General features: G+C 35.2%; 1 long non-coding RNA gene across 1 annotated transcript; it reads right to left on the reverse strand.

Moving 5' to 3' along the window:
• Positions 1-9,375: 9,375 nt before the first annotated feature.
• On the reverse strand, positions 9,376-23,337 carry LOC141353253 (uncharacterized). Its single transcript, XR_012360267.1, has 6 exons — positions 22,084-23,337; positions 20,752-20,809; positions 17,879-18,683; positions 16,941-17,077; positions 14,190-14,329; positions 9,376-9,482 (listed from the first exon to the last, which is right to left on the reverse strand). It is a non-coding gene; the product is annotated as an uncharacterized lncRNA (long non-coding RNA).
• Between the last annotated feature and the right edge of the window lie 48,752 nt (positions 23,338-72,089).

Here is a 72,089-nt window from a genome sequence, read left to right on the forward strand (position 1 = left end):
AACTCGAATCAGTCGTCTTCTCTGTCAGTAACATCTGATGTTTACGTGAAAATGCAAGTACACAGAGGAATCCGCATGGAAAACACATCCAACTTTTAATTCTTTCACTCAGTGTCATGTACGAGAGGCTCTGTCTAGGGGCTTCACGCACAGAGAGAGAGAGAGAGAGAGAGAGAGAGAGAGAGAGAGAGAGAGAGAGAGCGTGCACAAGAGAGGCACCACCGAGCGCTCACAACAATAAATGAAGCCGTTTTAAATGAAAATAAAAATGTAAATGTTGCGACCATTGTTGATTTTGTGGCGCACAGGGACGTCACTAGGATTGGAAGACAGGGGGGGCTCAGCCCACAGAGTATTTGTAACTTGTGTTTGCAACATTTTTGCACTCACATCTGACTGAGCTACAATTATGTCAACATCCAGTCAAGAAACCAAGATGTTAACAAGTAAAACATGACAGACATATCCTCCTCTTCCATTTCTACTCTGTTAAATAAAAGTTACTGTAATGTTAGCTTTTAGACACATCAAAGCTGCATGGGGGAATTTAGGCCAGACTTTGCTCCTGATTAGTTATTCTATAAGCAATGACTTAAATGCTATCTGTATGCTTTTGTAACTGTATGATAAAGTAATAGCATACTATATCTAATTTCTATATTAAGTTGTCCACACACAGAATGCTATGGTGGATAGGTTCAATCAGAGTGCAGTTTTGTTTGACTTGCATACAGTTTAACCCAAGAACTAGAGTTTTAAAGTCATAGTGATATTTGACAACACACAGGTTTGAGCATTTCTCAATTAAAGATGATTTATTCTGCCAAATGAATACAATGTATAATATAAATCAACAACAAAAAGGCAGTATTTTACCAGGTAAGCTATTGATATGGATCCTTTTTAAAGTGGCTACTGTATAAATACAATAACCTGATGGCGGAAGGAATAAAAGATTTGGAGTAATGATTACTGTATAATATGTACTGTATGACTGCTTTCATTTTTGTTTCACATGTGTATCTGTGGAGAGTGTGGGCATTTACTCATCTTTAGCCTACTTTTAGGTAACATCTACGTATTTAATATTTAATTTATCACATTATATGATTAAAATAGTTAGAATATAGCTAGCATATTAAATATAATGAAAAAAAATGTAGTGTATGCTATGCATAGTGCCTAGACCTGCCAACAAATGCTTATTGTTATAAGAAATTCAAGAAAAGAAAAGAAAAACAATCCTTAGACCTATAGACCATTACTGACCTCCGGCTCCCTCAGAATCAACTGGCCTGCCAATCTCCTGCAGCTGCTTCTCTTTCTCTCTCCTAAAATATTTTCTAATATCCATCTCATCTGCTCAATGAATTGAAGGATACAACAGTATTGCATTAACAGGGACCCTATGATGACATTTGGTTTTCAGTGACAACAACATTCTATGGGGATTGATACTGTTGAATATGCCTCTTTTAGAGATATTTTATTTTAGAGATATTTTAAAGATTATTAGGCCTATATTGTTGGCAAAGAATAAAGAGTTGTGATTAGATTGCTAAGTTAACAATTTCTTGTATTTTGCTTGTGCAAGACTAAAGTTTTTCATGACGCAGCAAACCAAAATATTCCCATTCCTTTACCTCAAGAAAACGTAGCTAAAGGTAAGCAGCCAGCAGGTAATTAAAAACAACTTACAATTTCACTCCTCCGTATCACGACACTTACCAATCTTTATTTTACCATTAGCGTGCGTACTAGCGTGTGTATTAGTGATGGGCAGTCCGGCTCTTTCCATTGATTCGGCTCTTTCGGCTCAAGCGCTGGCTCTACATTTTAGTGATGGCAGTCCGGTGTCGTGAGCAATTCGGTCCCCCCGGGCAATTCGGTCCCCCCCAAGACCCCGCGCGACTCCATTGGCTGAAAAAACTCCTCATGGGTAGTTTTCTTAGCGCCTTATTACAATTCCTACAAAATCGCGTTATGATTTATGTAGTTAGAACGTTGTTAAAATTACAATTGATGTCTTTTAAATGATATGTTTCATATAGTAGTATATAAATGAGGCTATAGGTGGGATATCTACACATTGCTTGTGTCATTTTATTATTTAGATTATTATACTGTACCATTTCCACTTTTGACTGTCTACTTATACAATTACTTATTAATTACTTATACAAAACATGATTACTACATAGTTGAATCACACATTTAAATTATAATTATAAGCCATGATTACTACACTTTTACTATTAAAAATATATATTCCGTAAGGTATGTTAATAATTTACAAAAAATGACACAAAAGTACTGACGTGTCTGCAACATAAATATTAGTTTATTATATTGTTTTTTTAGTTAACTTTATTTTTTTTAAATGTAATGTTTCTATTTTGTACAACATAATTAGCTTGCTAGCCGCGTATGCAGACGAGATATTGCAATGACACATTTTTGAGCAGGCATATAGTGCTAGATACCAATCGGGGTCCTAGGGGAGACCGAATTGCTCGGGGGGACAGGATTGCTCATGACACCGGCTCTTTTCATAGATTCGGCTCTTCTGGTTTGGCTCCCTTAGAAGAGCCGGCTCCCCTGCATGCGTCTGAAGATTCGGCTCTGCTCGTTCGCTACAAAGAATCAGCTCTTAGAGCCGCTCGTTCGCGAACGACCCATCACTAATACAGTCAACCGGAAGCGATCGCCGTTTTCCGGTTTGGTCACTTGACGTTCGACATCTAGCACATTCTGTCCGACTTGTCAGATGTTTTTTTGTGGCTGGATATATTACATTTGTTGAGTCTAAATATTAATGAGGATACGGTTTTTGATAAATCAAATTTTACTGTTGTTCTTATAATCATTTAGGGGGGCTTAGGAACATTTTGGGGTAGCTTCAGCCCCCCTAAAATAGGCCTTATGACGTCCCTGGTGGCGCACACAAACAAATAAATGTATGGATAACACTCACAGGAGCAGAAGCCGCCATTACGCGAGATTAATGTAAACAGCGTGACGCGTCGCGTAGTCGACGTAATCGATGACGTCGACGCGTCGTTGCAGCACTATTGAGCACGAAGGGGAGGGGTGGGAGACGACTGATCACCGTGAGTGAAACCCAAGCGCTAGCGCACAGATGGGAGGGGCGCGGTTGACATTCATTTTCGGTTTACATTTTCGGCTGGATTTTTTTTCGGCCCGAAACCGATAATGCCATTTTCGGCCGAAATTTTCGGCGACTGAAATTTTGGTGCATCCCTAATTTTAAGACACTTCACAATAAGATTTGTACTGTCAATACATTATGTAAAAAAATCATTGAAAAACTTAATTCTGTGCTGTGTTAACCATCGAATTTGGACTAATACTGTAATATCTATGACTGAAAATTTCGTTTTGAACATCACATATGAACTTACATAATGAAATAAACAATGTCATCAAACGCAACATTTATAAGACTTGATAACCTTATCCATCAACGTGATGTCTCGTTCTCGTCTGATTGATGGCCAGCAGCGGTTGAGTTAAAGACTACAAATCCCATAATTCCACGCTGCTTCAGAGCATCAGTAAACAACATCATTGTTATTGTTTGATCTGGCGCCATCTAGCAGCGCAAATAATACAAACTGCATCTTTAACCAGACATTTGCATTTGTGTTTTTAATTTGTTGTATTGATTACTTTGATTATTTTTTTATTTGCACTTTTCGGCCAAGGTTTAAACATGATAAAGAAGTCTTCAATCAGTGGATTATAAAATTATGTGATTATAAACAGGGTTGCCAGATCCGCGAAACAAAACCAGCATGATGAACATTCCAAATTAGTCCAAATAGGTTAAAATGAGTAGTACATGTTGGGTTTTTTGAAGTAATTTATGTGTTTCTATCAATTAATTTTAGTAGTTGAAGGCAAATATAAAGTATTAAAGCATACAAGTCTTCATAGTCGGGGTACCTTTTAAGGATAGTCCTAGATTAAGACATTTGTTTGAGTTATCTCAACTGAAAATAACGTGCACATACAGATTTTAAAATATGCCAGTGCCATTGATTTGTCTCAAGATAAACACCAGTAGCATCTTTTTCTAAGGCATGTTTATAAAAGATGTTTTAACAACTTAATTTAACTAAGGCCTAGTCCTGGCTTTAGCTTAGCCTTATCTGTAGAGTGTTAATTTAAGAATGAATGGGGGTTTTGCTGTGTACATACACATATCGGTGTGTTATATAAATAATGTACATCGATGCATTTTTTGATCCAAAAATTAAAGTTTGTTGCCTCTAATTCAGTGTTTTTGAATGGCCTGCTATCAACTTTCTGGAAGTATCTGAAGTCAACATGAATCACGAGGCGCTCAAGCATTTTGAACTCCTGCTGTCATAACTCTCTCCTGAACTTCATTGGACTTTTTTTAGCCTAAACTGTCAAATGTGACAACTTAACTAACCAATAAACTTCAGTCTTACTAAGTCTTCTTTGTGTGTTTGCAAAACTGCACACTTACCTTTATAATGAGAGTCAAACAGGGCAGCAAAAAAAGGTCAGATGGCCTTTCTGTGTGGGGTTTGCATGTTCTTCCGGTGTCAGCGTGGGTTAACTCCGGGTATACCGGTCTCCTCCTACAGGTAAAAACATGCAGGTTAGATGAATTGGAGATGCCAAATTGCATTTGTCTTCACATGACTGTATATAACACATTTTTTACTTATTACCGTTTTTCTCAGTCTCTTTGGAGCATTTATAAGATTAGAAATTAATTTTCAAAACATTTTGTTCAACCTCTACATCATCAAGTCAGTTGTGCACAACATAAAAGCAATTTCTCATTGTTTTGGACAAATTGCAAATGCTTTAATACAATCATGCAGATTATTATACAATTGTCCAATATACAATATCGCTATTAATAGCAATGCTGACATCGCGGGCACGCGCGTCGAATTTCTGGGTCGAAGAATCTGTTTCAGCCCACGCAGTACTTTTAAATGTGTGTCATGCAATATCCACTTTTCGCCGCAAGGTTGTAGTATGTTTTTACTAAATACGACAATAAATAGGTCAAGTCCGACCACCAGAAGCATTTGATATTTTTAACTTTCAACTCGGAGGTGTTTTTAATTTACAGCAACTGTTTAAACATTTGTGTCAGTTTCAACCGGGCGGTGTGCTTCCACTAAGCTCTGGTCTCTAATGAAAAGTAGACGGACCCAAATAAATATCTTTTATCTTGGTCCTGAAACATTGTAGTCTGAGTCTAAGGTGGAGAAGGTATTTAAATAAACCGCGGAAATTTGGTAGTCACGTATCTATTAATAGACTACAGTGAACGCTCTGTCAGAACGTCCACTGCAGGAATCGTTCTAAAAACCATGGTTACCATGGGTCTGATGCACATTCCAACTAAAGTTTGATGCCCATTCCAACTAAAACAGTAAATTTTTATAATTTATTTTGAAAGTACTAACAAAATTCTACCTTCTGTTAAAATTTCATGCAAATATCTGATAAAATGAGAAAGTTACAAGCAAAAACTTGTGAATAAGCAGCATTTCGGTCACACACATTCCATAGACATCCATATATAACTTTTTCCCCTGATTTCTAATATTAAAAATATCACAACTTTCTCAATACTCAACAGATTTTTACAATCCTTGTTTCTTTGCAAATGGGAATGTCTGCTCTGTCTAGTCATGTGATAAATTTAGAGTTTTGGAGTTTTTGAAAATTTTGTCATCATACCTACTATTAAAATGGTAAAAAGGTGAATTCATCACAGTTTGCATAAGAAAATACTGACACTTATAATTGTGTAGGTACACTTGCTATATTGACAACATTTGACTAAACATTTTGACTCTCTTGTTCATTAACAATGACATGCGGATTTGCTATTTTGATGGCACTAACATTTACTTTTGAGAGATGAAGGATTTTGAACAAGTTACAGGCTTTTGTAGAACATCCATAATGTTGTGCAGTACAGATTGTTCTGAGAAACGCACGCATTCATTTTAAGCTCCAAAGCAACTGAAAAAAACTGTAATAAATGCACCATGAACTAACATGAATAACTGTATTGACATTAACTAACATTAACAAGAACACATGCTGAAAAACTATATTGTTGATTGTTTGTTCATGTTAGTTAATGGATTTATTAATGTTAATGTTAAAGTGTTACCAAATATTCCATAAAAACTTTACTTTGACATTGAAGCGTGTGAATTACAATGTTTTATCTTTGAAATGTAATAATTTTTTACTAACCTTTTACAATACAAGAGAAGAGTTGAGAGAGTTCAGAGTTTGATGCTGCTCTTTGTTGACTGATGATGCGTCACGGTTGTCACGGCAACTCAGCTCTCATCTAGAACTTAATGCAGAAACACTCAACATCAATATATATGGCAAAAAAATACATTTCTCTGGCCAAAAATATGTTTTAAATACATGCTAAATACATTTTGTAAAAAGCAAAGCTTAATTTAACATTCTTTTCATTTGAAGAAATATTTAGTTTAAACCTTTATATATAAAATGTATTTCAGGGGCAATTTTACAACCTATACAGCAAAAAAATTCCGGGCCAAAATATAAATGTTTTATAAAACGTACAAGTATGTTGTAAAATATTAAATTATTAGTATATTTTTTGCCAACCCTGTATCATAAATAATGTACATCGATGCATTTTTTTGATCCAAAAATGAAAGTTTGTTGCCTCTAATTCAGTGTTTTTGAATGGCCTGCTATCAACTTTCTGGAAGTATCTGAAGTAGGGATGTCCCGATCCGATCACGTGATCGGAAATCGGCCCCGATCACGTGGTTTCGGATCGGACGTTACCTCCCGATCAGGACTCGGATACATATGCAGGGTTTAAAATCCATTAAGGTCTCGCTCTGCTCCGCGCCAGTGTACGCGCTGCGCTGGTGCGTGTGAACTGATGAGAAGAGAATAGGCTTGTTCGACTTCATGCACCGCCGCAACAACCGGCAGCCGGATGACGTCTAAGTTCCGCGAGAGCGATTTAAAAGCAAACTCCTCCGTATGATTTCGTGGATCACTCTCGCGGTAGTTTGACGTCACCCGGCTGTCGATTGTTGCGGCGCCGCATGAAGTCGAACAAGCCTATTGACGTGCTTTCAAATTCATCCATAGGCTTCACACTGATGCGTGCAGGGAACCCACGACAAAAACGGGTTTTTACCGCTCATTTAAACGACGCGTTGATTGTTTTTGTCACCATGTGCTCAGACGCAGCTCCGCGTCTCACTCAGAACCTCAAGAACGCGCATTCGCGCAGGATACTGTAGAGATGAGAGATAGAGAGAGAGGTAAGAATGGTGTCCACGTCGAGAAAACTTAATAGAAGTCTAGAAACAAAGTATTAAAGTATGTCTAGCCATGTCACTCATCTCATTACAATATGTTAACTAGATAACTGGATACAACTGATTGTATAGTTTAATAAAATAATGTATTTTGATTATACAGATTAATCACGACCTAACTATAGGTATTTTATAACTAACTGCTGACCAGCTTAGGGAATCTCTATGGCTAAATTATAAGATATATTGCTGAATCAGTATGTTGTTTTTCTTGTTAATTGAGTCTTTTTGGGTAGCCTATCTTATGCCTAGAATTAGTCAAGGAGGTTGATTCTTATAACTTCCTTCAAAGTTTGATCAATTGTGCATAATGACATGTGCAACAAATGCATATAGGGTGTCAGACTCATAGATTTGCATAATTTAAAGTTCAGGTTTTAAAGTTTGGGTCAACATGTAGCACAGCTTTAAAACTGACAGAGGTCCAAAATGTCATTAAAACACACCAGTGGCTTTGCTGTCATCAGGATTAAAAATTTTACCCCTCGAACCCTCCCTCCCAACAGAGCATCCCCACAAAACAAATCCCAATTTAACCCCTGTACATATACTATATATTATATTCTCATTATTTTTTAACACATCTGTAGTTATGCGCTGGCACAGAGTTAGACTCTTTTGACTCCACACAGAAACAGCAATGCGTGCGGCATGACATAAGGAACATCCTGGTTCTGTTTTTTCGCTCTTATTTATTCTTTTTTTATGTATTATAGAAGTATCGGATCGGGACTCGGTATCGGCAGATACTCAAAATCAAATGACTCGGAGGCAAAAAAAACTGATCGGGACATCCCTAATCTGAAGTCAACATGAATCACGAGGCGCTCAAGCATTTTGAACTCCTGCTGTCGTAACTCTCCTTTAAGAGCTGAGTGTTGAACTTTATTGGACTTATTTTCGCCTAAACTGTCAAATGTGACTACTTAACTAACCAATAAACTTTAGTCTTACTAAGTCTTCTTTGTGTGTTTGCAGTGATGTTTATTAACATGTATAAAATACTGATAAAACTATAAAACTGCACACTTATCTTTATAATGAGAATCAAACAGGACAGCAAAAAGGTTCCCGGTTCGAGCTCCGGCTAAGTCAGGTGGCCTTTCTGTGTGGGGTTTGCATGTTCTTCCGGTGTCAGCGTGGGTTTACTCCGGGTATACCGGTCTCCTCCTACAGGTAAAAACATGCAGGTTAGATGAATTGGAGATACCAAATTGCATTTGTCTTCATCACATGACTGTATATAACACATTTTACTTATTACAGTTTTTCTCAGTCTCTTTGGAGCATTTCTCACATTAGAAATTAATTTTCAAAACATTTTGTTCAACCTTTACATCATCAAGTCAGTTGTGCACAACATAGAAGCAATTTCTCAATGTTTTGTACAAATTGCAAATGCTTTAATACAATTTCGCCATAAAAATGGTAAAAAGGTGAATTCATCACAGTTTATATCAGAAAATACTGACACTGATAATTGTGTAGGTACACTTAGTATATTGACAACATTTGACTAAACATTTTGACTGTCTTGTTAATGAACAATGACACGCGGATTTGCTATTTTGATGGCACTAACATGTTCACTGACGTAAAAATTTACTTTTAAGAGATGAGCTAAAGATTTTGAACAAGTTACAGCCTTTTGCAGGACATCCATAATGTTGTGCAGTACAGATTGTTCTGAGAAATGCACGCATACATTTTAAGCTCCAAAGCAACTGAGAAAAACTGTAATTAAAGCACCATGAACTAACATGAATAACTATATTGACATTAACTAACATTAACAAGAATTAATACATGCTGAAAAACTATATTGTTGATTGTGTGTTCATGTTAGTTAATGGATTTATTAATGTTAATGTTAAAGTGTTACCAAATATTCAATAAAAACTTTACTTTGACATTAAAGCGTGTGAATTACAATGTTTTTTCTTTGAAATTTATTAATTTTTACTAACCTTTTACAATAAAAGAGAAGAGTTGAGAGAGTTCAGAGTTTGGTGCTGCTCTTTGTTGACTGATGATGCGTCACGGTCGCCACGACAACTCAGCTCTCATCTAGAACTTAATGCAGAAACACTCAACATCAATATACAATAGGGCTGGGTATCGATTCAGATGTTCCAGATCGATTCGATTTCGATTCACAAGCTATCGATTCGATTCCGATTCTCGATTCAATTTTCGATTCTGGTTCTCGGGTAGGTTTTTATACTCGATTCTCGATTCAACTCAATGAATATAGATTTAATACAAATACTATATTAATAAAAAAGAACAGTGAACAGCAGTTTACAAGTGGGTAATAATTAATAAAAAAATTAAAAGCCACAACACTAACGTTGAAGAAGACTAGTAATCAGATTAAAGTTAATCTTACGTTCAATGTTTGTGGAAATAAATATGAAAGAAAAAAAAATGATTCTGCTCTTTGAGAATCGATTTTTATTAGATCACGTTTTAAAAAACGATTAATCGGAAAATCAATTTTTTCCCCAGCCCTAATATACAATATAAAAATACAACATAATTTACTATATTACTGGTTTCATTGTCAATAGGATAAAGTCTATTTTTTAAATGGTTTTAAACATTTTTCCTGAAACTTTATAACACAATATTTTGATTATCCAACAGGACTTGAAAGGTGTGTCCCAAATCGCACACTTATGCACTATTCTAGCCTATTATGTAGTATAACAGTGTAGTCATCACACTAAAAATACTCAAAAATAAAGTGTACTTTAAGTATCTGGATGATGCACTCCAAGAGTGCAATGCTGAAAATTAATACAATCAACAGTCGTGGCATCCCATACGGCAAAAAAATAAATTTCTCTGGCTAAAAATATGTTTTAAATACATGCTAAATACATTTTGCAAAAAGCAAAGCTTAATTTAATATTGATTTTAATTGAAAAATATTTAGTTTAAACCTTCATATATTTACATATTTTTCAAAATGTATTTCAGGGCCAATTTTACAACCTATACAGCAAAAAAAAAAGATTCCTGCCCAAAATATAAATGTTTTATATAAAATTATAAGTAAACTTTTGCAGTTAAAATATAATTAATTTTAACATTTTCAAAACTTTTCTCCCATGTGATGTGAATATAAATGCTTTAAAAATAAATTTATTTTTAAATTACATTTCAAAATATACAAAAATATATATATAATGGTGAAAAATATATTTTTGTATATATATATTCCAAAATATATTTCAGCAAATATATTTTTTGGAAATTTTTTGTATATGTTAAAATATATATATATGCGTATATATATTTTGGCCGTATGGCGGGGCTGCCAGATGCAGTAAGAGTGATGTTTACATGTGGAAACAGTCTGACACTTACTAAAGTCATGTTGAACAAAATAAATAACGATATTATAAGAACAGTGTACAAATTGATCTACATTGACTTGACTTGTAGTTTATACTACAGTATGAATTTGACGTCATTGCCCTCATCTAGAAAACGCTTACACTTCTGATTATTACAAAACCATCAAGTGTTTCATTTGGGACGATACTACTCTTCTAAAATGTATACACTTGATGTGTGAGTACATAGTGTGTAGTTTAAGTGTATAGTGTGTAGTATGTCATTTGGGACAGAGCTTATGAATAGTTTTCACTACAGGATTTGAAAAGAAGACCAAACATCATGGTTGTGCGTCATTAGCAAGTCGTTTCCCATTGGGCCCATAGTCAGTGTCCTTTTAAAATAGTTTTAGGAAATTTGTCCAAACTTGCCCTAAAGCCAGAATTGAAATGTTTTCATAACCCTATAAAAAGTCATTTATAATAAACGACCATTTTTAATTACCTAGGTACATTAGGTACATCTAGGTACATTATAGATTGTATATTCTATTTTGAAACATATTTTAGGTTTAGCTAAGTGCCTTTTTTTGCTTGTATAAGGATTTTTGTGCTTGTATAAGGATTTTTACGCAGCCACCCCTATAAAATCTCTGGCTCCTGCCTTGTTTACATTTCTGCAAGGAATTATTCTCATTATTTTGAAAACTCTTATTTTGTCAAAAATAGCTTCATCAAATGCATAACAATTATGCACTAAAACTGTAATTTTAAAGGGACAGTTCACCCAAAAATGAAAATCTGTTATCATTTACTCACTCTTATGTTGTTACAAACCTGTATATATTTCCTTGTTCTTCTGATGAACACAAAGAAAGATATTTTGAGAAATGTTTGTAACCAAACTGATCTGAGGCCCCATTGACTTTCATAGTGTTCCTTTATTCTACTATAGAAGTCAATGGGGCCTCATATTAGTTTGATTACAATCATTTCTCAAAATATCTTCCTTTGCGTTCATCAGAACAAAGAAACATATACAGGTTTGATGACAGAACTTTAATTTTGGTTAAAATATCCCTTTAAGAGATTTGTTGTATGGCTTACTCAGATCTAGAGGTCAGTACCATTTCTAATGGTGTTTTTTAAAGAAAAATGAAGGTGTATGTTGTATATTGTTCAGTGCATTACTGTGTAAAACACTAGTGTGAAGTAGAACTTAGTAATGAAAAAAAAAAAAAACCCCAACTAAGTGTATTTGTATAAATAGCACACTGTTTGAAAAGTTGTACAATACATACGCCAAAGTCCAATTTTGCATGCACATGATACGCCAGTCCTTCCCGTTCACTTAATATCATCTTTTCATGTCATTTTATGTATTGGTTGTGTATTGGTATTTTTAAACCATTGTCTTTTGGGATTGGGGTTAGATTTGGGATTTGGGTTAGTATGTTGTTGTATGTATAGGTTTCATAAGGCTGGGCAAAAAAATCTATTTTTCGATTAATCGTTTTTTTTATGTGGTCGATTCAAAATCGATTCTCAAAGAGCAGAATCGATTTTTTTTTTCATATTTATTTCCGCAAACATTGAACGCAAGAATAATGTTAATCTAATTACTAGTGTTTTTCACTAGATGTCACCCTGTTTTTTGCCTTTGGCGATGTTACCAAGGAGAGGCAAGCCTGTCATGTATTTATTCAGTGCTTAAAATGGCAGTTTCAGGTGCTTCATCGACATTGATGCCACCTTCACATAAAAAGTCAGAAGTATGGAAGCATTTTAGATTTCACAAGCAAGACGATGACGATTTGTGTTGTGGCTTTTAATTTATTTTTATTAATTACCCACTTGTAAACTGCTGTTCACTGTTTTTTATTATTAATATAGTATTTGTATTAAATCTATATTCATTGAGTTGAATCAAGAATCGAGCGTAAAAACCGGAATCGAAAATTGAATCGAGAATTGAAATCGAATCGTTTTGATAGCTTGTGAATCGAAATTGAATCGATCTGGAACATCTGAATCGATACAGAGCCCTAAGGTTTCCTAAAAAAAATCTCTATTTTTAAGCCATGCTCACTTAAAATTTGGGTTAGAATTGGAGTTAGGATGTCTGATATTTAACAGAAAGTTGTTCTAACTGCAATCCCAAGTGACAATAGTAAACAAAATTGGAAAAAGAAACCAATACATGAAATGACACAAAAAGATGTGCGGTATTAAGTGAACGGGAAGGACTGGCATATCATATGCACGCAAATTTGAACTTGGTATATTGCATGACTTTTTAACAGCGTGCTATTTATTATAGATAATTCATGAAAATAGGTTGATATCAACAGTCACTTAATAGTTATTAAGCATAAACGGGCCACAAATTATCACATTTCATCTACTTTAATGAGATTGTCTGAAAATTTTAAACTCTTCTGGGGCGGTTTCCCGGACAGGGATTAGACTAGTCCTAGACTAAAATAATTGTAAGAGAGTTCAAACTGAAAACAACTTGTATCTTGTATCTTAAAATACATCAGTGCTCTTTGTTTTGACTCAAAATGCACACAAGTGATGTTTTCCGTTAGTTATATTTCCTAATTAAACTAAGGCCTAGTCCTGGCTTAAGCTAATCTTTGTCTGGTACACCACCCCTCTATGTTTTCCACACTAAAGATTCATAATTTTAAAAATAATTTTACAGATTCATAATTTTACAGAATACACCCTATATCAAATCACTGTTTTATTACTTATATTCATTTGGGAAAATGCTAGCTTTATTAGTCAGTCCATGTTCATTTTGACCATGAATTGAACCAATGCAGCGTCATTTAATGGCGGGTATGCACAGGGATGAGCAGCATTTGAAATATAATTGCTAACAAAATAAATGACCATGAGTTTCACTTCAGCACAGTGTACCAGATCATAACTAATTCAGTAATTACGTTGTAAGACCCTAATAATTACTAACAAATTATCATGACCTTCACTTACCGTATTACTTATGACCTGAGTACCATGACATTTTCTGTAAATCAAAATTTTAATATTCACTTAACAGCAACTTATAATTTCAGTTTACAAAAGACTAAAAACGCTTTGGAAAACATGCTTACAGTAACAGACTATAACAAAAGGTCAACCATTCTGCATTACATGCTGTAATTACTTAGCGAAAAGCTAATTGACTATGAAATTAAACTTAATATTAATTTTAAATAGAAGAATTTAAATAATTCACTACAGTGTTGGTGAAAACGCACGGACTGCAGTTAAAATCACTTAATTTCTTCTTTTGCTGGAGATACACCTCAATAAAAACTTGATTTATATGATTGCTTTGCCCTATTTCGTTACTTCTGTAAGCAATACTGCATTTAAAACGACCGCTATAAGCAAACATCATAAAACTTAAATAAAAGACAAATACCTTTTGGAGGAGAAATCCAGCAGCTGTCAGGAGGTGCCAACTTCAAATGGGACGCATGAACGACTCGTGCTGTTCCACACGCGATGACTTGAGCGTGACCTTTATGATGTCACAATATCAAAGCGTTGTGCCAGGGTGACCTTGACAACAGAAATGCTTTGGTCAAGATGTTACAACCATCAACTCTTTACCAGCCAAAGACTAGTTATCTGGTCAAAAAGAGGCAACGCTTCCCCGCCAGTAACATATGCAGTAAGTGGCGCTGTTACCCATCTTATAAAACAGCAAAGTAAATAAAGTCACAAGGTGTGGAGAGCCTTTATAAAGAAAATGTTTCACTACAGGATATTTATTTTCTCTTACACTATGAATTTTGTAGCAATTGTATAGTTTATATGTTGGACTACAATATAATGAGAGAAATTTGTTTGATTTGAGACTATTTAATGTTTGACTGGTCAGTTAAATGTTTTAATTTGTTATACCTACATAGCCATTACACTGCAAAAATTACTTTCTTACCCTACTAAAAAATACAGCCAAGACCAGCATAAGCAGGTGGGCTGGTTTTGCTGGTGTAGCAAGCTGGTCTAGCTGTGCTTTGATCACTTTTTAAACTGGTCTAGCTGGACTTAGCTGGCCAGGCTTGAAAACCGGCTGACCCACCAGCTTGACCAGCCTTGCCAGACTGGGAGGACCAGCTTAAACCAGCTACTGCCACCTTAAACCCGTTAAAACCAGCTACCAGCTTATGCTGGCCTTCGCTGGATTTTTCAGTAAGGTTTATTTTTGTTTTGTTTTCAGTACAAATATTAAAAAAATGATTTAATTAAGATGTATTTTCTTGATATGAACATAAGTCTAGTTTTTGAAACATTTTATTGGCATATTTGTTTTAAATTAACATTTTTATCCTTCCGCGAAACTTTGCACAGATGCATAAAATGATCGTAATACCTTATTAAGATCCTCTGCTTCATACTTGTCTGTCTCCATTTTTTTCTCTTTTAGCCAGTCTTTGAGAAGTTTTAATGCCCATTCTGTATTTTTTTGTGTGTTGGCTTCGTAGCTGTCATGCTCTATTTTGTTCTATTTAAGTTCAGTCAGCTCTTTCCATTTTTAATTGTGGTTGTCCAGTGTTTGTCAGAAGATGGCGCCAAACAGTAATCTTTGTTGGCGCGGAGGGATTAAAAACATGCAAGTAGTCCGGCTATGCGTTATTATTTTGGAGCGGTTATTATTTGAAAAGAACGAACCTGCAAATGTCTCAACTGACCAATCAGAATCAAGCATTCCAGAGAGCCGTGTAATAAGTTGTCTTAACTGCTTCATATGCTCAGGACTTATAGGCCCTTTAAAGTGTGGCTAATTTATCGCTGTGTTTATCTTTGATAGATTCACTGTCCTCTCTTTTGATATCAGGAATGGTCATCTCCTAACATAAAGCATAAGGTTTATTGTTTACATCATCATAATTCACAGTTCATTTGGTTAAAATAAGTGAAGAGCGCTGTTCAGATCCAGCATGTCCTGTTCCTCTAGTGTGTGTAAAATATGTTAGAACAAGCTAGTGACCCCTATCCAGAGATCACGCCAGACGCTCTCTAATCTAAATGAAACAGACGAATTACATTAAATCTTTGAAATAGTGACTTAAGTAAAAAAAACAATAAATTTTACCTCTGACTGTGAACACTTTTGTCTGCTATAAAGCAGTTTCTGTCTGATCCACATGCAGTAAACATCACTCGAGCCACACCAACATTTTCTCCTCTGTGATCTGCTTGAACTCTATACAATAATTAAGCAATATCGCTCGAGTAGGAGTGTGATATACGGCCTCGTGCCTCTGGCCTAATCACAGTCATGATGATATAGAGCTATATCACACAACTCCGAGAGCGATATTGCTTTTATACAACAGTTCGACGGCACACGTTTGAAAAAAGAAAACTAGAAAACAACAACAGAGTTATTTTAAAAGCCTCTTTGTTTGGGAACTACTTTCTGATTAATTTTTTTTGTATTTGCACTTTTCGGCCAAGGTTTAAACATGATAAACAAGTCTTCAATCAGTGGATTATAAAATTATGTGATTATAAACAGGGTTGCCAGATCCGCAAAACAAAACCAGACTGATGGACATTCAAAATTAGTCCAAATAGGTTAAAATGAGGATAACATGTTGTTGTTTTTTGAAGTAATTTATATATTTAATGATTTTCTATTAGGGATGCATAACGATTAATCGCGATTAATCTATAGCAGAATAAAAGTTTTTGTTTAGATCATATATGTGTGTACTGTGTATAATAACTTTGTATAGATAAATGCATACACATGCATGTATATATTTAAGAACTGTTTACATGTGTATATACATTTGTATATTTACTGGTACTGTATGTATAATCTATATTATATATAAATATTTCATATATAAATATATTTTTTCTTAAAATTATACATACATGTGTATATATATATAATAATACACAGTTCACACATATATATGATTTAAACAAAAACTTTTATTCTGCTATAGATTAATCATGATTAATCGTTATGCATCCCTAGTTTCTTCTTTAAGAGCTGGGTGTTGTACTTCATTGGACTTTTTTAGCCTAAACTGTCAAATGTGACCACTTAACTAACCAATAAACTAAGTCTTACTAAGTCTTTTTTGTGTGTTTGCAGTGATGTTTATTAACATGTATAAAATACTGATAAACTATAAAACTGCACACTTACCTTTATAATGAGAATCAAACAGGACAGCAAAAAGGTTCCCGGTTCGAGCTCCGGCTAAGTCAGGTGGCCTTTCTGTGTGGGGTTTGCATGTTCTTCCGGTGTCAGTGTGGGTTTACTCCGGGTATACCGGTCTCCACCTACAGGTTAGATGAATTGGAGATGCCAAATTGCATTTGTCTTCATCACATGACTGTATATAACACATTTTTTTTTACTTATTACAGTTTTTCTAAGTCTCTTTGGAGCATTCAAAACATTTTGTTCAACCTCTATATCATCAAGTCAGTTGTGCACAACATAAAAGCAATTTCTCATTGTTTTGGACAAATTGCAAATGCTTTAATACAATCATGCAGATTATTATACAATTGTCCAATATACAATTTCGTCATTAAAAATGGTAAAAAGGTGAATTCATCACAGTTTACATCAGAAAATACTGACACTTCTAATTGTGTAGGTACACTTGGTATATTGACAACATTTGACTAAACATTTTGACCCTCTTGTTCAAGAACAATGACACGCGGATTTGCTATTTTGATAACACTAACATGTTCCACTGACGTAAAAATTTACTTTTAAGAGATGAACTAAGGATTTTGAACAAGTTACAGGCTTTTGCAGGACATCCATAATGTTGTGCAGTACAGATTGTTCTGAGAAATGCGCACATTCAGTTTAAGCTCCAAAGCAACTGAAAAAAACGAATTAAAGCACCATGAACTAACATGAATAACTGTATTGACATTAACTAACATTAACAAGAATTAATACATGCTGAAAAACTATATTGTTGATTGTTTGTTCATGTTAGTTAATGGATTTATTAATGTTAATGTTAAAGTGTTACCAAATATTCGATAAAATCTTTACTTTGAGATTAAAGCGTGTGAATTACAATGTTTTTTCTTTGAAATGTAATAATTTTTACTAACCTTTTACAATAAAAGAGAAGAGTTGAGAGAGTTCAGAGTTTGGTGCTGCTCTTTGTTGACTGATGATGCGTCACGGTTGCCACGACAACTCAGCTCTCATCTAGAACTTATGTTGTATTGACATTAACTAACATTAACAAGAATAAATACATGCTGAAAAACTATATTGTTGATTGTTTGTTCATGTTAGTTAGGGATGCACCGAAATGAAAATTCTTGGCCGAAACCGAAAAAGAGGAAACCAAGGCAGAAAAACCGAAACACTGAAAGAAATTATTATGCCAATTATTAGTAAAAATGCATTTATGGCTATCACTGTGTACTAACTTTACTAGGGGTGTGTGACGGATCACAGAACTCACGGTTCAGATCACATTACAGTTTTTGACTCACAAATCAGTTACAGTTGCATGAAAGCATCAAACTGTCTCTAATAACAGGAGAACATTAATGGCTGCAAAGCTTACAATGCTATCTGACATCTCTTTATTGTTCTAACCCAGAAGACTGTTCTTCAGAGTCAACCGTTTTGGTGGGAGGTTTTTCTTTCCCAGTCCAAGCATCACAGTCTGAATGAAGTTGAGTGTATTTGCCATGCATTTTGGGTAATCCAAATGCAATGCATATTTAACCCCAAACAAAAGACTTGAGGCAAGTTCTTAACATTATCCATAACAATACCTCCCTCCAGAATGATGGCAGTGGAGATGGGCTGGAGGACCACTAAGCTTTAACTCTCGTGAGGACTATCTTCCCTGACAACCGTCAGGACACCAACAGTGATGCATTAGAGCCTTGTCTCTCGCTGTTTAGATGCAAAGACACAAATTCTTTAGCATTGCAATTTATGCTAGTCTAAAACATTCATTTTTATTGTTGTAATGTATTTAAAGCCATATTCTCTGATAACATTTTCACATTGGATTGTAACAATAAAGCAAACAAAATATATTTGATTTGGTTAAACTACAGCTATGGAGATCCAATAAGGTCTATACATTCTTGAACAGTGACACTGACAGTTCAACCTAGACTCCTTTTACTTAAATTTGAAATGAACGAATGAATATGTATAACGTTTATTTGGAACATTTTATTTCTATTTCCATCTCTCAAATTAGTTGTGTAGGTATTAGGGGTGTAACGATAAGCGTATTCATATTGAACCGTTCTTTAGACCATTTTCCCTGCAACCATTTTATGTTATTTTAAATGTAGGTGCATCGCGAGTAGAGATGGGCGATGTGGCCTAAAATCCATATGGCGATATGCATTGCTGCCTTTTGCCATAGCGGTATGTATTGCAGTGTGTTGATTTTAATAAACTATTTTCAGAACAGGTTATATCGACCCTTAGGAAAGCCAAACTGCTAAATGTATTTTTTTATACAAGTAAACCGTTATGGCTCTGGTAATTTCAACCCATCGCAGGCTCTTCTACTAGAAAATGACAACAGTATCAGAAGCATACAAATCAGCACTACACTGCCTCTCTCTCTCTCTCGTTTGCTCACGCATGCACACACACACACACACACACACACACACACACACACACACACACACACAGTGGATCAGCTCCTGCGTGAAGGCAAGAATGCACATCCTGGTGAATTTTGGAAGTTAGACGACTGAGCTGCAGCGGCCTGGCATAAGATTGATAAAAAAACACATTTGAGAAGAAAGGCGCAACAACTCAAAAAGACTTGCGTGTTTCACAATTAAAGACTGTAAGCCCTTTAAACCTTGACAAAAGGTACTTCTAAAGCCAGCAGCAAATGGCTGAATCCACAGGGAACTGCTCCCTAATTCCTGTTGAATTATCATCTGAAACCTTTCTCAAAGAATTCACATCTACCCCCCAGGACAGCTACCCCATGGTGTGGGACAGAAGAGTCACATCCTGCCACACTTTCTCGTCCCCCTCTCCTCATGTTTTCAAAGCAAACTGTATATGAAATGCTACATTCTATATGCACAAAGAATCTGAGACTGGTCTTGTTTGGTGTCATATGAAGTGTTTTAATGCAAGTGGTACATTTGGGTTTATTAATATGACAACAGGATTCAATGTTAATCTGTAAACTTTACCTAATGTTGGGAGACAACTCCTACCTTAGACATGTTGACCAATCACCCACTGTATGTATATTAGGCAACACCCCTGAGTTTTACAACCAATCAGTACCAAATTCCAATATGCTTTGTCTCTCTGGATATTTAAGGGAATGATGTAAAATTGTTCAGCGGGTTTTTCTGTACATGGAAACTCACCCCTATGATGCTGTATCTTTGATACAGCATCATGTATTTTATTTTACTTTGAGAAATCTGTAACCAGATATTCACCATTTGCCAGGTATGCATTACTCTCATTTGATTATTTTTGTTTCTTCTTCGTATTTGAATTGGAATGTAAATTGGCTTCTGAATTATGTGTTTCCTACCTGGCTAATAAATTGTTATGTTTGATTTTATTCTGTGTTGCTCGGTAAATGTTGACACTGCAAGTAATATCGTTGTATCCGTAGTTACCGTAAGGATTGAAATCAGGCTAGGATCGGCCCAATCCCAGTTAGATAGTGAATAATACATCAGCTGAGGATTTGTGAGGGATTGTTTGCGCCGGAACACGCTTTCTTTTTTGGGCCGAACAGCCCAGGGAACAAAAGTTCATTCCTAGTTTACTAACGTGCGTCTGTGGAGGGAAAGTTCGCTGTGCATCGGGTGCAAGATAGGGCCGGCTTCATTATCAGACTTTAAATACCAGAGCTATAGGAAAAACGAAATCCTTGCAAAAATCTAATTATCAAGTTTTAATCATTGAACTTCAAGACAAGTGAACGGAGCAGTACAAAAGGTAAATGACTCACTTGTGGTTGGCATCTAGGATACTGTCTAGTCCTGGATATGATGGACTGTCCACAGTATCTATAAAGCCAGCTCAGAAATACTAATTACATCAAATATTTGAAATTCAACATATGCACAAAACATTATAGTATATTTCATCATACATAATGATAAATTCATTTAAACACACAAGATATTTACTTTGAATTTCTTAAATTGATTCGCTTTTGTTGTAATCCAATTGCTCTGATGTAAGCATAACTTTTACTTTAACATGCAATAATAACAGTTATTAGTTGAAAATAACTTTTATTGCTGGGATTATGGAATGTGAGGAGGATTGATTACCATTCTGCTTGAGCCTGAAAGAGGACAGTTTAAAAAAACACAACAATTTAATACAACCAAAGTTCACAACAACTCACAAACAAGTAACATTACATGTGAAAACTAACATAGGCCTATAACCCACAGACAGTTCCCCTTATTAAAATGTGCACATTATGTACAAGATGACCTTGAATAATAAGGTAAGCAACGGAGTATGCCAGCAAATACGTTCCCTATCATAACAGACTATGATAAACTGTGTAAAAAAATTTCAGACAAGGAGACACTCTTGTCTGATCTGGGTACTACACGTGGTAACCATGGAAACGGCACAGCTATGAATACCGACCAGTGTTAAGTGCGAGTGTTAAATAAAATAACATTGTGGGGATATCCCCAATCATATGACGACACACGAGGTAATCTTGTCTTTGATAAGCACAGACTGTTATTATTGGTAGCTAAATTAGCATTAGTGCTAACTTTACAGCCTAGCTTAAAATAAAATGATACATACTTGTTCTGCCTAAACTTATAAAAATCAGTTATAAAGCTCAGGAAACTCACAAACCACCGGGATCAGTCTGTCATCATGCTAGTCAGTACGTTACTCGACAAAAGTTACCTTACTAGGCTTGTTCGACTTCATGCTGCGCCGCAAGAACCGACAGCCGGATGACGTCAAAGTATCGCGAGAATGATTCAAGAAATCTTATTTCGTCTCGCTCTCGTGATACTTTGACGTCATTTGGCTGTCGATTCTTGCGGCGCCGCATAACAATAAAGTTATTCCTGAATTTTAACGTGTCAAAAGTCTTTAAAGTTACCAATTTTCAACACCGAGAAAGTTGTGGATTGAAAAATGAATAAAGTATTGACCAAGTTTCAGCAAAATATAACGTTAGCCACGTTATGTCTATAATATAGTTCAGCAGACATTACTACACGAATATCAAGCACAAAACACTGGCGCTGACTTACAGAAACAAAACGGTGTGCACACGGGTAAAATATTTACTTACCAAATGAGTGTGCACAAGCACAAGAATATCGTCTGAACATTATCACAAGTGCCGTAGAAGCGATGTTTAGGTCCAGCTCCACCTGGTCAGTTGCAGCATGTGGTGAGGTGACATGACATCATGTAACCACCGTCTGCAAAATTACGATTCCCGCAACGCCAAGACCCGCCCCACGAAGCACCTTGATTGGTTGGGTTTAGGCATTTCAGAGAGGACTGAAATAATTTTTACTAACCTTTTACAATAAAAGAGAAGAGTTGAAGGAGTTCAGAGTTTGGTGCTGCTCTTTTGTTGACTGATGATGCGTCACGGTTGTCACGACAACTCAGCTCTCATCTAGAACTTATATATGTCAAAAAAATACATTTCTCTGGCCAAAAATATGTTTTAAATACATGCTAAATACATTTTGTAATAAGCAAAGCTTAATTTAAATATTCTTTTCATTTGAAAAAAATATTTAGTTTAAACCTTCATATATAAAATGTATTTCAGGGGCAATTTTACAACCTATACAGCAAAAAAAAATTCCTGGCCAAAATATAAATGTTTTATAAAACGTACAAGTATGTTGTAAAATATAAAATTATTAGTATAATTTTGCCAACCCTGTATCATATAAATAATGTACATCGATGCATTTTTCTATCCAAAAATGACAGTTTGTTGCCTCTAATTCAGTGTTTTTGAATGGCCTGCTATCAACTTTCTGGAAGTATCTGAAGTCAACATGAATCACGAGGCGCTCAAGCATTTTGAACTCCTGCTGTCGTAACTCTCTCCTTTAAGAGCTGGGTGTTGAACTTCATTGGACTTTTTTTTGCCTAAACTGTCAAATGTGACCACTTAACTAACCAATACACCTCAGTCTTACTAAGTCTTCTTTGTGTGTTTGCAGTGATGTTTATTAACATGTATAAAATACACTGAAAAAATGATCAATTTATTTAAGCTACATTTAAACAAAAAAGATTAGTAAAGTAAAATAAAATATAAAACTTTTGTTTAAATGTAGCTTAAATAAATTGATTGCAACCACTTACCTTAAAAAAAAATATTAAATTCAATGAATAATTTTTTTTCAGTGTACTGATGAAACTATAAAACTGCACACTTACCTTTATAATGAGGCAGCAAGAAACAGGTCAAACAGGGCAGCAAGAAGCTTCCCGGTTCGAGCCCCGGCTAAGTCAGGTGGCCTTTCTGTGTGGGGTTTGCATGTTCTTCCGGTGTCAGCGTGGGTTTACTCCGGGTATACCGGTTTCCTCCTACAGGTAAAACATGCAGGTTAGATGAATTGGAGATGCCAAATTGCATTTGTCTTCATCACATTTTTTACTTATTACAAGTCTCTTTGGACCATTTCTCAGATTAGAAATTAATTTTCAAAACATTTTGTTCAACCTCTACATCATCAAGTCAGTTGTGCACAACATAAAATCAATTTCTCATTGTTTTGGACAAATTGCAAATGCTTTAATACAATTTCGCCATTAAAAATGGTAAAAAGGTGAATTCATCACTACATCAGAAAATACTGACACTTATAATTGTGTAGGTACACTTGGTATATTGACAACATTTGACTAAACATTTTGACTGTCTTGTTCATGAACAATGACACGCGGATATGCTATTTTGAAGGCACTAACATGTTTACTGATGTAAAAATTTACTTTTAAGAGATGACCTAAAGATTTTGAACAAGTTACAGGCTTTTGCAGGACATCCATAATGTTGTGCAGTACAGATTGTTGTGAGAAATGCAAACATATATTTTAAGCTCAAAAGCAACTGAGAAAAACTATAATAAATGCACCATGAACTAACATGAATAACTGTATTAACATTAACTAACATTAACAAGAATTAATACATGCTGAAAAACTATATTGTTAATTGTTTGTTCATGTTAGTCAATGGATTTATTAATGTTAATGTTAAAGTGTTACCAAATATTCCATAAAAACTTTACTTTGACATTAAAGCGTGTGAATTACAATGTTTATTCCTTGAAATGTAATAATTTTTACTAACCTTTTACAATAAAAGAGAAGAGTTGAGAGAGTTGAGAGTTTGGTGCTGCTCTTTGTTGACTGATGATGCATCACGGTTGTTATGGCAACTAAGCTCTCATCTAGAACTTAATGCAGAAACACTCAACATCAATATACAATATAAAAATACAACATAATTTACTATATCACTGGTTTCATTGTCAAAAGGATAAAGTATATTTTTTTAAATGGTTTTAAAATTTTTCCTGAAACTTTATAACACAATATTTTGATTATTTAATACTTGAAAGGTGTGTCCCAAATCGCACACTTATGCACTATTCTAGCCTATTATTTAGTATAACAGTGTAAGTAGTGATCACACTAAAAATACTCAAAAATAAAGGGCTCTATCTTACACCCGGCGCAATGCAGCGCAATGCGCGACGCAAGTGTCTTTCGCTAGTTTCCACCCTAATTTTCACGTTTAGCGCCGCGTTGTTTAAATAACAAATGCATTTGCGCCCCCTTTTGCGCCCATGGGCGTTCTGGTCTGAAAAACGAGGTGTGTTCAGGCGCATTGTTGGCGCGTTGCTTTTTTGAGGCAACTAAAATAGACTACGCCATTGACCAACAAAAACCTGCTCTAAAGTCTAAAGTCAATGGCGCAATATGTTTTATGTTATTTAAAGAGCGCATTAGTAATATGCGCCTATAAACGGGAGGACAACGCGGGTTTGCTTATCACAAAGTACATAAATGCGCAGCAGCACAAAAATGCTTTTAAATATGAAAGATTAAAGGATTGAATGTAAAAGATTATTAATTGAGTCTCTTGGACATAAATTAGGACTAATTATGAGACGTTAGAAGGCGCAAAGAGCTGCTTTACCTGCAGCCTGATAAGTAAATAAATGCTTTGCTTTAAACAAATGCGTCTGTTTTTAATTTTTTTTTTTTTTAATGCTACCTCACGGATTTATTGTATATGATGTACCTGTGGATATGGCGAGATGAGAAACATTTGTAAGTAATGCTTAAAAAAACTCTTTGCTAAAAAACGCTGTCCAAAGTGCTGAAACGTGAGGAGAGCCGTTTGTAATTTCTTTATCTCCTGTTTGTTACAAATAAAGTATTTTTAGAGTACAAACCTTATCTTACATACTTGTAAATTAGTTTTTGATGATATTGGATAGCCATACATTTAAAGCAATTACAAGCCTGCTTTTTACTTCCATGACTAAAAGAAAACGGGTTTTAAAGGTTTTAATAAAAAAATAACAATTTCAATATAAGGGAAAAACAACACAATTATTTAACATTAATCTTAAACTGGGGATCTTCTACCTCCGTTTAGTTTTTCAGTTTACAAAGTCCGTCATCTAAATAGGGATTAGACATAGCGCCAGCGCAACTTGCTTTTAAAGGGAATGATAGCTGTGACTCTCATTGGTTTACTGCACGTTACGCCCAAAATACTCCCATTACAATAGGACCTACCCTTTTCGACCATGCGCTCGGCGCAAAAACGATTTTTCCCGTCGTTAAATTAGCAAAAGTGGATTCGGACACGCCCATTTAGACGTTGCACTGTGCGCTTTAGACAATGCGCTTAGATCGTTAAAATAGGGCCCAAAGTGTACTTTAACCCTTATGTGTTGTTGGGGATGTTTTCATCCACTAGAGGGTTTTTTTTTACTCTTAATTTGGCCACATCTTTTTCTCTGTTTTATCAAATTGAATGATTTTTGGTGACACATCTTATATTTACATATATTTTAAGAAAATGCTTTGAATTTTTTTAAAAACTCAACGATATACCGTGGGCAAATTTACTACCCTTTCGTGTTGTTAGTGGATGAAAACATCCACTAAATTCAACGGCTGTAAAAATTTATCAGATTAATATTTTTTAAATTTTTTTTTTATAAATCTGTTAATCAACCTCAGTACTGATCAAAACTACCAAATCTTCACAAAAATTTCATGATTTTAACCCTTTAATTGTCAAGTTTATAAGGTGTGTCACTGATTTGGGGAAAAAACACACACAAAATGACTGATTTTCAATATAAAAAGTGATTGTAAACTGGATTTTTGTTTACCTTTTTCACAGTCTTGGGCATGCCAAATATTGGTAAAAACATTGGCTTTAAAGCATTTTTAGTTTTTGTGTAGCATCAGTTTTAATTTTTTTCTCCCTCATTTATTGTTAGTGGCTGTATTTGCCCCATTGACTTCCATTATAACCACATTTTTTGATTGAAGAGCTATGACACCTTTTTATCATGCATTTTTGAATGTTGGTGTTTTTTCCTTTTGCTAAGAGGTCAAATTTGTGATTTTTACAGTTTATCACCATGTGGCACTATTAACCCTTTAGTAGCCCTGTGCAAAAACAAAGCTTAATTTCTGGCTTGTACATTGTGTTATATGGAGTATAACTCCATAATAACAGAATATTATTGTGTGTGTGTGTGTGTGTGTGTGTGTGTGTGTGTGTGTGTGTGTGTGTGTGTGTGTGTGTCTGTGTGTGTCTGTGTGTGTCTGTGTGTGTCTGTGTGTGTGCGAAAGATTTTCTGTAAAAAGTTATGAACATCATTTATTATGAACACAAAAACAACTTCAAATAAATTGAACAATGAAGCAAGAGTAGAGGATGGATGGAGAACTAAACAATCAAACTAACTTTTAGTGTGTATGTGTGCAGGTGTGTGTGTTCAGTATTTCCAGCAGGACTTGCAGCATATCACTTGGTGCTCTCTGAAAGTGTGTCCACCACAACAGATGCAAGTGCTGACATGTTTGTTCTTTGCACCAATTGCATGTTCCCCTCTTCACTCCTGAGCTGCTGGTGCCTGCTGGTGTCTGTGGATTTGTGTCTGGAGAGACAGCTGCAGGAGACTGAATCTCTCTCACCAGTGCAGCAACTGGTGTGCGAGGGTGATGCTCTCTCCTCAATATTGTTGCAGAGATTTTCCCAGGTCTTCTAGGAAAGCCTTCTCCTAAACAGCTTTTCACCTCCCTCGTGCATGAGTTGCTGTCCCTCCAGACGAACTTGCAGAGAGCGCCAAGTGATATGCTGCAAGTCCTGTTGGAATGACTAAACACTTATGTGTTCATAATAATGATGTTCATAAATCTAATGTCTAATGCAGAGAAGATTTTTACAGAATATCTTTTTTTGCATCTTTTATGCACACACACACACACACACACACACACACGCACACACGCACACACGCACACACACACACACACACACACACACACACACACACACACACACACACACACACACACACACACACACACACACACACACACACACACACACACACACACACACACACACACAAATATGCTTTTATTATGGAGTTATACTCCATAAAACACAATGTACAAGCCAGAAATTAAGCTTTTTTTTGCACAGGGCTACTAAAGGGTTAATAGTGCCACATGGTGATCAACAGTAAAAATGACTAATTTGACCTCTTAGCAAAAGGAAAAAACACCAACATTAAAAAAATGATAAAAAGGTGTCATAGCTCTGCAATCAAAAAATGTGGTTATAATGGAAGTCAATGGGGAAAAACAGCCACTAACAATAAATGAGGGAGAAAAAAATTAAAACTGATGCTACACAAAAACTAAAAATGCTTTAAAGCCAATGTTTTTACCAATCTTTGGCATGCCCAAGACTGTGAAAAAGGTAAACAAAAATCCAGTTTACAATCACTTTTTATATTGAAAATCTGTCATTTTGTGTGTTTTTTCCCCCCAAATCAGTGACACACCTTATAAACTTGGCAATTAAAGGGTTAAAATCATGGAATTTTTGTGAAGATTTGGTAGTTTTGATCAGTACTGAGGTTGATTAACAGATTTATGTAAAGATTTTTGGAAAAAATATTAATCTGATAAATTTTTATAGCCGTTGAATTTAGTGGATGTTTTCATCCACAAACACAAGGGTAGTAAATTTGAACAATGCACAAGGGTTAAGTATCTGGATGATGCACTCCAAGAGTGCAACGCTGAAAATTAATACAATCAACAGTCGTGGCTTCCCATACGGCAAAAAAATTAATTTCTCTGGCTAAAAATATGTTTTAAATACATGCTAAATACATTTTGTAAAAAGCAAAGCTTAATTTAATATTGCATTTATTTGAAAAATATTTAGTTTAAACCTTCATATATTTGCATAATTTTAAAAATGTATTTCAGGGCCAATTTTACAACCTATCCAGCAAAAAAAAAAAGATTCCTGCCCAAAATATAAATGTTTTATATAAAATTATAAGTATATTTTTGCAGTTAAAATATAATTAATTTTAACATTTTCAAAACTTTTCTCCCATGCGATGTGAAAATAAATGCTTTAAAAATAAATGTATTTTTAAATTACATTTCAAAATATACAAATATATATATATGTATGTAAGCAATAAGGTACGAGAGGCTGTGCTGTATCGTGAATAAGTAACGGCTGAATGGCGTTGTTAGGCACGACGCGAAGCGGAGTGCCTGCAACCCCTTCGGCCGTTCCTTATTCACGATGCAGCACTTGCCTCGAGTACCTTATTGCTTTTATAAAACGGTTACCACACAATATTAAAGTAAAAAAAATATTAGTGCAACTTTCATGAAGTTAAATCAATAAAAGCATTCCTTCCGCTAGAAAAAATAGTTTACATTTCAAAATATACAAAAAAATAATAATATATATATATATATATATATATATATATATATATATATATATATATATATATATAATGGTGAAAATATATTTTTGTAAATATATTCCAAAATATATTTCAGCAAATATATTTTTTGGAAATTTTTTTATATATGTTAAAATATTTTTTTTGGCCGTATGGCGGGGCTGCCAGATGCAGTAAGAGGGATGTTTACCTGTGGAAGCAGTCTGACACTTACTAAAGTCATGTTGAACAAAATAAATAACAATGATATTACAAGAACAGTGTACAAATTGATCTTCATTGACTTGACTTGCAGTTTATACTACAGTATGAATTTGACGTCATTGCCCTCATAAACAAAACCATCAAGTGTTTCATTTGGGACGATACTACTCTTCAAAAATGTATAGCTACACTTGATGTGTGAGAACATAGTGTGTAGTTTAAGTGTATAGTGTGTAGTATGTCATTTGGGACACAGCTTATGAATAGTTTTCACTACAGGATTTGAAAAGACGACCAAACATCATGGTTGTGCGTCATTAGCGAGTCGTTTCCCATTGGGCCCATAGTCAGTGTCATTTTAAAATAGTTTTAGGAAATTTGTCCAAACTTGCCCTAAAGCCAGAATTGAAATGTTTTCATAACCCTATAAAAAGTAATTTATAATAAACAACCATTTTCAATTATCTAGGTACATTAGGTACATCTAGTTACATTACATTGTATATTCTATTTTGAAACATATTTTAGGTAAGTGCCTTGTTTGCTTGTATAATGATATTTTGTGTACACTGCCACCCCTATAAAATCCTTGGCTCCTGTCTTGTTTACATTTCTGCAAGGAATTATTCTCATTATTTTGAAAACTCTTATTTTGTCAAAAATAGCTTCAACAAATGCATAACAATTATGCACTAAAACTGTAATGTTAAAGGGATTGTTCACCCAAAAATAAAAATCTGTTATCATTTACTCACTCTTATGTTGTTACAAACCTGTATATATTTCCTTGTTCTTCTGATGAACACAAAGAAAGATATTTTGAGAAATGTTTGTAACCAAACTGATCTGAGGCCCCATTGACTTTCATAGTATTATGTATTGGTATTTTTAAACCATTGTCTTTTGGGATTGGGGTTAGATTTGGGATTTGGGTTAGTATGTTGTTGTATGTATATAGGTTTCCTATTTTTAAGCCATGCTCGCTTGAAGTTTGGGTTAGAATTGGAGTTAGGATGTCTGAAATTTAACAGAAAGTTGTTCTAACTCCAATACCAAGTGACAATAGTAAACAAAATTGGAAAAAAAAAGAAACCAATACATTAAATGACACAAAAAGATGTGCGGTATTAAATGAACGGGAAGGACTGGCATATCATATGCACGCAAATTTGAACTTGGTAAATTGCATGACTTTTTAACAGCGTACTATTTATTATAGATAATTCATGAAAATAGGTTGATATCAACAGTCACTTAATATTAATTAAGCATAAACGGGCCACAAATTATCGCATTTCATCTACTTTAAGGAGATTGTCTGAGAATTTAAACTCTCTGGGGTGGTTTCCCCGACAGGGATTAGACTAGTCCTAGACTAAAATAAATGTAAGAGAGTCCAAACTGAAAACAACTTGCAGTGACATATCTTAAAATACATCAGTGCCCTTTGTTTTGACTTAAAATGCACACAAGTGATTTTTTCCGTTAGTTATATTTCCTATTTAAACTAAGGCCTAGTCCTGGCTTAAGCTAATCTTTGTCTGGTAAACCACCCCTCTATGGTTTCTACACTAAAGATTCATAATTTTACAAATTATTTTACAGATTCATAATTTTACAGAATACACCCTATTTCAAATCTATGGGGTTCCTTTTGTGCCAAAATTAAGTCAACATGCTATCCGTGTATGTGTCGACTTCCATGTCTATGTGTCTGTTTACTCTCTGTGTCCATGTGATTTCCCGCATGACTCAACTTGATCCCACACAAAACATGGGCCTGTCATGATCCTGCCATAAGACTAGATTAACCAGAACCATGACACTGTGCTTTTCATTATTTTTACTACTAGATGTCATCAAATAAGCATTATCTTCTGTTTAATCTTTTTTATTGAGCACATTACAACGAACATTAAGTCCTTCAATCAAAATTGCATACAAAGCTAGCAAAGGACAAAGTTGCACAAAGTAACTAAAACATATCATAATGTCTGTTGAGAAAGTCATTTTTGCAGTGTAATAGGCTATGTAGGTAAAACAAATTAAAACATTAACCGACCAGTCAAACATTAAATAGTCTCAAACCAAACAAATTTCTCTCATTATATTGTAGTCCAACATATAAACTATACTATTGCTACAAAACTCACATGAGAAAATAAATATCCTGTAATGAAACATTTTCTTAAAATATGCTCTCCACACAGGTAATGACCCTGTGACTTTATTTAATTTGCTGTTTTATAAGATGGGTAACAGCGCCACCTACTGCATATATGTTACTGGCGGGCAAGTGTTGCCTCTTTTTGACCAGATAACTAGTCTGTGGCTGGTAAAGAGTTAATGTTTCTAACTTCTTGACCAAAGCATTTCTGTTGTCAAGGTCACCCTGGCACGACGCTTTGATATCGTGACATCATAAAGGTCACGCTCAAGTCATCGCGTGTAGAACAGCACGAGTCGTTCATGCGTCCCATTTGAAGTTGGCACCTCCTGACAGCTGCTGGATTTCTCCTCCAAAAGTTATTTGTCTTTTATTTAAGTTTTATGATGTTTGCTTATAGCGGTCGTTTTAAATGCAGTATTGCTTACAGAAGTAACGAAATAGGGCAAAGCAATCAAATAAATCAAGTTTTTATTGAGCTGTATTTTCAGCAAAAGAAGAAATTAAGTGATTTTAACTGCAGTCCGTGCGTTTTCACCAACACTGTAGTGAATTATTTTAATTCTTCTATTAAAAATTAATATTAAGTTCAATTCCATACTAAATTTGCTTTTCTCTAAGTAATTAAACGTAAAATCATTGTTTAACAATTTTCGTGAGTCACTAGATGGCAGCACAGACACAATAAAACGAACATAAGTGTAACTCAGAAGCTAGATTTAATGAATAAAACACTGAAAAATACACTAATGGTTAGGGTTTATTGTTTATTGTTTGTATTGTAGCATACATCCCTACTGAAAAAAGCTCATAAAACCAACATAAGCAGGTTGGCTGGTTTTAGCTGGTTTTGCTGGTGTAGCAAGCTGGTCTAACTTCATCACAACATGATCTGGTACAGTGTGCTGAAGTGAAACTCATGGTCATTTATTTTGTTAGCAATTATATTTCAAATGCTGCTCATCCCTGTGCATACCCGCCATTAAATGACGCTGCATTGGTTCAATTCATGGTCAAAATGAACATGGACTGACCAAAAAAGCTAACATTTTCCCATAAATGAATATAAGTAATAATACAGTGATTTGATATAGGGTGTATTCTGTAAATTTATGAATCTGTAAAATAATTTGTAAAAATATAAATCTTTAGTGTAGAAAACATAGAGGGGTGGTGTACCAGACAAAGATTAGCTTAAGCCAGGACTAGGCCTTAGTTTAATTAGGAAATATAACTAGTTTTAACAAACATGCCTTACGAAAAACATCACTTGTGTGCATTTTAAGTCAAAACAAAGGGCACTGATGTATTTTAAGATATGTCACTGCAAGTTGTTTTCAGTTTGGACTCTCTGACATTTATTTTAGTCTAGGACTAGTCTAATCCCTGTCGGGGAAACCGCCCCAGAGAGTTTAAAATTCTCAGACAATCTCCTTAAAGTAGATGAAATGCGATCATTTGTGGCCCTTTTATGCTTAATTAATATTAAGTGACTGTTGATATCAACCCTTTTTCATGAATTATCTATAATAAATAGCACGCTGTTAAAAAGTCATGCAATATACCAAGTTCAAATTTGCGTGCATGTGATATGCCAGTCCTTCCCGTTCATTTAATACCGCACATCTTTTTGTGTCATTTAATGTATTGGTTTCTTTTTTTCCAATTTTGTTTACCATTGTCACTTGGGATTGGAGTTAGAACAACTTTCTGTTAAATATCAGACATCCTAACTCCAATTCTAACCCAAACTTCAAGCGAGCATGGCTTAAAAATAGGAAACCTATACATACAACAACATACTAACCCAAATCCCAAATCTAACCCCAATCCCAAAAGACAATGGTTTAAAAATACCAGTACATAATACTACGAAAGTCAATGGGGCCTCAGATCAGTTTGGTTACAAACATTTCTCAAAATATCTTTCTTTGTGTTCATCAGAAGAACAAGGAAATATATACAGGTTTGTAACAACATAAGAGTGAGTAAATGATCACAGATTTTAATTTTTGGGTGAACTGTCCTTTTAACATTATAGTTTTAGTGCATAATTGTTATGCATTTGATGAAGCTATTTTTGACAAAATAAGAGTTTTTAAAATAATGAGAATAATTCCTTGCAGAAATGTAAACAAGGCAGGAGCCAGGGATTTTATAGTGGTGGCTGCGTACACAAAATATCCTTATACAAGCAAACAAGGCACTTAGCTCAAACTAAAATATGTTTCAAAATAGAATATACAATGTATAATGTACCTAATGTACCTAGATAATTGAAAATGGTCGTTTATTATAAATTACTTTTTATAGGGTTATGAAAACATTTCAATTCTGGCTTTAGGGCAAGTTTGGACAAATTTCCTAAAACTATTTTAAAATGACACAGACTATGGGCCCAATGGGAAACGACTCGCTAATGACGCACAACCATGATGTTTGGTCGTCTTTTCAAATCCTGTAGTGAAAACTATTCATAAGCTGTGTCCCAAATGACATACTACACACTATACACTTAAACTACACACTATGTACTCACACATCAAGTGTATACATTTTTGAAGAGTAGTATCGTCCCAAATGAAACACTTGATGGTTTTGTTTATAAGGGCAATGACGTCAAATTCATACTGTAGTATAAACTGCAAGTCAAGTCAATGAAGATCAATTTGTACACTGTTCTTGTAATATCATTGTTATTTATTTTGTTCAACATGACTTTAGTAAGTGTCAGACTGCTTCCACAGGTAAACATCCCTCTTACTGCATCTGGCAGCCCCGCCATACGGCCAAAAAAAATATTTTAACATATATAAAAATTTTTCCAAAAAATATATTTGCTGAAATATATTTTGGAATATATTTACAAAAATATATTTTCACCATTATATATATATATATATATATATATATATATATATATATATATATATATATATTTATATTTATAAAACGGTTAGTTCCAATCCTTGATTCTGATTGGTCAATAGGTGTGCTTTATTCACGATAAAACACTGCTATGACCGCTTCACACAACGTTTCTATTTAATATCACTGCGCCCTTAGCAACACAAACATATAATGAGACAAAGTCTGAGAACAGTTTGTTGTTTTTATTTGAGCTTTCATGTTGTTGTTCGCAGTCAGGGACTATTTTTTCTAGCGGAAGGAATGCTTTTCTTGATTTAACTTCATGAAAGTTGCACTAATATTTTTTTTACTTTAATATTGTGTGGTAACCGTTTTATAAAAGCGGTAGGGTACTCGAGGCAAGTGCTGTGTCGTGAATAAGTAACGGCTGAAGGGGTTGCAGGCACTCCGCTTCGCGTCGTGCCTAACAACGCCATTCAGCCGTTACTTATTCACGATACAGCACAGCCTCTCGTACCTTATTGCTTACATACATATATATATATTTGTATATTTTGAAATGTAATTTAAAAATAAATTTATTTTTAAAGCATTTATTTTCACATCGCATGGGAGAAAAGTTTTGAAAATGTTAAAATTAATTATATTTTAACTGCAAAAATATACTTATAATTTTATATAAAACATTTATATTTTGGGCAGGAATCTTTGCTTTAGGTTGTAAAATTGGCCCTGAAATACATTTTGAAAAATATGCAAATATATGAAGGTTTAAACTAAATATTTTTCAAATAAAAGCAATATTAAATTAAGCTTTGCTTTTTACAAAATGTATTTAGCATGTATTTAAAACATATTTTAGCCAGAGAAATTTATTTTTTTGCCGTATGGGAAGCCACGACTGTTGATTGTATTAATTTTCAGCATTGCACTCTTGGAGTGCATCATCCAGATACTTAAAGTACACTTTATTTTTGAGTATTTTTAGTGTGATCACTACTTACACTGTTATACTAGATAATAGGCTAGAATAGTGCATAAGTGTGCGATTTGGGACACACCTTTCAAGTCCTATTAAATAATCAAAATAATGTGTTATAAAGTTTCAGGAAAAATTTTAAAACCATTTAAAAAATATACTTTATCCTTTTGACAATGAATCCAGTGATATAGTGAATTATGTTGTATTTTTATATTGTATATTGATGTTGAGTGTTTCTGCATTAAGTTCTAGATGAGAGCTGAGTTGTCGTGACAACCATGACGCATCATCAGTCAACAAAAGAGCAGCACCAAACTCTCAACTCTTTCAACTCTTCTCTTTTATTGTAAAAGGTTAGTAAAAATTATTACATTTCAAGGAATAAGCATTGTAATTCACACGCGTTAATGTCAAAGTAAAGTTTTTATGGAATATTTGGTAACACTTTAACAGTAACATTAATAAATCCATTAACTAACATGAACAAACAATCAACAATATAGTTTTTCAGCATGTGTTCTTGTTAATGTTAGTTAATGTCAATACAGTTATTTATGTTAGTTCATGGTGCATTAATTACAGTTTTTCTCAGTTGCTTATATATATATATATATATATATATATATATTTATTTATTTATTTATTTTTAAAGCATTTATATTTATATTGCATGTGAGACAAGTTTTGAATATATTAAAATGAATTATGTTTTCAACTGCAAAATACTTATAAAAGTCAAAGTAAAGTTTTTCTTGAAAATTTGGCAACACTTTGCTGAAATATATTTTGGAATATATTTTCAAAAATATATTTTTCACCATTATATGTATATTTTTTGTACAGACCGTTTCAGCAGTAACAACATAAACAAGCCGCTGCATGTAACTTCCGGTAAACTCCGCTAAGAATAAATAACAACAAAGTTCTTTAAACGTAGTTTATTTATATAACAAGCAAAAAAACAACTCATGGATTACTTAGGAAACCAAAACATTTGTTATTTTCGACAAGGCATTTGTTTAAGAGATCAGTTTAGCAACTAGTCAGACCTTAAAAAAAGAAACTGGAAGTAAGGTTCGGATTAGTTTGAAATGTGAATTAAAAATAAATGTATTTTTAAAGCATTTATATTTACATTGCATGGGAGAAAAGTTTTGAACATGTTAAAATTAATTATATTTTAACTGCAAAAATAGAATTATAATTTTATATTTTACACATACTTATACATTTTATAAAACATTTATATTTTGGCCAGGAATTTTTTTACTGTATAGCTTGTAAAATTATTGCCCCTGAAATACATTTTGAAAAATATATAAATATATGAAGGTTTAAACTAAATTAAATTAAGCGTTGCTTTTTACAAAATGTATTTAGCATGTATTTAAAACATATTTTTGGCCAGAGAAATTTTTTTGCCATATGGGAAGCTGTTGATTGTATTAATTTCCAGCGTTGCACTTTTGGAGTGCATCATCCAGATACTTAAAGTACACTTTATTTTTGGGTATTTTTAGTTTGAATTCCACTACTTACACTATTATACTAGAAAATGGCTAATAGTGCATAAGTGTGCGATTTGGGACACACCTTTCAAGTCCTATTGGATAATCAAAATATTGTGTTATAAAGTTTCAGGAAAAATGTTTAAAACCATTTAAAAAGAGAGACATCATCCTATTGAAAATTAAACCAGTGATATAGTGAATTATGTTGTATTTTTATATTGTATATTGATGTTGAGTGTTTCTGCATTAAGTTCTAGATGAGAGCTGAGTTGTCGTGGCAACCGTGACGCATCAACAGTCAACAAAGAGCAGCACCAAACTCTCAACTCTCTCAACTTTTGTCTTTTATTGTAAAAGGTTTGTAAAAATTATTACATTTCAAAGAAAAAACATTGTAATTCACACGCTTTAATGTCAAAGTAAAGTTTTTATCGAATATTTTTGTAGCACTTTAACATTAACATTAGTAAATCCCTTAACTAACATTAGGGATGCACCGAAAATATTCGGCCACCGAAAATTTTCCGCCTAAAACGGCAAAAAGAGCATTTTCGGTTTTTGGCCGAAAGACTTTTATCACCGAAACAATACGGCCGAAATGTTGTTATGACGCAAATAGAAACTGCGACCTGCACATGCTTGTCCGAAGCAAAATGTCTGCGGTGTGGATGTATTTAACTCTGTACACACATAGGCACATGCGGTTGAAATGTCCGGTCCAGACGTGATCATCACAGTATGCCCTTCAAAGATCACAACTCTTAATGTGTAAACTTTAGAGAGAGTCACCCTGTGTCTCATACTGTAGTCCATTAACATACATTTGGCAAATAAAGCAATGTAAAACAACGTAACGTTTTTATGTGGAGCGACTGTTGCGCTGTTTGGCATTCGCTCTCTGTCTCTGTGTGTGCAGCGCTCGCATTCAAGTGCCCTCAATAGTGCACGCGCGTTTAAGTGCCCTCAATGGTGCACACGCGAGAAAGACGCGTTTAAAAAAACAAGCAATCAAAAAATCTTATTATGTTCGCTTAACACATATAAAGAAAATTACACTGTGAATGCAAACATGGTACTTACTTAAAAATAGTAAATTGACCTTAATCAGTTTTTATCAACCTGCTTTTAACACTTGCTTTTAGTGAGTTACTTGTACTTTGAGGTTGAAAAATCTTACCAGCTCAGTCTACTTGAGCTGGATTCATATAGAAAAAGTAAGTTTATGACATGTGGACATGCGCAGATCAGTCCTCTCTGAAATGCCTAAACCCAACCAATCAAGGTGCTTCGTGGGGCGGGTCTTGGCGTTGCGGGAATCGTAATTTTGCAGACGGTCGTCCTTACATGTCACCTCACCACATGCTGCAACTGACCAGGTGGAGCTGGACCTAAACATCGCTTCTACGGCACTTGTGATTATCTTCAGACGATATTCTTGTGCTTTGCACACTCATTTGGTAAGTAAATATTTTACCCGTGTGCACACCGTTTTGTGTCTGTAAGTCAGCGCCAGTGTTTTGTGCTTGATATTCGTGTAGTAATGTCTGCTTACGCTGGGTAACTATATTATAGACATAACGTGGCTAACGTTATATTTTGCTGAAACTTGGTCAATACTTTATTAATTTTTCAATCCACAACTTCCTCGGTGTTGAAAATTGGTAACTTTTAAAGACTTCTGACACGTTAAAATTCAGGAATAACTTTAGTGTTATGCGGCGCCACAAGAATCGACAGCCGGATGACGTCAAGTATCGCGAGAGCGAGACGAAATAAGAGGCTTGTTTGAGATGAGCAAATTCTGCGCAGAATCGATCACCGGTGATCCGCGCAAGATGCATGTCGGTTAGAAAAGTGTCCGACTTACGTCCGACTTGCTCTGATGTCACGCTGACGTGTGCAAAATAACTCTCGCGATGGAGAGGCGGGCTCGTCGGATTCTACAGCCGAGCGCAGTTGCTCTCCACCGACTGCGTTGACAAAAAGCACGATGGGAAAAGACTTGCTGACGACACAGCTTAATGCTCATTGGCCAGGTTATGTCAGCTGATGACTTGTTAATTCTAAAAACTCTAATTCCTGTAGTAGTTTTTATATTAATTCAATTGTTCTTTACTATGACATTTATATTTTTTATGAATTCCTGTAAACTTCTGTATTGGTGTTGATTTATTTGTACTGTGAGCTGTTAAAATTTCACACAACAGAAACGAATTTGTATTACCACTAGATTTATTCATCCCAACATTTACTAAGTAACCTTTTCCAGTAACGAACAGTTCACCTTCGTTGATTCTCCTTATAAACATCTTTATGTAAATGAATTTATTGGTATTTAGGTTGCATCTATTTAATCCGCGATAAAATACGCGAACGTGATCTCTGCCTATGCTGACGTTTGTAGTCGACTGGACTGCGAGATTGGTGAAGTGTCTGACTTAAAAGCTCTTTTTTCACTCCTCCCCTTACTGCAGCCGTCTGCTCTCGTCTGAATTTCAGGCAAGGCAAGCTGCATCTCAAACAAGCCTAAGATTACTTGAATCGTTCTCGCGATATTTTGACGTCATCCGGCTGTCGGTTCTTACGGCGCCGTATGAAGTCGAACAAGCCTAGTAAGGTAACTTTTGTCGAGTAACGTACTGACTAGCATGATGACAGACTGATCCCGGTGGTTTGTGAGTTTCCTAAGCTTTATAACAGATTTTTATAAGTTTAGGCAGAACAAGTATATATCATTTTATTTTAAGCTAGGCTCAGAATGCATCACTGTTGGTGTCCTGACGGTTGTCAGTGAAGATAGTCCTCACGAGGGTCAAAGCTTAGTGGTCCTCCAGCCCATCTCCACTGCTATCATTCTGGAGGGAGGTATTGTTAAGAACTTGCCTCAAGTCTTTTGTTTTGGGTTACATATGCATTGCATTTGGATTACCCAAAATGCATGGCAAATACACTCAACTTCATTCAGACTGTGATGCTTGGACTGGGAAAGAAAAACCTCCCACCAAAACGGTTGACTTCTGGGTTAGAACATTAAAGAGATGTCAGATAGCACTTTGTAAGCTTTGCAGCCATTAATGTTCTCCTTTTATTAGAGACAGTTTGATGCTTTCATGCAACTGTAACTGATTCGTGAGTTAAAAACTGTAATGTTATCTGAACCGTGAGTTTTGTGATCCGTCACACACCCCTAGAAAAGTTAGTACACAGTGATAGCCATAAATGCATTTGCACTAATAATTGGCATAATAATTTCTTTCAGTGTTTCTGTTTTTCTGCCTTGGTTTCCTCTTTTTCGGTTTCGGCCAAGAATTTTCATTTCGGTGCATCCCTAACTAACATGAACAAACAATCAACAATAGTTTTTCAGCATGTTTTTATTATTGTTAATGTTAGTTAATGTCAATACAATGTGTGTTTGACTTGACAAAGACCTTTTTGGTCGAAACGTTGTCTTTTAAATAATAAATATTGAGAGCCATAGTAGCAGTGTGCCGTTCTTTGTTTTTTCTTGAGTTAATGTCAATACAACATAAGTTCTAGATGAGAGCTGAGTTGCCGTGACAACCGTGACGCATCAACAGTAAACAAAAGAGCAGCACCAAACTCTGAACTCTCTCAACTCTTCTCTTTTATTGTAAATGGTTAGTAAAAATTATTACATTTCAAAGAAAAAAACTTGTAATTCACACGCTTTAATGTCAAAGTCAAGTTTTTATCGAATATTTGGTAACACATTAACATTAACATTAATAAATCCATTAACTAACATGAACAAACAATCAACAATATAGTTTTTCAGCATGTATTAATTCTTGTTAATGTTAGTTAATGTCAATACAGTTATTCTTGTTAGTTCATGGTGCTTTAATTACATTTTTTTCAGTTGCTTTGGAGCTTAAACTGAATGTGCGCATTTCTCAGAACAATCTGTACTGCACAACATTATGGATGTCCTACAAAAGCCTGTAACTTGTTCAAAATCCCTCATCTCTCAAAAGTAAATGTTAGTGCCATCAAAATAGCAAATCCGCATGTCATTGTTCATGAACAAGAGAGTCAAAATGTTTAGTCAAATGTTGTCAATATACCAAGTGTACCTACACAATTATAAGTGTCAGTATTTTCTGATATAAACTGTGATGAATTCACCTTTTTACCATTTTAATAGCGATATTGTATATTGGACAATTGTATAATAATCTGCATGATTGTATTAAAGCATTTGCAATTTGTCCAAAACAATGAGAAATTGCTTTTATGTTGTGCACAACTGACTTGATGATGTAGAGGTTGAACAAAATGTTTTGAAAATTAATTTCTAATCTGATAAATGCTCCAAAGAGACTGAGAAAAATGGTAATAAGTAAAAAATGTGTTATATACAGTCATGTGAAGACAAATGCAATTTGGCATCTCCAATTCATCTAACCTGCATGTTTTTACCTGTAGGAGGAGACCGGTATACCCGGAGTAAACCCAAGCTGACACCAGAAGAACATGCAAACCCCACACAGAAAGGCCATCTGACCTTTTTTGCTGCCCTGTTTGACTCTCATTATAAAGGTAAGTGTGCAGTTTTGCAAACACACAAAGAAGACTTAGTAAGACTGAAGTGTATTGGTTAGTTAAAGGAACACTTCACCCATTTGCATTAAGCTTTGTATCGTTAGAACCCCAGTCATGTTTTTGAATGGTCGTGCATCATTTCCCCAGTTGCCGCTGAGACAGGAGAAATACAGATTTCAGTGTTGCACTTCCTTCTTTCAATTATGTAAAAATCATCATTTTGCATCATTGAAAGAAGGAAGTCCAATATTTTAGTTGAGGGGGTGAGACTACAAACATCTTGTCTCGGTCAAATAGGCACCAAATTCGAAATGTATGTTACATTTCAAAAACAAATATGACACACACTTTCAATAAAGATTAATGTTTCTATGGGTGAAATGCTCCTTTAAGTGGTCACATTTGACAGTTTAGGCTAAAAAAGGTCCAATGAAGTTCAACACTCAGCTCTTAAAGGAGAGAGTTACGACAGCAGGAGTTCAAAATGCTTGAGCGCCTCGTGATTCATGTTGACTTCAGATACTTCCAGAAAGTTGATAGCAGGCCTTTCAAAAACACTGAATTAGAGGCAACAAACTTTAATTTTTGGATCAAAAAATGCATCAATGTACGTTATTTATATAACACACCGAAATGTGTATGTACACAGCAAAACCCCCATTCATTGTTAAATGAACACGCTACAGACAATAAGCTAAAGCCAGGACTAGGCCTTTGTTAAATTAAGTTGTTAAAACATCTTTTATAAACATGCCTTAGAAAAAGATGCTACTGGTGTTTATCTTGAGACAAATCAATGGCACTGGCATATTTTAAGATCTATATGTGCACGTTATTTTCAGTTGAGATAACTCAAACAAATGTCTTAATCTAGGACTATCCTTAAAAGGTACCCCGACTATGAAGACTTGTATGCTTTAATACTTTATATTTGCCTTCAACTACTAAAATTAATTGATAGAAACACATAAATTACTTCAAAAAACCCAACATGTAATACTCATTTTAACCTATTTGGACTAATTTGGAATGTTCATCATGCTGGTTTTGTTTCGCTGATCTGGCAACCCTGTTTATAATCACATAATTTTATAATCCACTGATTGAAGACTTCTTTATCATGTTTAAACCTTGGCCGAAAAGTGCAAATAAAAAAATAATCAAAGTAATCAATACAACAAATTAAAAACGCAAATGCAAATGTCTGGTTAAAGATGCAGTTTGTATTATTGGCGCCGCTAGATGGCGCCAGATCAAACAATAACAATGATGTTGTTTACTGACGCTCTGAAGCAGCGTGGAATTATGGGATTTGTAGTTTTTAACTCAACCGCTGATGGCCATCAATCAGACGAGAACGAGGAATCACGTTGACTGATAAGGTAATCAAGTCTTATAAATGTTGCGTTTGATGACATTGTTTATTTCATTATGTAAGTTCATATGTGATGTTCAAAACGAAATTTTCAGTCATAGATATTACAGTATTAGTCCAAATTCGATGGTTAACACAGCACAGAATTAAGTTTTCAACTTACAATCTACAATGATTTTTCACATAATGTATTGACAGTACAAATCTTATTGTGAAGTGTCTTAAAATGACCATTTATATTGCTGTACAATACCTTTGATGTGCATACCGTCTGCGGGAAGACGCGCTGATTGCAATCTACACACTAATGTTGTGATCAATATAATAGCATACGTTTTTTGAAGGGTTACGAATCAAAACAACTCACCCATCGCGTAAAACACAAGCAGGATCAGAATCTCGGTCTAGTTAAATGTTGTCGGGAAGCTCTCTCCGTCCAGATAATGCAACAACAAATTGATCCTCTCTCGTTTTGTTCCAAACTCTTCTTTGGTCGTTTGGTTGGCCCGTATGCTTACAGGAGCTGACACAACCAGCGGCAGACGGTAAAGAGTTATCCATAAGTTCATAAGCAAGCGCGTAGCTCGACAGGCGCTATCGCATAGTTCCACATTTGTCAACGACACTGGCTGCGTCCTAAAACTCAAGGCTGTGAGGACTTGTTGCCTCGCTGCCTCATGAGGAAATGACTTCGGACTCGGAGGCCTGAAGGCAGCTCAGAGAAAGGCTTTCCGACGCACTTCAAAGGCAGCGTGTTTGAAATATGAACAGAGAGCGCCTTTGTGATAACTAATCACATATTCGAAAACTACAATACTAATTTCTCGCTAGAAATGCAATTAAAATGTGTAAAAAGTGAAAATATACGTTTATTTACACAAAATTTGTGCTCCAGTCGCTTCCTTGGCCGCCATTTTATTTTTTCGAACTTGACCACTGTTGTCATGTGGTTTTTACGTCAGTAAAGGCGGTGACAAAGGGTCACATGGATAATAACGTCATTGACAGGAGACTGCACTGCCCCGTAACAATGTTTTGAATGGAAATTTTCTCACGATTTACAAGTAGCTGAAAACATTACAGATATTGATAGTAATCAGCTGGACAAAATATATAACACTGGCCTAGTGGTTTTTGGACATTTTACTGCAAATATCTTACAAATTGCACCTTTAACACGACCTCTGCCTGCAACGTCCATTGACACGAGGTAAATTATTTTCTGTGGTGCAGAATGATGGCTAAATTTGAACCCACAGTAAGGGCTATACAGGCCATGTTTACATTAGAAAGCATCTGTGTTTTAAAAAGGCATTTTAAAATGATAATGATCCTCGTCTGTACTGGCATTTCAAAAAATATCTTCGTCCACACTATACACGACCATAAACGCATGAAACATGACCATTAACACACACTGGGTATGCGCATAAAAGGGTAAAATAACTTATTACTCAAATAATAGCTTACTGTACCTTTAGTGCATATTGGCAAAGATTCATATCTGGATTATTTTGCTGGTAACGATACCAAACAATATTTTGAAACCTTCAAAAATGTGTTTGTGAAAGTCTTATATTGTTCTAGCACCCCCCTACAACATTTGTATTTGTAACCAGGGTTATTATAGTTTTCAAAAAAATATTAGTTTTTATTTTAATTTAGTTTTGTAATGTTATTTTATTTCAGTTTAGTTTTAGTTCTTGCATAAATAGTTTTGATTTCGTTTCTATTTTTCAAAAATCATTACTTTTTAGTTTTTATTTAGTTTTAGTATAGTTTTAGTCTTTAGCATGATATCATGGTTGTGTACATACACCTTGCCAAATCAGGTAATGTTGAAAATAAGATAAGATTTTTTTTTAAATAAGTTTTTTTATTTAGTCCTGTCAATCAAAGGGCAGGACAAATACCACACCAACCAACACTCTAAATTCTGTTAGGTTATTTAAGCTGGGTATATATAATATAAATATATAAATATACATGTTTGGTTATAAATAATCATATGCTGGGTTATTGTTAACCCAAACATGAGTAAAAACAACCCAGCATTGCATTGAAATAACCCAGCATATGATTATTTATAACCTAGCGTGTGTTTTGTCCAATATTTTCTCAGCATTGGGTTAAAAATAACCCAGATAATTTAGATTGAATCAGCACATCTTACTTGTACAAACTTATGTCTGTGCACAACAACTGAAAATCAATGCAAAGTTTAATGTTCTGTCTATGAGTGTCCATTTCTGTACCAGAAGACATCGTTGTACTAACAATTATTTGTTGACTTAATATTAATATATAATATTATTTGTTGATTATCCGCAAAAGCATATAAAATTTCAGATAAGTTCAGCGGACATTCTTTATCATAGCAACCAAAAAGCGTCAGCTAACACTGCCAAGCAAGCGGTCGCGTTTTCAGCCATGTTTAACATTTAAATGCTTCCATGTACAGTACATTGATATATAACCAGTACAGTTATTGTAATGATTTGCCAGCAGATACAGGTTGTATTAATAAACTAGCCGTCGTACACATTACGTGACGCTGCTGTGCAGGTCAGGAGTTCTAATAGACATTCGTCTGCCACCTATTGGTCATTAATGATTAAGCAACATCTGCTGAACATTTGCTTATGATCCGGTAATATGAGTGACTCCGTGTTCAACTGATGATCCAATAACATTTAAAAAACGAAAACGCAAGTTTTGTTTTCCAAAATTTTTGTTAGTTTTAGTTAGTTTTGCAGGTCCACATTTTAGTTATAGTTTAGTTTTAGTTTTATTTAGAAACCTTCGTTTTTATTTTATTTCAGTTATCTAAAATGTTTTTTCACTAACAGTTTCAGTTTTCGTAATAGTTTTCGTTTACTATAATAACTCTGTTTGTAACAAATCAATAAGTTGCACGGGGTTTCTTTTAATGTTCTTATTTATTTATATTCACAAAACGTATCAACAAAACATTAATTAAAATTAAGAGACTAATTATATGAAATGAAATTCGCAAACTAAACTTAAATTAAACTCGAAAATTATGTCTGACCCTCTCTATTTCTCCCATCATGGTGACCTTCAATCCATTACAACTAGGGGTGGAACGGTACACAGAAGTCCCGGTTCGGTTCGTACCTCGGTTCAGGCGCCACGGTTCGATTCACTTTCGGTACAATGGAGGGAAAAGCAAAACAAAAATGAAGAAGGCATTTTTTTTAGTACTTAAGCTAATCTTAAAAACATAGGTGTCCTTATCAGTGTTATTTTGAGATGTCATGAATATGAACTGAAATGCATTTAACATACTATCTCGTATTCAAAAATGTATACCACTTTAAGTAATCTTGTACTCATCTTTCATACAAATATGCGTTCAAATGTATTACAAGTGCTACCTAAATACATTTTAAAATTACATTTAGGCCTTATTTCATATTAATGTACTAAAGAACAAAAAAAATAGGCTTGTAGGATGAATTAATAGGTGTGTACGACTTCACGAGGGGCTGCAAGAAACGACAAGTGGATGACGTCAGAGTAACGCGAGAGCGATTTGAAATCAGCCTCCTCCGCAAGATTTCTCGCGGTACTCTGACGCTGATGGCGCTGCGTAAAGTTGAGCACGCTTAAAAAAACTGAAAGCAGCTGAACTCGACAGAACTGCCCTGCGTATGCCTGTTGTATATAGCAGGACAGTTTATCTCCTACTTCTCAGCGTGAGAAATACAAAGTGTGGCGTTAGAACTGACTGAAATGCGTGTTTGTCAAGGTGAATGCGTGAGACTTGAGAGCCCTGATTAGATGTATTTCCACTCACATACCTAACAACTGCTGAACAACGCCGATGCAAGGTCCTCGTCTTTTCCACCAATCTCTCGCCTGTACTATTGTAACTGACTGGAAAACTGAAGTTTTGCCAAACTTGCGTTCTTAAAGAGGCTGGCGGAACGTCTAGCTCTTGTGGAACACCACTTGCCATACTCGCTGTCGGCTGCTCATTCACTGGACCGGCGTCGACGTGACAAAAAAATGCAGAGTGCCAGAGAATGTAGACGGGCTCTGATAGAGCGCATACATAGGCGGAGCTCGGCTGCATTGGCGCCAATCAGAGCTTCAGAGCTAAAGCGGGGCAACAGATTAGCTGTCCATAAAGAACCCGCGGATCTAACAGTAGTTCCGCATTACATTAATTATTTTGCACGCAAGTTTTTTTTTATTGTCATACCGTGTATTCTCCGTTTAAATTCATGCACCGAACCGTGACCCCCGTACCGATTCGGTTCGAAACGAATACATGTATTGTTCCACCCCTAATTACAACGCATTTAAAATTACAGTCTGTCTTTCGTAATAGGCTAATTGAATTGAAACAAAACATAAACAGCATTACAACAAAATTTAAAAACCAACAATACTCAAACATAAATATAAAACAGACATTCTGTATTGTCCCGCTGAACTGACTCGAGTCTGTACAGTCGGGGTGCTGTGGTAGTTCGCTCTTTCTGCACCTTTGGCAGCAATATGCAGTGTGGCCTCTGCCATCGGGCACTTCAATCGCTAACCGTGCCAACTGACATAAAGGCCCTAGTGGCTGTGCCAGTTGGTGGGTGACACTTTTGAGTGCGTCTCGGCTGTGTTAGAGGCGTGACTGTTGAACAGTCGAGGTGGGGAGGGCAGACAGCCCAGCGCTCTTGGCTGCGTGCTCAGGTAAGCGCCTTGTCTCTGGGTTTCACCTGGGTAGCCTTAAATAGTCAACAAGTGTAGTGAAAGAGATGCACTTTTCTCCCCTTTGTAGCCACTAGAGGCACCAGATGTAAGGTAGCATTCACTATCCTTCAAAGGTTGGGCCTAGCCCAGCCACTCTAGCTAAGCCCCTTAATTTTCTATCTATCTGTCTGTCTGTTTGTCTGTCTGTCTGTCTCTAGCACGACTATCATGCACATTAAAGGGGTTTTCCCCTCCTAGGAGTTTTCCCCCTGGACTAGCCAGGAGGGTTTTTCTCCTAGGGGTTTTTTCATCCCCTGGAGAGTCCGCCACCTTTGGCTTAACTTACTACTTTACTGTATACGTTACATTATTACTACACTCACTTTTCTATGCTTTTCTTACATCTATTAATGTAAAGCTGCTTTGAAACAATTAACAATTGTTACAATAAAATTGAATTGAAAATTTAACTGAATTAAAGCAATGCACAAAAAAAGATGCTAGAGGCTCGGCCGCGGTGGGCCGGTTTGGCGCCGACTAGGGCTGGGCGGTATGACGGTATATTTTGTTACCGCGGAATAAAATGTCAGACGTAACAGATTTTTTTCTATTCCGTCTATTCTGCGGAATGCAAATAAGTGGGCGTGGCTAACTCTGCCCTCCCGCACGTTAGACTTAGTGTGACGGAGAAACATGTAAAATAATTCACTTATAAAAAATGAACGAGTTATTTCTGTAATTTTTATAATAACTGCCATTGAATCAACCGCGGGTCTCGCAGGGAGACTCTCGCTCTCTCTTTCTCTCTCTCTCTCTGTGCTCATGCAGCAGCCGGCCGGTCTCTTGCGTGCAGAGGTCTCTCTAGACACATGCAAGGAGCTGCGATGCCAAATAAAGGGTTCCTCTCGCACATAATGCTAATAGTTGTAAAGTTTTCTCAAATTTAAGCAAGCTAAGACAAAACTCGCATTTATATCAGTGACACGTGCGCTGCTGGAGCGATGTAGTTTGACGCGCCATTTGCTTATAGTATAAACATATTCGATCGGAAAGACGAGAAAGAGACGCAAATGTTAAGGTCTAATAGAAAGTAAAGGGTGTCAAGACCTTAAAAAAGACTATATTCATCAAGTCTGTAGGTTTTTGCATATATTTATACCTGTTCATTTTACATATTGCCTATTTTTAATGTAATGTAATGTAATGTAATGTATGCATAAATACAAAATACAATGAAGGCATAGCTTTAATAGTCTATAAAATTAATAACTCAATTATAAACAAGACAACAATATAAACTAAAAAACATTTATACCGTGAAATATACCATTCCGTGAAAAAAATGACTCATTCCGTGGAATAGATTTTTGGTAATTCCGCCCACCCCTAGCGCCGACGGTCATACAAGAGTCTCTAGCACAACTAACATGCAGATTAAAGCAATGCACAAAAAAGATGCTAGAGGGTCGGCCACACGTCAAGTGTATACATTTTAAAAGAGAAGTATCGTCCCAAATGAAACACTTGGTGGTTTTGTACTAATCAGAAGTGTAAGCGTTTTCCAGATGAGAGCAATGACATCAAATTCATACTGTAGTACAATGCAAGTCAATGAAGATCAATTTGTACACTGTTCTTGTAATATCATTGTTATTTATTTTGTTCAACATGACTTTAGTAAGTGTCATACTGTCTCCACAGGTAAACATCACTCTTAATGCATCACACAGCCCCGCCTCTCTGACATTAAGCAAAGCCATACAGCCAAAAATATATATATATTTTAAGATATAAAAAATGGCCAAAAATATATTTGCTAAAATATATTTTGGAATATATTTACAAAAATATATGAAATGTATAAATAAATTTATTTTTAAAGCATTTATATTCATATTGTATGTGAGACAAATTTTGAATGTGTTAAAATTGATTATATTTTCAACTGCAAAATTTTTATAAAAGTCAAAGTAAAGTTTTTCTTGAAAATATGGCAACACTTTGCTGAAATATATTTTAGAACATATTTACAAAAATATATTTTTCACTATTATATATATTTTTTGTATATTTTGAAATGTAATTTAAAAATAAATGTATTTTTAAAGCATTTATATTCACATCGCATAGGAGAAAAGTTTTGAAAAAGTTAAAATTTATAATATTTTAACTGCAAAAATATACTTATAATTGTATATTTTAAACATACCTATACATTTTATAAAACATTTATATTTTGTCCAGGATTTTTTTTTTTGCTGTATAAGTTGTAAAATTGCCCCTGAAATACATTTTGAGAAATATGTAAATATATGAAAGTTGTGATGCCCCAGTTCTAATGTGCTGGGTCAGCCACTTTCTCCCTTTGTTAGTATGGTATTTTGTGGCTGGTTTTGGTTTGTTTCTTTTCTGGTTTGCAGGAGGAGCTATGGGGGTTGTACCAAGGTGGCTAATTGATGGCCTAATTGGAGGCTGGATAAAATCAGTGCTCTCCAGTGCAATCGCGAGCAGACTCTCAGCAGCAGGCATGAAAATCTCTCACGTGAATCATGTAGATTCGATGAGAAAAAAAATTTTTGTTGGGGGGATGCGCGCGTTCTTAGTAGACGCGCCCTTCGCTGTCATCCAACATGTATCCCACACATTAGATTTGTTTGAGTTCATGCTGCGTTGCAAAACCCGACAGGCAGGCAGCTGACATCAAAGTATCACGAGAGTGAATCGAGAAGCCATGAGGAAGTCTGCTTTCGAACGGCTCTCGTGCTACTGTGATGTCATCTGCATTTCTGTGTTCTTCGTCATACAAGCTTGTTGAAGATGCGTAGAGCGACTGCCTTTGGGACGTAAAGTCAACACAAAACGCTGTAAAACTATCATTGTGGAATTGTAAGGCATCAACCAATTAAAACAACATATCTAAACAGACTGACACTGCAAAGTGACCTAAAATATTTTTTGTTGGAATGGATTGGAACGAATTATGGACGTACTCCTCGCTTGTAAGTCACATGGTCTACGGCTGTAAGTACTTACATGTAAATATGGTGAAACTGCAAAATATTGCATTAAATGCTGTAATAAGAACATACTATTATACTGCTAATAAGAAAGTTTACAATAACATTTAAGCGATTTTAGACTATTTGAGCGACAAAGATGCTAAAGTGAACTGTTTTCAGTGCGCATACCCGCACAAACTCAAAAGCCCACGCCCAACGCGCGTTTCAAAAATCACGCAAAGCAAACGCATATTTTTTGGGCTTGACAGGAGATATATACGCACAAACTATATTGTAATACCACAGTCTCTGCAAGTATTCTCATAAAAACAGTCATTTATTATAAGTGAGCAGTTGATCATGTGTCAGTGATTGCTTCTCTGTTGTTAAAGGGACAATTCGTCTCATATTATGTTAATCAAACTACAAAAGACAAAAGAAAAAATCACTTTTATAGCTTTAAAAAGATCAATTATATTTAATTTATAGAATAAAAACAGTGTTATGTTAATTTGATACTGTTTTTTCAACCTAATCAATACTGTTAGATCTTACTTTATTTGTAACTTTGTTCTTTTCTGTTTTATATGCTTGTAATGTCTTGATTTGTTCTTATTTTATTTTTCCACATCACTTTTTTCCTTATCAAAAAATTATTCAACCCATGACTCAAAAACCATAATGTAATTCATTTAGGCAGTACTGTAAAATTAAGTCATTTTAAATTAGATGTAGGCCTTCAGGTCCACCCTATTGCAAGGCCAACTTAAAATTGTATGGCCTTGCGACTGATGGTCAGATTATGGCGAAATAAAATTATTGCAGATTTAAAATAGTAAGGGAATGCTACTTGTTACAGCTTTCCACATTTACCAACCCATTTAATTAAACATGGTTTAGTTAAATGTTTACATTTTAAATTTGAAATAATTAAATAAGTGAAATAATGGTCATAATGTATTTTTTGCGTATGTTATGCATTTTGTTTCTGCGCACATGGAGGGATGTTGCGTTCCTTCCTTCTTTTTTGTCCTTGGCCAATCACATGCCTGAAGAATAAATAAGTTAAGTTACAGCATGTTCCCTAATGAGGCCATAATATTTATTCTGGAGGGCTCCTCCCACCTCGCGGCCCCATCAGAGGCCACATTGCCCCTCGAGCGCCCTTCTCACCTTTTTCACCCCTGACCCGTTTTCATGCCTGGCTGCAGCCCTGCTTCTTTACCTTTTTGCACTATACATTCACTATGTTGATTTACACAACATTTTTGATTTGTCTTACATATACTGACTTTATGAATATTTTAGTTAATAAATATACTTTTGTTTAAAATATAATTTGGTGTGGTCTCCCCTTTATGTCGTGTTCACTGTGAGCCAAGTGGCTACGACAAAGTTTAAACTAAATATTTTTTCAATTAAAAAAATATTTAGTTTAAGCTTTGCTTTTTACAAAATGTATTTAGCTTGTATTTAAAACATATTTTTGGCCAGAGAAATTTATTTTTTGCCATATGGGAAGCCGCGACTGTTGATTGTATCAGCGTTGCACTCTTGGAGTGCATCATCCAGATACTCAAAGTACACTTTATTTTTGGGTATTTTTAGTGTGATCACTACTTACACTATTATACCAGAAAATAGCTTAGAATAGTGTATAAGTGTGTGATTTGGGACACTCCTTTCAAGTCTTATTGGATAATCAAAATATTGTGTCATAAAGTTTCAGGGAAAATGTTTAAAACCATTTAAAAAAAAGAGACTTCATTCTATTGACAGTGAAACCAGTGATATAGTGAATTATGTTGTATTTTTATATTGTATATTGATGTTGAGTGTTTCTGCATTAAGTTCTAGATGAGAGCTGAGTTGCCGTGACAACCGCATCATCAGTAAACAAAGAGCAGCACCAAACTCTGAACTCTCTCAACTCTTCTCTTTTATTGTAAAAGGTTAGTAAAAATTAATACATTTCAAAGAAAAAAACGTTGTAATTCACACGCTTTAATGTCAAAGTAAAGTTTTTATCGAATATTTGGTAACACTTTAACATTAACATTAAGAAATCCATTAACTAACATGAACAAACAATCTAGTTTTTCAGCATGTATTTATTCTTGTTAATGTTAGTTAATGTCAATACAGTTATTCATGTTTGTTCATGGTGCATTTATTACATTTTTTCTCAGTTGCTTTGGACCTTAAAATGTATGCGTGCATTTCTCAGAACAATCTGTACTGCACAACATTATGGATGTCCTGCAAAAGCCTGTAACTTGTTCAAAATCTTTAGGTCATCTCTTAAAAGTAATTTTTTACATCAGTGAACATGTCGGTGCCATCAAAATAGCAAATCTGTTTATGAACAAGACAGTAAAAATGTTTAGTGAAATGTTGTTAATATTCTAAGTGTACCTACACAATTATTAGTGTCAGTATTTTCTTATGTAAACTTTGATGAATTCACCTTTTTTCCATTTTTAATGGCAAAATTGTGTATTGGACAATTGTATTATAATCAGGGCCTGGTTCCCCGATAACGTTCACTCTTAGCGCGCTAAGAAGACTCAAAAAGATATATCTTACCAAAGTTGTTGATGTTCCTAAGTGTGTTCCCCGAAGTGTTTCTTAGGAAGCTTCTTAACACGCTGCCTCTAAGTTCGACGTACAATGGCGCTGTCCCAAGTTAAGGTGCTGAATTATTTGCGATCGATCTCTCAGGGATCGATTTTCCACTTCACGTGAAGGTGCATTACGGTGTTAAGAAAGACAACATGTTCTATACAAATGGAACATTACTCAAATTATTCCAGTAACATTCATTTTAACATCTTTTAAGTTATCCGTAAAATAGACTATTAATTAAATGATCAAATTGTCAGTATACGGGTAGACGAACCGGGTATCCCTCGCTAATCATCCACCCTGCTTATCCTGTTGTGCCACTTGTGCCGCTTCTTGGTTTAACGACTTTAAAAAAATGATATAATACACTTTTATACTAATGGTAAGGTACTTAACAATCAGAATTGATTGGCAAGCAGCTGCAGTTACTTCTGTTTAATGCGATATTGCTTGCCATTGATGTTTTCAATAAAAAGCAACCTATCTACAATTAACAGAGAGAGTTAGATAGAGAATATGGTCTGAGAAGATCCAGCAGCTCCATAATGAGTTGTCTTGGGAGGTGATTTTTTTTTTATTTAGCCACGTCAGGCAAAATGTCAAAAGGGTTTAAGTGTTGCTGAACAAAAAAGAATTGGCATGGACTAAACGGTTACGGGGTTTCCGATGTTGTGTGGAAGTCTGTTCACCCTATGTTTTCCTTTAGTGTAGTGTTTTTATCACATTATACGTTAATTCTTTATATACATTGAAAGTTTTAATGGCTACTGAGATGTGTGTGTGTGTGTGTGTGTGTGTGCATTTATGTAATGTATCTTGATTGTTCTTGATTGTAAGTCAATTATTTTTACAGTATGAATCATATTATATGTATAATATATATTTATTATGTATGGAAACATAACAGTTTTAAAACAAACAGTAGAGAGAGAAAAAGAAAAAGACAGGCTATATGTTAAAAGACATAAAACTGTCAAATATGAAATATTTAATAAATTGTATAATAGAATACATGATATTATTGCTTTTTAGCATAACAAATTCAAATCTTTAATCTTTCTAAATAAATTATAAATGTAACGTGATGAAAACGCTATAAACATAGAGGGAACAGACTTCGATGGGGAACAAACACTTCGACACAACACCGGCGCTGTCTTTGATTCATTAGTTCTGATACCAAATAAAGTTAACTGCATAAATAGCCCTGTATCCATAACAAACATATTTTATTATAAGTCTTAAAAATGTCCATAACATAAAATCATTGTCAGCATACCATAGCATTGTGCTGATTTCTAAAGACTGCTGCGATAGTGTTTTGCCCTCAAACAACGCTAAGAGAGAGAGCTTACGAATGGTCCAGACCAACCTTATGAAAGTGTGACTTACAGAAGATATACTTAGCGTACAAACGTTTTGGGAATTGTGAGTTAAGAGAGAGGTTAAGGAATAGGATAAGAACTACTTAGCGCTAAGAACGTTTCAGGGAACCGGGCCCTGCATGATTGTATTAAAGTAGTGCTGGTCGAAAATTCGATAACGATAATTTTACCGATATGAACTTTTCGGATAAAAAGATAAGGACAGTTCGATAAGTGATCGATAATGTTTACGCACTGTGAGTAATGTTGCGCAAGCACTTCCGGATGCAGCACGCGCTCTTGGTTTATCATGGGGTTTACAATCGGAGTGTCAGTTAGACTTCAATGAGTGGAAGATGAGGCAAGTTATTAATTTATTAGAGAGAGCCCTATGATTTTTGCGATGCAGATAACGCAGACGGAATCACGGAATCCAAATGCGCGGAAACATTTTCTTGTGTGTAATGTTGGACGCGCAAACAGGGTTCGTCAAACACAGCAGACACAATAGGTGCAGTATACTGTACTTTCATTCAGCGTCCGCCTTGCGCACGCACACATCCGCACAGCTTTAAAAGTATATTTACAGGACATTCACAAATTCAGGAAACTGAGGAAAAACAGCAGATCCACCACTGCAGTGAATATATTGTATGCGTATGCGCTCCCACAGCAACGTGACGCTCTTGACATCCATTTATCAGCGTGTATAGCTCGTATATGTATAACACACGCGTGATCACTGAACTAAGTTTTCTTTTTTGTTTAAGTGAACATAAACAGCTGGATGTTACCTCAGTATATTAAAACTTAAAGCAGACTGTCTTGGATCTTAAAGTGACAGTAGCCTGCTGCTTTCTGTGTCAGAAATGTGTTGATTTCATAACAAATATAGGCTATTTACATTTAATACAGATGCCTGAACATTAAAACAAGATTTTAGTATTTTAATTTGTCATGTTCTGAACAAAAAGTAGTTTAAAACCATTATTAACTGTCTGGTTTTTAAAATTTTCATTCAGGAGCAAAAATCTGCCTTTAAATGTGACAGGAATAAAGATTTCTTATTTATCATGATAATTATCGATATCGACTGATATGGAAAACATTTTCTCGATAATTTTTTGGGTCATATCGCCCAGCCCTATATCAAAGCATTTGCAATTTGTCCAAAACAATGAGAAATTGCTTCTATGTTGTGCACTGACTTGATGATATAGAGGTTGAACAAAATGTTTTTAAAATTAATTTCTAATCTGAGAAATGCTCCAAGAGACTGAGAAAAAATGTAATATGTAAAAAATGTGCCCTCGACCAATCTGACTCCTTCACGCGACTGACTGTCACTGCCTGCACTTTCAACTGTCCTCGCGGCTGCTGCAACTTTCACTCTCTTAATCAACTCTATAAATCAAAAAGGTCCTATTGTCTTTGTGTATATAGATGAATTAGATAAATTAATAGAAACAATACCACGTCAGCATATTTCGCGGAGGTTTTAACTGCTGCCAGCACAATGAGAGCCTACAGTATAAAAACAAGATGCTGCAGCCAATGAGCAGCCGGCGGGGGCTGGCTGCAGGATGACTCAACCTCCTCGCTCATGTTTTATCAGACAACTACTCAATATTTTGCTTTAGTATAATTTTCAGGGAAATTAAAGCGGGATTCGGGATTAAGATTTAGCTTCAGTAGGATTTTCGGGACAATTAGAGCAGGATTTTATAAAACATTTATATTTTGGCCAGGGATTTTTTTTGTAAAAGTTGTAAAATTGCCCCTGAAATACATTTTGAAAAATATGTAAATATATGAAAGTTTAAACTAAATATTTTTTTTCAAATAAAAAATATTTAGTTCAAGCTTTGCTTTTTACAAAATGTATTTAGCATGTACTTAAAACATATTTTTGGCCAGAGAAATTTATTTTTTGCCATATGGAAAGCTCCGACTGTTGATTGTATCAGCTTTGCACTCTTGGAGTGCATCATCCAGATACTCAAAGTACACTTTATTTTGGGGTATTTTTAGTGTGATCACTACTTACACTATTATGCTAGAAAATGGCTTAGAATACTGCATAAGTGTGCGATTTGGGACACACCTTTCAAGTCCTATTGGATAATCAAAATATTGTGTTATAACGTTTCAGGATTTTTTTAAAAAACCATTTAAAAAAAGAGACTTTATCCTATTGACAATGAAACCAGTTATATAATAAATTATGTTGTATTTTTATATTGTATATTGATGTTAAGTGTTTCTGCATTAAGTTCTAGTTGAGAGCTGAGTTGCCGTGACAACCGTGACGCATCAACAGTAAACAAAGAGCAGCACCAAACTCTGAACTCTCTCAACTCTTCTCTTTTATTGTAAAAGGTTAGTAAAAATTATTACATTTCAAAGAAAAAACGTTGTAATTCACACGCTTTAAAGTCAAAGTAAAGTTTTTATCGAATATTTGGTAACACTTTAACATTAACATTAATAAATCCATTAACTAACATGAACAAACAATCAACAATCTAGTTTTTCAGCATGTATTAATTCTTGTTTATGTTAGTTAATGTCAATACAGTTATTCATGTTAGTTCATGGTGCATTTATTACAGTTTTTCTCAGTTGCTTTGGAGCTTAAAATGTATGCGTGCATTTCTCAGAACAATCTGTACTGCACAACATTATGGATGTCCTGCAAAAGCCTGTAACTTGTTCAACATCCTTTAGGTCATCTCTTAAAAGTAAATTTTTACGTCAGTGAACATGTTAGTGCCATCAAAATAGCAAATCTGTTCATGAACAAGACAGTCAAAATGTTTAGTGAAATGTTGTCAATATACCAAGTGTACCTACACAATTATAAGTGTCAGTATTTTCTGATGTAAACTGTGATGAATTCACCTTTTTCCCATTTTTAATGACTAAATTGTGTATTGGACAATTGTATAAATAATCTGCATGATTGTATTAAAGCATTTGCAATTTGTCCAAAACAATGAGAAATTGCTTTTATGTTGTGCACAACTGACTTGATGATATAGAGGTTTTATAATTTATTTCTAATCTGAGAAATGCTCCAAAGAGACTGAGAAAAACTGTAATAAGTAAAAAATTTGTTATATACAGTCATGTGATGAAGACAAATGCTATTTGGCATCTCCAATTCATCTAACCTGCATGTTTTTACCTGTAGGAGGAGACCGGTTTACCCGGAGTAAACCCACGCTGACACCGGAAGAACATGCAAACCCCACACAGAAAGGCCACCTGACTTAGCCGGAGCTCGAACCGGGGACCTTTTTGCTGCCCTGTTTGACTCTCATTATAAAGGTAAGTGTGCAGTTTTATAGTTTTATCAGTATTTTATACAAGTTAATAAACATCACTGCAAACACACAAAGAAGACTTGGTAAGACTGAAGTGTATTGGTTAGTTAAGTGGTCACATTTGACAGTTTAAGCTAAAAAAAAGTCCAATGATGTTCAACACCAAGCTCTTAAAGGAGAGAGTTACGACAGCAGGAGTTTAAAATGCTTGAGCGCCTCGTGATTCATGTTGACTTCAGATACTTCCAGAAAGTTAATAGCAGGACATTCAAAAACACTGAATTAGAGGCAACAAACTTTAATTTTTGGATCAATAAAATGCATTGATGTACATTATTTATATAACACACCGATATGTGTATGTACACAGCAAAACTCCCATTCATTGTTAAATTAACACTCTACAGACAAGGCTAAGCTAAAGCCAGGACTAGGCCTTCAACGTCCATTGACACGAGGTAATTTATTTTCTGTGGTGCAGAATGATGGCTAAATTTGAACCCACAGTAGGGGCTATACAGGCTATACCTGGATTATTTTGCCCCTAACAATACCAAACAATATTTTGAAACCTTCAAAAATGTGTTTGTGAAAGTCTTATATTGTTCTAGCACCCCCCTACAACATTTGTATTTGTAACACATCAATAAGTTGCACGGGGTTTCTATTAATGTTTTTATGTATTTATTTTCACAACACTTATCAACAAAACATTTATTAAAATTAAGAGACAAATTATATGAAATGAAATTCGCAAACTAAACTTAAATTAAACTTGAAAATTATGTCTGACCCTCTCTATTTCTCCCATCATGGTGACCTTCAATCCATTACAATGCGTTTAAAATTACAGTCTGTCTTTCGTAATAGGCTAATTGAATTGAAACAAAACATAAACAACATTACAACAAAATTTAAACCCAACAATACTTAAACATAAATATAAAACAGACGTTCTGTATTAGGATACATGTAAAAAACAATCTGATATAGCGTTTATAATAGTTGGGTGCAGTAAGTTTATAAAAATCACTTTCACACCGCAGACAAAATAAATAAATAAATGTATTTTTAAAGCATTTATATTCACATCGCATGGGAGAAAAGTTTTGAAAATGTTAAAATTAATTATATTTTAACTCCAAAAATATACTTATAAGGTTAAAATTTAAAAAAAAATCCATATGGAAAGCCGCAACTGTTGATTTTATTAATTTCCAGCGTTGCACTCTTGGGGCTCTATCTTACACCCGGCGCAATGTGCAACGCAAGTGTCTTTTGCTTGTTTCCACCCTGCGCAATTATAATTTTCACTAGTATTAGTGAAAATTAGTGCATTAGTAATATGTGCCTAAACGGGACGACAACGCGGGTTTGCTTTACACATACATGAATGCGCAGCAGCACAAAAATGCTTTTAAATATGATAGATTAAAGGATTGAATGTAAAATATTATTATTACAATAAGTCTCTTGGACATAAATAAGGACTATGAGACGTTAGAAGGCACAAAGAGCTGCTTCACCCAGGGCTCAAAATTGCGACTATTTTGGTCGCATATGCGACTGAAATTTTATCTGTGCGACCTTAAAATATATTTGGGAGCATTTGTGCGACTGCCCATTTTGTTGTGGTGCGACTTGATTTAGATTGATACTGCGTGGCGTGCTGCTGTTCTAGGTTCTGTGTTCTCTCCAACATTCCATAACCAATCAAAATTCACCATTAAGTTCTTGCGTTTAATGAAGACCGTAGATTGGCTAATATGAATGTCAATCATTCCTTGCCGTGCTACGTTGGTAGGTGAAGCGCGAAAATGTGAAAAAACGAAGCGCCAGCATGACGAGGACGAGCCGATTACAGCCTATGTAACTACTGTAATGACGACGATCCGGATTCAAATGCGACTTCACCACCGGAAAATAAGACTTGATGTTAAACCTTTCGGAAAGAGTGCCTTAAAGATTTCGAGTGTCTCCGCTATGAAAATGACTCGATGTAACTTACGGTGTTTACTGTAAATCATGTGAAACGGCGTTGGTGGCGGAATCAAAACATTCTAAGCGCCAGACCTTGCTTAAACTTGGCGTAAGTGCAAAAAACACAAGACGTGTCATGACAAATGTGTTTATTATTGATGGAGACACCGACCTCCTGTCTGTCAAAGTGTGTTTGATGGTGTATGTGCGCATGCGCTGGTGAATGGACATTCAACAAACATCCTTGGCCCATGTTGATGTGGAACACGACAATGCTGATGGTATGTTTTTGTTGTATTTTTTAAAACATTGCCTATTTAGTAGTAATAGCATCCTGGTTAATGCAGTTATCAATACCAATATATATTAGCCTTCTATATTAGGGTCACTTTTGTAATGTCCCAATTAATCAGTGTTTTACGTGTTTTCTAGATTTTCTATGTAATCTTAATCATGTTACCTGTAATTGTTAAATGAATATTGCTGCTATACTATTTCAACAGCATTTGAGTATTAATTTAGGAATTTATGCAGCAAAAAATAAATAAATAAATAGAATGGAAGACCAAATTTTAAATGCTGACCATAGGATGTGTGAAGCCCGGTGGTGGTGTTTTATTTTTAATATAATAAATCTATTAACATATACATTGTAGTTGTGGTGCTTATTAATTTTTGGATGGATGCGCCTACATTTTTGCTGGTGCTCCTAACTCTTTAAAGTTAGGAGCACCAGTGCTACCAAATAAAAAAGTTAATTTTGAGCCCTGTTCACCTGCAGCCTGGTAAGTAAATAAATGCATCTGTTTTTAAATGTTTTTTTTTAAATGCTACCTCACGGCTTTGTTGTATATGATGACTCTGTACCTGTGGATATGGTTAGATGAAAAACATTTTTAAGTAATGCTTAAAAAACTGACGCTGTCCAAGTGCGGAGGGCCGTTTGTAAATTCTTTATCTCCTGTTTGTTACAAATAAAGTATTTTTACCGTAAAAACCTTTTCTTACATACTTAATTCTTTTTTGATGATATTGGATAGCCATACATTTAAAGCAATTAAAAGCCAGCTTTTTTACGTCCATGACTAAAAGAAAACGGGTTTTAAAGGTTTTAATGAAAAAAATAACAATTTCAATACAAGTGAAAAACAACACAATTATTTAACATTAATCTGGGATCTTCTTCCTCCGCTTAGTTTTTCAGTTTACAAAGTCCGTCATCTAAACAGGGATTAGACATAGTGCCAGCGCAACTGGCTTTTAAAGGGGATGAGACCTGAGACTCTCATTGGTTTATTGCACGTTAAGCACAAAATACTTCCATTAATCATAAAAAATACAAAATACTCTCATTAATCATAAAAAAAATAGGACCAACACTTTTCGACCATGCGCTTGGCGCACAAACCATTTTTCCCGTCTAAAATTATAAGTGCATTCGGACACGCCCATTTAAATGTTGTGCTGTGCGCTTTAGACAATGAGCTTAGATAGTTAAAATAGTGCCCTTGGAGTGCATCATCCAGATACTTAAAGTACACTTTATTTTCGGGTATGTTTAGTGTGATTAGGGATTTTAACAATTAATCGATCTTCGATTAATTGTCGATAAGAATTAAATCGATAAAAATTAACGATTGTCGACAAAACAAGCACGTGTGTCCGGCGCCTCCGCAAAGCACATACACAGCTGGTGAAAAAATTAAACAAGCGCGAAGAAGTTAAACTAGCCATGATCACAACGATGCTTGATGCCAAACACTCACTTGGGCTTTATAACCTCATTCGAGACGAGGCTGGCTGCTAACGCAACGAAATGGCATCCGCAGTGGATGGTTCCGATGCCGAAAATCTAAACAGTTAGGATACTGAAAGCAAAGACCCTCTTCAGGGAAGCCTGCAAGATTAGCATAGCAATGCTGCTAACGCTGCTTTACACAGGGAAGGAGACCAGAAGCCGTTTTTAATAAACAGATTAAAATGTAAAACTTACATTCTGGCAAGAAACTGTTAAATGTAAACTGTACCTGACTGTCGTTACACTCTGAACGCCCACAAGATATATCATTGATCATCATCATTACTGGCTGAGGCGCTACACGCTAAACGGATTTTCTAATGGAAGGTTAAAATCTTCATAATAAAAGCATCTTTGCTGAAAGTACGCTGCAAGTCTAAAGCTGAGGTGACGACGGGAAAAGTGCCCTTTGTGTGCTTCTTGGATATAATTACAACAAACGATGTATCAACGACTCAGAAAGCAAGGTGAACAACTAGAAAAATAACACTTGATGATAATGAAAACTTATTTTGTCATGGACGCACGGACTTTCATCCGACTGTGCGGAGTGCCCGTTATGAGGCGGAGTTTACTGTGTTTATTAGTCATTATATTTCATTACGAGATTCAATTGATGATTTTTATCAAAACACCAACTACATTGACTCATTTTACAATCCCACTAGCATGTTATTTAGACAAAATAAAAACGTTTAATTCACGTGAGGAAGCTGGCATTTTTACGCACACTTTTATGTCATTGGCTATATGTCACTGCTGTAATGGCTTATTGCACTATTACTGTTAACGATTATTCGATTGATTGATCGGTAATTTACATGATCATCGAATATGGGAAATTGCATATTTTGACATCCTTAAGTGTGATCACTACTTACACTATTATACTAGAAAATGGCTTAGAATAGTGCACAAGTGTGCGATTTGGGACACACCTTTCAAGTCATATTGGTTTTAAACATTTTTCCTGAAACTTTATAACACAATATTTTGATTATCCAATAGGACTGTTGTAGGGGGGTGCTAGAACAATATAAGACTATCACAAACACATTTTTGAAGGTTTTAAAATATTGTCTGGTATCGTTACCTGCAAAATAATCCAGATATGAATCTTTTATGTATTTGTACTTTTCAGCCAAGGTTTAAACATGCAAACAAGTCTTCAATCAGTGGATTATAAAATGATGTGATTATAAACAGGGTTGCCAGATCTGCGAAACAAAACCAGACTGATGGACATTCAAAATTAGTCCAAACAGGTTAAAATGAGTATTACATGTTGGGTTTTTAAGTAATTTATATATTTAATGTGTTTCTATTAGGGATGCATAACGATTAATCGCGATTAATCTATAGCAGAATAAAAGTTTTTGTTTAGATCATATATGTGTGTGTACTGTGTATAATTACTTTGTTTAGATAAATGCATACACATGCATGTATATATTTAAGAACTGTTTACATGTGTATATACATTTGTATATTTACTGGTACCTTGTGTATAATTTATATTATATATAAATACTTCATATATAAATATATTTTTTCTTAAAATTATACATTTATGTATATATATATATATATATATATATATATATATATATATATATATATATATATATATATATATATATATATATATATATATATATATATATATATATATATATATATATATATATTAAAATTAAACATTATACTTAAAATTATACATTTATGTGTGCACTAATTAATATATATATATATATATATATATATATATATATATATATATATATATATATATATAAAAAGAGTTTGGTTCCAAAACGCGATAAGCGCCATTTAAAAAAAAAATTAGTTACTGCCAAAATCACTATTATTTCAGGTCAGTGTTTAAAAGTAAATAATTAATTTTACGCAAAATCCAATATCCGCCATGTTATTCTGTCATCTTTTCTCCATTTTTCCCAAAATGCGATAAACGCTACTCCTCCTTTTTACAGAATGCAATAAATCCATTCCAGAAATTACAGCCCACCAGTAACGCAATATAAACAAACAATGGTGGCGCGCTGAGTACACGGAGTCCTAGTTTTCCTCATCTACTTTGTACTTCGTGATCAACAAACAAAACAAAATAATACTTTAATGGCATTGATAAACATCTAATAAATTACGCGAAGCACTCGGGAGACTGGTGCTTATCTCCCGACAGCATCAAGTTTCTCATGCTAAAACATTGACCCCAGGGGATCTTATGAAAAGCTTTACATTATTTTACTCAGTCAACGAAAATCGAGCAGGACCAAAACATTTTACAGCTGATCGCTGTGAAAAATGCTAAACAACGACGTCAAGTATAACCGCAGCAATGACAGTGTTCTTAATATCACAAAGTAAGTGTTTTGATTAATAACATTAATGTTTATTTTTTATCAGTGTGTACAACTGTTCAACTAAATGAATATAAAATGGCAAAGATGAATGCACATTTATACATTGAATTAATAGATTTCGAGCATTTTGAAACAAAAACTGTCATGGATTTATTGCATTTTGTTTTTATAATAAATGTTTGAAAATCAAGTTATGGATTTTAATTTTTTATGTTTTTATAACCTAAAGATGCTATGGGAACGTTTGTAACAGAAAATAGTGGTTTTCATCTTATTACTTTCTTGGTATAGAATACACGTTTTTACCGAAATTTGTCAAAATGGATTTATTGCGTTTTGGAACCAAACTCTTCATATAGTTATACACAGTTCACACATATATATGATGTAAACAAAAACTTTTATTCTGCTATAGATTAATCACGATTAATCGTTATGCATCCCTAGTTTCTTCTTTAAGAGCTGGATGTTGAACTTCATTGGACTTTTTTTAGCCTAAACTGTCAAATGTGACCACTTAACTAACGAATAAACTTCAGTCTTAGGGGCCAGTCACACCAAAAGCGCTTTAAACGCTTGCAAACGCAAGAAGCGACGCACTGCCTTTTTAAAAAAAAGAGCAGTGTGACGCGGCTTTTCATATTGCTAAGCAACCACCGAGTCAGCTGTCTTGTCAATCAAATATTAAAGCGTGAGCGCTCTTTTGCTGTTAACTGTCATATTAGCAGAAACTTTAAAAAGAGGGCGCTTGCTCTGACCTTGTTTGAGGGTGAGAGGTGCACAAACACGCAGGAGAGAGTGAGCGAGTGGAGTCTGGAGGTGCGTTCCATTCAACAGGGTCCCTGCGGAGTGTTCACTGCTCCCTACTCCCTGAGCACGGTATATCAGTTGAAGTGGACTTCACGGAAAATAACTGCTCATTTGGAACGGCCTGCAAACGTCATCAAAGAAGTCAACGACAGGGTCGCGCAGATTTACATAAACATCAATTTATATAGGACTACATTCATATTTTAATTTTATTTACTATCACATTTAAAATATGTACACTATACAATAAAAAAAAAACATTGAGTACTACATAATGAATAACTTATGTTTATTATACACTTTAATTGACTATTGCTGCTATTACTAGACTATTAACAGAATTAAAGCCCTGCTGTAACTGTCATGCAAATATGAAAGTAAACTTTTTTTGGTTAAATATGTGTATTTATGTGTTTTTAAACGATTGTCATATAATTGCATAGCGGTCTGACCGTTCCGACTAGTGATCACGTGATGTGAATGACAGTTGGGTGATTATCGCTCTCCACTTCCTGTGAAGTGATGTATCGATGTTCCCTGATTCCCTATGCCGTGCGCAGTGCCCTTCGAACTGAACATGTTCGCTCCCTTCTCCGCTCTCAGCGCTCCTTCAAAAACGCCTGCACGGCAGGCGGCAAAAAAACGCTCGGCGCAAGGCGCTGAGGGGCCAATCACACCAAAGGCGTTTATGGCAGTTGCAGGTGCCTTTTTTGAATGATATTCTATGGGCAGGGCGCGTTTGCGCGCTGTTTATACGCGCCGAGCATCTTGCGGTTTTTTGCCACTTGCCACGCACGCGTTTTTAAAGCGGAGAAGCGCCCGACGTCATTCGCGTCTTTCCATTGTCCATTCGAATGAGGGGAGAGCCTTACGTTGTGGTGAGGGAAGTTTACAGTTGCATTGAAGAACCGGACTCCACTCGCTCACTCTCTCCTGCGTGTTTGTGCACCTCTCACCCTCAAACAAGGTCAGAGCAAGCGTCATCTTTTTAAAGTTTCTGCTAATATGACAGTTAACAGCAAAAGAGTGCTCACGCTTCATTATTTGATTGACAAGACAGCTGACTCGATGGTTGCTTAGCAATATGAAAATCCGCGTCGCACTGCTCTTTTTTTTAAAGCGCTTTTGGTGTGACTGGCCCTTTACTAAATCTTTTTGTGTGTTTGCAGTGATGTTTTATAACATGTACAACCCCAAATCAGAAAAAGTTGGGACGGTGTAGAAATTGTGAGTAAAAAAGGAATGGAATAATTTACAAATCTCATAAACTTATATTTTATTCACAGTAGAATATAGATAACTTATCAAATGTTGAAAGTGAGATATTTTGAAATGTCATGCCAAATATTGGCTCATTTTGGATTTCATGAGAGCTACACATTCAAAAAAAAGTTGGGACAGGTAGCAATAAGAGGCCAGAAAAGTTAAATGTACATATAAGGAACAGCGGGAGGAGGACCAATGTTTAGGAATAGGAATGTTGTCCTATTCTTGTCTAATACAGACTTCTAGTTGCTCAACTGCCTTAGGTCTTCTTTGTCGCATCTTCCTCTTTATGTTGCACCAAATGTTTTCTATGGGTGAAAGATCTGGACTGCAGGCTGGCCATTTCAGTACCCAGATCCTTCTTATAAGCAGCCATGATGTTGTAATTGATGCAGTATGTGGTCTGGCATTGTCATGTTGGAAAATGCAAGGTCTTCCCTGAAAGAGACGACGTCTGAATGGGATCATATGTATCTAGAACTTGAATAAACCTTTCAGCATTGATGGTGCCTTTTCAGATGTGTAAGCTGCCCATGCCACACGCACTCATGCAAACCCCATACCATCAGAGATGCAGGCTTCTGAACTGAGCGCTAATAGCAACTTGGGTTGTCATTGTCCTCTTTAGTCCGGATGAAATGGTGTCCCAGTTTTCCAAAAAGAACTTCAAATTTTGATTCTTTGGACCACAGAACAGTTTTTTTTACTTTGCCAAAGTCCATTTTAAATGAGCCTTGCCCAAAGAAAATGCCTGTGCTTCTGGATCATGTTTAGATATGGCTTCTTTTTTGACCTATAGAGTTTCAGCTGGCAACAGCGAATGACACGGTGAATTGTGTTCACTGACAATGTTTTCTGGAACTATTCCTGAGCCTATGTTATGATTTCCATTACAGTAGCATTCCTGTATGTGATGCAGTGCTGTCTAAGAGCCCGAAGATCACGGGCATCCAGTATGGTTTTCCGGCCTTGACCTTTACGCACAGAGATTGTTCCAGATTCTCTAAACCTTTGAATGATATTATGCACTGCAGATGATGATAACTTCAATCTCTGAGAAACTTAGAAAACTATTTTTCGCTGCAGCATTGGGGGAATTGGTGATTCTCTGCCCATCTTGACCTCTGAGAGACACTGCCACTCTGAGAGGCTCTTTTTATACCCAATCATGTTGCCAATTGACCTAATTAGTTGCAAATTGGTCTTTCAACTGTTCCTTATATGTATATTTAAATTTTCTGGCCTCTTATTGCTACCTGTCCCAACTTTTTTTGGAATGTGTAGCTCTCATGAAATCCAAAATGAGCCAATATTTGGCATGACATTTCAAAATATCTTACTTTCAACATTTGATAAGTTATCTATATTCTACTGTGTGAATAAAATATAAGTTTGTGGGATTTGTGGATTGTTCCATTGCTTTTTTGCTCACAGTTTCGGCGGCGTCCCGGCTTTTTCTGATTTGGGGTTGTATAGAATACTGATAAAACTATAAAACTGCACACTTACCTTTTATAATGAGAGTCAAACAGGGCAGCAAAAAGGTCCCCGGTTCGGGCTCCGGCTGGGTCGGGTGGCCTTTCTGTGTGGGGTTTGCGTGTTCTTCCGGTGTCGGTCTGGGTTTGCTCCGGGTGTGCCGGTCTCCTCCTACAGGTAAAAACATGCAGGTTAGATGAATTGGAAATGCCAAATTGCATTTGTCTTCATCACATGACTGTATATAACACATTTTTTTACTTATTACAGTTTTTCTCAGTCTCTTTGGACCATTTCTCAGATTAGAAGTTAATATTATCTGATGATAATTTTGTAGGTGCACTTGGTATATTGACAACATTTGACTAAACATTTTGACTGTCTTGTTCATGAACAATGACACGCAGATTTGCTATTTTGATGGCACCAACATGTTCACTGATGTAAAAATTTACTTTTGAGAGATGAGGGATTTTGAACAAGTTTCAGGCTTTTGCAGGACATCCATAATGTTGTGCAGTACAGATTGTTCTGAGAAATGCACGCATACATTTTAAGCTCCAAAGCAACTGAGAAAAACTGTAATAAATGCACCATGAACTAACATGAATAACTGTATTGACATTAACTAACATTAACAAGAATTAATACATGCTGAAAAACTAGATTGTTTGTTCATGTTAGTTAATAGATTTATTAATGTTAATGTTAATGTGTTACCAAATATTCAATAAAAACTTTACTTTGACATTAAAGCATGTGAATTACAATGTTTTTTTCTTTGAAATGTAATAATTTTTACTAACCTTTTACAATAAAAGAGAAGAGTTGAAAGAGTTCAGAGTTTTGTGCTGCTCTTTGTTGACTGATGATGCATCACGGTTGTCACGGCAACTCAGCTCTCATCTAGAACTTAATGCAGAAACACTCAACATCAATATACAATATAAAAATACAACATAATTCACCATATCACTGGTTTCATTGTCAATAGAATGAAGTCTCTTTTTTAAATGGTTTTAAAAAAAAATCCTGAAACTTTATAACACAATATTTTGATTATTCAACAGGACTTGAAAGGTGTGTCCCAAATCACACACTTATGCACTATTCTAAGCCATAATAGTGTAAGTAGTGATCACACTAAAATTAAAGTGTACTTTAAGTATCTGGATGATCCACTGCAAGAGTGCAACGCTGAAAATTAATACCATCAACAGTCGCGGCTTCCCATATGGCAAGAAAATATATTTTTCTGGCCAAAAATATGTTTTAAATACATGCTAAATACATTTTGTTAAAAGCAAAGCTTAATTTAAATTTTTTTAAATATTCAGTTTAACCCTATATATATTTACATATTCTCTGCCAAAACAGAAATGTTTTATAAAATGTATGTTAAAAAAAAAGTATGTTAAAAGTATAAAATTATAAGTATATTTTTGCATAGGGATGCACCGATCCGATATTCTAGATCAGTTTCGGGCCGATCCAGACTTTTTTGCTGGATCGGATATCGGACTAATGCTGAGTTTACACCAAACGCGTTTTGGGCGTCAAAATTGCGTCTACCGCAGCTAGTTTGCCGCTTGAACACTTTGAATGCATTCGCGCGTGTAGAGCGGAGTAGACGCGAGGAAAAAGCAAGCATTTGACGCGCATCCGAGGCAAAATCCTCTTCTTGTGGGAGGGGCAACTGCTGTGCGAGTGTCTGTTTGCAAGATGACTGATGTTGATTGTGCATTTATCAAGAGAGTTATCAGTTTGTATTGGGTAACCTTACTATAGAGGGAAAATAAAAGGCGCGGATCGATAAACGCCACGTGACTCAAAAGTGAAGTGTGTATTACAACTTACCAGGTTGCCCAAAGTCCTTACTGACACTCTTCCAAGCGAGGTCCTTTTTATTCCTGTCTCCTCTATAGAAATAACAACTTGTGTCGTATAGCTCCGAGTGACTGCTTGAGTGAGTGACTCCGGGCGGGGCTGCCACCACAGCAGCAGGCAGGCTCCTGATTGGTTAACGCGGCGCGAAATTCCGCCAAAGTTCAAATTTATCAACTCGGACGTCAGCCGCAAATTCGCGTGAACCGCAAAATGCGCAAAAGCACCATTCGCACGTACCGCGCACAACGCTCAATTCGCACGAGCTTCATGTGCGAATGAGGTGGAAACGCGTCTTCCGCTCCGCGTCGAACGCCTCTTCCGCAGTTGGTGTAAACGCACCATAACAGGACCAATCCAATTCCAATACTGCACGTTACCCATGGTTGTTACTGACAAGCGATTAAAACGACAAAGTATTATAAACGTTTTTTGGCACTATAATCAAAGTCAGCTTACACTCAATAGCTTCATGTGAAGGAACAAACGCAAATTTAAAAATATTTAAGTTCACAGAAACACTGTAACTTACCTGCAAACTGAGTTAATTCACAGGTGAAGTGGACGGATGAAACGCGTCATTCAACACACGCACACACGCAATAACTCTAGGCTATTTTAAAGATCTGATTTTATAAAGTCTCAGTAAGCTGTTGGATGGATGCAATTCAGCATGTGCTGAGCACACGATGCATCTAATCTCTTTGTTTTTTAACAGTTTAGAACTTAACTTTCCATTGCGGAGCGAGGATTCCCATGTGAGGATGCTTCTAGAGCATACATGTGCAATATACGGCCAGGGGCCGGATCCGGCCCCCAAAGTGCTTCAATTCGGCCCTCGCGATGCACTCGCAATTTCGATGAAACTGTCATGGTTGCAGTGTTTCCCATATCTTTCCCTTATATTTATCAGTGACAGAATCAACACTGGCCCCCACATAGATTTTTCATGATTCCCATTTACACTTTTTTTTACCATTTAAAACGTCTTAGTTCATTGCAGCGAGCGCCCAGCATGCCTCCCCTCTCTCTCTCTCTCTCTCTCTCTCGTGGTGGTCAGCTCCTCAACAGCGCGTGCTCCTCCCCTCTCTGTTTTACGTGCAGCGCCAGCGCGCCTCTCTCACATAACAGTAAAGTATTTTAACTCCACGTTCCTGCGTGTACTTTCTTTTTCGCGTTAACGTCAAGAGTCACGGATGTTATAACAGAGAAGACGGCTGATCATATTCATCATGAGTCATGACTTAATGAAAGGTTAGCAGTAGTGTTTCCCACATATACCCGTTCTGGTGTGAGTCTGTGTACGAGCTCTCTTCCTACCTATCATGCGGTATGCCCGTAACAGCAAACGTGTATTCTCTCATATTTCTGAATTTGCAACAAATTGTCTGCGATATACAATAAAACTACCACTCGTATTTAAACTAAAAAAGCTCTCATAACACAACAACACTGATGAGAAGAGCAACATTTGTACAGCCTCATTGTAAATGTATGATGATTTTTTTTCAGACGATGTCGCGTTTTTAGCAGCAGTTAAAGAAAGAGCTGGTTTGATTAAACAAAGAAGAGTAACTGGGTCGTGGGTTGTTACTGGGTCCTGTTTAGTCACTATTTTATAGAAAACAGAACAGATAATATGTAAAAAAAAATAGCATTCAGTTGTGTTAAATGCAATATAATGTGACAAATCAAAGAGTAAAACACGACGCAATGATGTCACATATATGCTAATCGGTTTGTGACGTCATCACCACCACAGTCTCTTAAAATCCTGTGGGAAACACTGTGGTTGTTTATATAAAATAAAATATAAAAGAAATAATAATAATTAATCATGTGTGTGTGTGTGTTGCGGTAGACCCTGCTGAAAAAAAAAGCATCAAACCAGCATGGGAATTATGCTGGTCTATGCTGGTTTAGCTGGTGGTCACCAGCATACCAGCACCAAAACACAACATATGCTGGTATGACCAGCATGGGATGCTGGTGCTAATGCTGGTTTAGCTGGTGCTAATGCTGGTTGGGTGCTGGTTTAGCTGGTGTTAATGCTGGTGCTGATGCTGGTTTGATGCTGGTTTAGCTGGTGTTCACTAGCAAACCAGCACCAAAACACAACATATGCTGGTCTTGCTGGTATGCTGTTTTTTTCAGCAGGGGTATGAATGACAGTTATATGCAGGGTAGGAAATGAATCCTTGAAATTTAATCCAGTTATTGTAATGTTAGAGTAGCCTAGGTCAGACAGGCCTAGCAAAAATAAATATCAGGACTTGAAATAGGCTGTCAAAGTAACTGTAGAGTAGCCTTATACATATTCACATTGAATTCATTTTTACCATTTAATCATGTAACTATGTTTAATTGCAGTTTTCCCAAGTGTGGCCCTCCGCTAACGTTGACAAAGTAACTGTGGCCCTCAGGCTAAAACTGTTGCCCACCCCTGTTCTAGAGAGCATCAATGCTGCACCCGGAATGTGCATAAAAGGTCCGGTTAAGTGCATAATTCCCAAAATAACCATCTGCAAGCTTTTTTACTGTGACTTTTTGCGCAATTAAGGAAAAAATATTTAGCATACTTATTTGGTCAAACGTGCCTATTTTATTTTCTCCTAAACACTGCCATGGTTAATAATTATTAATGTTCTTGTAACTTGTAAATCATTTTAAATTATTGTTTTTTTACATTTAAAATTATACTAGATGTAGCTGAAAGCACTATAGACATTTAACTAGATGCAGACTCTATCAAAGTGTTTGTCTTGGGAAAAACTTTACTAAAAAACGTTCACTTCATTCTAAAGCATAGAATTATACTGTGTATTCCTTTTATATTGCATATTAAAATTAATTTTATATCTAATTACATAAAAATTGTGTAAAAAGTTATTTTAACTTAAGTAAAAGTAAAAAAAACTAGATGTTAAAAGTACTTAGATGTTAAATATAAACCAAAAACTTGAAATTTTAACATGTAG

Source organism: Misgurnus anguillicaudatus, chromosome 21, assembly GCF_027580225.2.
Source record: "Misgurnus anguillicaudatus chromosome 21, ASM2758022v2, whole genome shotgun sequence".
Classification (NCBI taxonomy): domain Eukaryota; kingdom Metazoa; phylum Chordata; class Actinopteri; order Cypriniformes; family Cobitidae; genus Misgurnus; species Misgurnus anguillicaudatus.